Consider the following 72,089-nt stretch of genomic DNA (forward strand, 5'->3'; position numbering starts at 1 on the left):
TTGAAAAGGGTGGGGGTAACAAATTCAACAGTAACTTTCAAAGGGGAATTGGATAACTGCTTTAAAAATATTGGCAGGGCTCTGGGGAAAGTATAGGGGAATGGAATTAATTGGACAGTGCTTTCAAAGATCTGGCACAGGTACAATAGGCTGAATGGCCTCACTCTGTGCTGTATCATTCTATGATTCTATGAATTGCTTTATGATTACATAACCACACCCATTGATCCAAATATCCAGCTACCATTCTCCAAAACTTGCACTCTCGTCAATTAAATAACCTCCGTGTTAGCCTCAGCTGAGTTACTAGCACCTCTCACCCACCTCTGATTCAAAGGATCATGGGTTTAGATTTGAGCTCATAATACAGGTTGACACTTCAGAACAGGAGTCAACGGAGTGCTGCACTGTCGGAACCGAGACCCTCTCATGTGGACTTATTGTGGGTATGGTAAAAAAGAAAAGGCTTTTCACAACTACCAGATGTCTCAAAGTGTTTTACAGCCAATGAAGTGCAGTGTCTGTACTCTGTCGGAAGTGCAGCAGCCAATGTGTATCCTGCAGGTTCCTACAAACCACAATGAGATAATTACCAAATAACTTTTTGTAACGTCGATTGAAGGATAAATGTTAGCCAGTACATTTGGGATAACTCTGCTACTCTTCTTTGAAACAGTGCCAATGGGATCTTTTATGGCCATCTGAGAGAGCAAATGGTTTAATGTCTCATCGGAAAGATAGTACTCTGGATTACACTAGAATGTCAGGTTTTTTTTTTGCACTCAATCCTGTAGTGGGACTTGAACCCACAACCTTTGAACTCAAAGACAAGAGTGCTACCATGGCTAAGACAGCTGGTAGTGTAATGGTTATGTTATTAAACTAGAAATTCAGCTGCTTGGATTAATAATTTGGAGAGCACATGTTCAAATCCCATAGTCATTTGAGAACTTGAATTCAGTTTGATAAAAAATCTGGAATAAAAAGCTGATGTGAATGAAAGTGACCACAGAGCTGTTGGATTGTCATAACAACCTAGTCTGATGTCCTTTAGGGAAGGAAACCTGCTGTCCTTACCTGACCTGGTCTATAGATGACTCCCATCCATGCCAATGTAATTCACTCTTATTTGCCCTATGAAGTGTTTTGGTAAACTATTCAGTTGAATTAAACCACTACAAAGAATGCAAAGTGCAGTGGTTCAAGAAGAAGGTCCAGCACCACCTACTTACGGCAACTAGAAATGTCCAATAAATGTTGGAAACAAAGCCCACATCCCTGGAATTGATATAAAAAAAGGAAAAGAAAATCCCATGTCCACATAAGCTTCAGCTGATCCAAAATTCTGCTGCCAGTATCGTAACTTGCACCAAGTCCCATGAACCCATCACCCCTACATTGGCTTCCAGTCCAACAATGCCTCAGCTTTAAAATTCTCATCCTTGTTTTCAAATCCCTCGTTGGCTTTGCCCTTCCCTACCTCTGTAACCTCCTTCAGCCTTACGTCATGCCAAGATTGCTGTGCTCCCCCAATTCTGGCCTCTTGTGCACCCCAATTTTAATTGCTCTACCATTGCTGTCTGTGTTTTCGGCTGCCTGGGCCCTAAACTCTGAAATACCCTCTCTCCTCATTTTAGTTGCTCCTTAAAATCAACATCTTTGACGCTGCATGAATGCAAATTGTTGTTGTTGTTGTACACCTTTAAGTGGGTGTGGTTACATTTTCAGTGCACCTTGCTAGAGAGGAAATGATGTAACATACCATGTGACTGATCTCACTCTCAGGCTGGGATTTTACAGAGCTCCTGACATCGGGCTCCGTGGAGAGGGTCGGCTGGAAGACCGCTCCGGCAGCGGCCCGCCACGAAGCGTGACGCCGGGAGAGCCAGGCCCGATCTTCCCGGCGGGGGTGAGGCTCCCTGATGTCCCTCCCGCCACTGGGTGACAGGACTTGGATTAACATATGTCAATTAATTAAATACACACATTTAAATGCACTTACCTGCGATCTCACGGTCAGACCGTGATCTTCAGAGTGGCCCCGGCACTACCGCGCCTTCACTTTCCCGTTTGGGGAAAGCAGGCGTCGCAGTGGTCGGGAAGGTGGGGGAACGTGAGATTTTTACTGTGGGGAGGGTGGGGTGAAATGGGGTCAAACTTTCGCCATTAGTGTAGTGGATGGCGGGAAGGGGTGACCTGTGAACTTTGTTAAGTTTGGTGGGGGGGAAAGATCATATTTGTAAGGTAAGTGTTTGAGAGAAGAAGGGCTTAATTTTATTGTTATTGGGGGGGTGGGAAAGGGGCGATAGAATTTTGATTTGAACAATGGTGGCGGGGGGGGGGCGGGTGGGTGTGGTTCCCTTTAAAAATTTAAATATGTTGGCAGGGCTGGCTGCCCTTTAAAAAGGGTGCCAGCGCCTGCACCCAGAGAGCTGACGCCATTGCCGGTGGTGGAGAGCCCACCCCCTCCACATGATTGGCGGGGGTGGGCCGACCAGGGTATTTAAATGAGCTGCTGTGTGGAAAATGGTGGCGGGCACTTAAAATCCAGTCGTTAATCTGCTGCTGATCACCAAACAGACCAGACATGTACAGAAGTTCTCTTGCAATATAATGCCATTCTACTACCCTCAATAAAGGAACCCACTATTTAAGTGTTAACTGACCCCTGATCCATGGTTAGTGCCTTTGAGTCTGAAGAGTAAGCACGAGGAAAAGAAAACACAATAATTGTTGTTATTCTATTCAAAGAAGATCACCGTCATTTTCCTGGTGCAGTGGACAACATTTATTTCTTAGCCAATGTCACAAAAAATAAGTGTTTATTTGGCCATTCTTTACATTGTTGCTTGTGGAATTTGGCTGCCATGTATATTACAACAGTGACTGAGCTTCAAAAGTTTCTTCTTTGGCTGTAAAACGTTTTGGAATATCCTGAAGACATGATAGACATGATAAATGTGACTTATTTCTTTTCTAATGCAACAACTGAACAGAAATAATGTGTTACGTCCTTGAATAAACATAATCATTAATTAATTCCAGATTGCACATCAAGTGTGAAATGGCTGAAGAACTGGTATAAATTGTGATTGCCAATGAGTCGTGGGACCCATTCAACCATTTGATCCAGCACGCAGTAGGGTTTTTAAAAATTCTAATGCTCAGCTAGAGTATTGTGTCCAATTCTGGGAGCTGCTCTTTATGAAGAATGCCAAGGCTCTGGAGCGAGTGCGGAGGAAATTTATCAGAATGGGACCAAGGATGAGGGACCTCAGTTGTGGAGAGAAGCTTGGATTGTTCTCCTTTGGTCAATGAAGCTTAAAGAGAGATTTAATAGATGTGTTTAAAATGATGAGGGATTTGATAGGTTAAGTAGGGAGAAGGTGTTTCCACAGTAGGTGTGTCAGTAACCAGAGGGCAGTGAGTTAAGGTAATTGGCCAAAGCACCAGAGGAGAGATGAGAATATTTTTTTACGCAGAGTTGCTATGATCTGGAATGCACTGCCTGAAAGGGTGATGAAAGCAGACATAAGACATAGGAAATAGGAGCAGGAGCAGGCCATATGGCCCCTCGAACCTGCTCCGCCATTCAATATGGTTGTCACTGATCTGATCTTGGCCTGGACTCCACTGTCCTGCCTTACCCCAATATCCTTGACTTCCCTATCATTCAAAAATCTGACTATCTCAGCCTTCAATATATTCAATGACTCAGCCTCCACAGATCTCTGGGGGAGAGAAATCCAAAGATTCACAACCCTCGGAGAAGAAGTTCTTCCCCATCTCCACTTAAATGAGCGACACCATATTCTGAAACTGTGTCCCTTGTTCTAGATTCCCTCATGAGGGAAACATCCTCTCAGCATCTACCTTGGCAAGCCGCCTCAGAGTCTTATATATTTGAATAAGTTCAACTCTCATTCATCTAAACTCCATTAAGCATAGCCCCAACCTGCTCAACATATTTTTGTCTTAAGACAGCCTCTTCATCCCAAGAATCAACCTCGTGCACCTTCTCCAAACTGCCTCCAATGCACATATATCTCTCCTTAAATAAAGAGACTGAAATTGTACTCAGTACTGTAAATGTGGTCTCACCAACACCCTGTACAGTTGCAGCAAGACTTTTTCCTATATATATACTTGATTCCCCTTGCAATAAAGGCCAACATTCCATTTGCCTTCCCAATTATTTGCCGTACTTGCATGGTAACTTTTTGTGTTTCATGTATGAGGACATCCACATCCCTTTGTATCATAGCATTCTGTAGTCTCTCTCTATTTAAATAATATTTTGCTTTTCTACTCTTCTTAACAAAGTGGAGCTCTCACCTGCCTCCGTTCCTGGCTCCGGTGGGGGCTCAAAATCCTGTTGTTGGTCTTTTACACTGTTCCAAAGAATCTCAAAAGAAGCTTGAGGAACAGTATCTTTACTTTTTGTCAGGCACTTTTCAGGCATCTGGTCTTATGTTGACTTCAATGACTTGAGTCCTTAATTCGAGCTCCCACTTTCTTTATGATAGGAGATACCAGGGAATATACGATTGATATGTCGGTGCTGTTGGACCAGGGGGAGAGCAGACTGGAACTAGTGTCTTATACAAGTTCAACATAACTTACTTGCTCTTGTACTCAATGCCCCTATTCATAAAGCCCAGGATACTGTATGCTTTATTGACTGCTCTCTCAACCTGTCCTGCCACCTTCAATGACTTATGCACATATACACCTAGGTTCCTCTGCTCCTGCACCCCTTTTAGAATTGTACCCTTTATTCTATATTGTGTCCCCATGTTTTTCCTACCAAAAGGAATCACTTCACATTTCTCTGCATTTAACTACATCTGCCACCTGTATGCCCACTCCACCAACTTGTCTATGTCCATTTGAAATTCTACACTATCCTCCTCACAGTCCACAATGCTTCCAAGTTTCATATCATCTGCAAACTTTGAAATTGTGCCCTGTATACCAAGGTCTAGGTCATTAATATATGTCAGGAAAAGCAAGGGTCCCAACACTGATCCCTGGGGAATTCCACTACAAACCTTCCTCCAGCCCGAAAAACATCCATTAACCACTACTCTGTTTCCTTTGTTTCTATCAATGGATAGATCTTGCCATCTAATTTATTAGAATGGGTAGTAACAACTCATTAAGTAAATGGGAAGGAAATAAAATACAAAACAGAATGGTTTTGTTTCCTGCAAACTATTGCCTAAAGCTATTTGCTTTTAAGACTTTTAACAATTAGTAGTGTAATAATGGTAGTAAAGAGGAGCTTAAAGACTGCCAACCCCAGCAACTAAATCAGAATACTGTGTAAGTGCCCCCATGTAATTATTATTGCATCTCAAATCTCATCCGTGTAAATATTTTTTCAAGTAATAGCCAGACCACAGCTTCATGCTGAGTGCTCTACAGCAGCTTTCAACTTATTTGATCACTAAAAGAGCTTACCCTTTATCTGTTGACATTCCAGTACATAAAGCTTTACTTGGGACGGTCTTCTGAGGTGCTTTGATCCTGCAACCCGACTAGTGCCCCATGCTGATACTGGCAGAACGCCATTGGCAAGATGATGAGCGCAATTCGAAATCATTGTCGCTCTTAATATTTTGTTTTTAAAAATGAGTTGACCCATTTGAATTATGCAATGTTAAATACCCCAGCAAAGTGGGAATGCAGCGCTAAAAAATTAATGATTGTATAATTTGATTCAAGCAACTTTGAATTAAGGGTAATGCAAATGAGTTAAATCTGCAGATGTTGCCAAACTGAAATGTGCAGTAGAATTGAAGGAAGCAGTTCATGAACACAGAATGAGTTAAAGTAAATGTGTGAGTAGGCCGAGCAATGAAAGACGGAGTTTAATGTTGTTATGCAGGCCCCCACCTGCCAAGAATGAGGCACATTAATTTTGCCACATGGACATTAAATTTCAAATTGTTGCTGGGAAGAAAAGAGGGCCTATTACAAGGAATTGCCAGGCCCCTCACCAGAAAGACATTTTTGTATACTAGCAGATAGTGTTGGAACAAAGGAACCAGTCCCTGCTCCCCAATACACAGAATGGACATGGTCAGACCAGTTTAGTCACATGACTACCTGGCTGTTTCAGAGTTTTGAACTGAGAGTTTTAAATTGGAGAAACAGTGTTTTAAGACAGAAAGCTGTTTGCTCCTGGACTGAGAAGACCTCTCTTCTGTCTGCTCATCTCTTTCTCATGGAACTCCAAAATTCATTGAAGACACATGAACCCCAAGAGAGAAAAGTCTCCTACAGTGAACAAGGTTCAAGAAGAATACTGGGCCCCAACGAAAAGCAAGAATTACCTACATGCAAGGACTCTACAGTGAGCTCAAAGAACCGTAACAAACTCTTCAGATATTGCCTCAAACCTCTCCACTTTATCTTTCTTCTGCTCTTTTCTCTTTCTATTTGTATGTGTGTATTGCATATGCATGCTAGCGTGGGCGCGTCGTGCATCCATAGGCATCAACCAAATTAGAGTTTGAGTTTAAGTTTTAATAAATTGCACCTTTCTTCTTTAAACCTAAGAAAGCCTGTTTGTGCTCATTTCTTTACCTCATAATTGGAAAGCAGTGAATAAGGATTCACCAAGGCGGAGCTCAAAACACAGTGAGTTTAAAAATAAAACTCTGTTACAATGAGATTAGGTGAAGGCTGAAAGGGACCCGTAGACATCTTTCTCACCTGGTCGTAACAATGCAGACAGGTGAAAAGTGTTGCACACAGAAAGAAAAAAATGGACATCGTGCATTCTTCATGAATTGCAGTGAAATAAGAACAAAGTTGGGGGAGATTCTGGAATCTTAGTAGAATCAATGGTCAACATCTCCAGACAATTCAGAGAAATAATCAATAAGGTCAATCAAAGTTACAATCTAATAGTGAATTTAGTGAATAAATGTGAGAGGAAGTCATGATCAAACTTGGAATGCTCCCTAGTGTCCAGAGTTAATGCATGAAAGGGTACTGTCAGAAGCTGCCTTTGGAGTACTATCAATGGAAACCTGACTATGAGAAGCCCAAGAAGTATATATATATATAAGCATATGAATTAGGAGCAGGAGTAGGCCATTCGGCCCCTCATGCCTGCTCCACCATTTGATAAGATCAAGCCTGATCTGATTGTGGCCTCAACTCTACTTTCCTATTTACCCCCTATGCCCTTTGACTCCCTTATCAACCAAGAATCTATCTAACTCAGCGTTATAAATATTCAATGACCCTGCCTCCACTGCTCTCTGGGGAAGAAAATTACACAAACGACCCTCAGAGAAAAACATTCTCCTCATCTCAGTCTTAAATTGGAGACCCCTTATTCTTAATCTGTGTCCCCTGTTTCTAGTCTTTCCAATAGGGGGAAACATTCTTTCAGCATCCACCCTGTCCAGTCCCATCAAGATCTTTTATGTTTCAATAAGATCACCTCTCATTCTTCTAAACTCCAATGGATACAGGCCCAACCTACACAACCTTTCCTCATAAGATAACCCCTTCATCCCAGGAATCAGTCCAGTGAACCTTCTCTGAACTGCTTCCAATGCAATTAAATCATTTCTTAAATAAGGAGACCAAAACTGTTCACAGTACTCCCGATGTGGCCTTGTACAACTGTAGCAAAATCTCCTTACTTTTATATTTCATTCCCCTTACAATAAACGCCAATATTCCATTTGCCCTCCTAATCACTTGCTGAACCTGCATACTAACCAAGACACCCAGATCCCTCTGTACCGCAGAGTTCTGCAGTCTCTCTCCATTAAAATAATATACTGCTTTTCTAATCTTCCTACCAAAGTGGACAAGTTCACGTTTTCCCACATTATACTCCATCTGCCAAATCTTTGCCCACTCACTTAATCTGTTTATATCTCTTTGCAAACTCCTTATGTCCTCCTCACAACTTACTCTCCTACCTATTTTTGTGTCATCAGCAAATTTAGCAACCATACATTTGGTCCCTTCATCCAAGTCATTGGTATAAATTGTAAATGGTTGAGGCCCCAGCACTGATCCCTGTGGCACTCCACTAGTTACAGCTTGCCAACCTGAAAAAGACCCATTTATCTCTACTCTCTGCTTCCTGTTAGCGAACTAATCCTTTATCCATGCTAATATGTTACGGCCTACACCATGAACTCTTATTTAGAATGCTGAGCAAGGGAGACTAGCATCAGGCTGTTCAAGGGCGATTTCAGGAAGCACTTCTTCATATAAAGGGTAGTGGAAATCTCAAATTCTCTCCTCTAAAGAGTTGTTGAGGGAGGGAGGGAGCTCCAAATTTCCAAATGCTTCCTGCCATCACTTGTTGAATGGCCAAGGTCTAATTTTGAGGTTATGTTTCTTTCTCCCAAAGTCTTGAGTTTGGTGAATGCAAACAGAAACCAACATGCAGGATTGATAGCGCTTTTCCTTGGCAGGTGCTGTTTGCCAGTGGCCTGCACTACTTGGTACAGAGGCATGAGGTCCATTCCATTCCCAGTGGGCTGAGAACTGGACAACACAGATTAGAAGCACAGAGACTTCAGGTTCCAGTCTGCTCTCCCCCTGGTCCAACAGCACCGACATATCAATCGTATATTCCCTGGTATCTCCTATCATAAAGAAAGTGGGAGCTCGAATTAAGGACTCAAGTCATTGAAGTCAACATAAGACCAGATGCCTGAAAAGTGCCTGACAAAAAGTAAAGATACTGTTCCTCAAGCTTCTTTTGAGATTCATTGGAACAGTGTAAAAGACCAACGACAGGATTTTGAGCCCCCACCGGAGCCAGGAACGGAGGCAGGTGAGAGCTAAAAATAGCCCTGCTGACTGGCATGCCAGTTCCCTGGCTCCATCCCACCTCTGGGCCATTTTTACAGAGGCGGGATGGGGCAGCCATAGGGCTACCCGTCCACACACAGTGAGTAGCCGACATGGCTCATTAAGGCCCACTTAAGGCGAATTAAAGGAGGCTGACTGGGATTTTCTACATGGACTCCAGGTTCCTGCAAGCAGTGGGGTCATTTTAGGTGCCTGGAGATGGCCTCCTGGTGACAAAGTGAGGTGGGGGGAGGTAGGGGCTAGCAGTCTAGGGAGGCCTAGAGGCCCTCCCTGCTTGCCTGGGTGCTGCAGCAGCCACAGGCCACCCTGTAGAGTGGCTCCCCCACCCCCAGAGCCACCCTCCCCCATTCCCTGCCTCTCGCAAGGTTGGCCTGGGTGCAAAAGCCTTTTTTCACTTTAAATTTTAAAAGGTTGGAGAGAGGGTGCCTCCATTTTGAAGTGCCCTCTCCCTTACTTACCCTCCATTGCAGGCTGCTGCTCCTTTCAAGTTGGAAAGCCTCTGATTGGCCCTTCAGCTTCAAGAGCCCACCCACTATCCTTAATTGGACAGCAAGTCTGCCCTTTGGCCATGAATTGGCCACCCTGGGGAAAATCACAATGAATGTTTCCCTCACTGCAGGCTTCTGACCCACATTTCAGCCAGGCCGCAGGGTTCAGAAGCCTGCAGGGAAAATCCTGCCCCAAAGATGGAAACTCCAGGATGGCAGTGGGATGAGAACTGAAGTAACAAGAAACAGGTGTTTAGTAAAGCTATCACCTAATCTGCATTTGGTTTTCTCAGTATAGAGATAAATTCACTGTGAGCACTGTCCATGCGTTGGAGAAGCTGCACATAAAATAGATTACTCACCTGGAAGGTATGTTTCAGGCCCTGCAATAAGTTTGGGAGGATGTAAATAGTAACGTGTTGCATCTCCTGTGCATGCATGGGAAGGATGCCGGGATAGGGCAGCAGGTGGTAGAGATGTGGAAGGGCAAACATAGAAGTTCATGGATGGATTAATCCCTTTACAAAGCAGAGAAGGGAGGATGCGTTTGGTTCTGGGATCATGCTGGATATGGAAGAAATGTCAGAAGATCTTCACTAGCTGGAGCAACTTGTCTCCCATCCAGTACTCAAGGCATTAGCTTGTTCTTTTGCCCGTGGAAAACTAAATGCAAAGAAATTGACTTAACTAGCCACACACTGACTAAGACAGATATGCTCATTGAAAGTTCTGCCAATCATGGATAGTCCCATTGACACTATCTCCCCCCAGGGGAATACGACTGTCTATGAAGGGTGACGGAGTGGAGAGCAGAGTATGATAGATAATGGGTCTCCTGAAACATTGAGGATGTTGGATCTGAACAGTCACTGTTCACCATCTCCCTCGAGAAGCTGAGGCACTAGCAGATCAAAGGCAGGGGATGGAGACCAGTAGTAATGAGTTACAAATGTGTTGATAGGGTAGAATCGACCTGTAGGTAGACAGGTATAGCTGTGGTAAAGAGGCTGAGCTAACTTATTTATTTTATTTATTTAGAAATACAGCACTGAAACAGGCCCTTCGACCCACCGATTCTGTGCCGACCAACAACCACCATTTATACTAACCCTACAGTAATCCCATATTCCCTACCACCTACCTATACTAGGGGCAATTTACAATGGCCAATTAACCTATCACCTGTAAGTCTTTGGCTGTGGGAGGAAACCGGAACACCCGGCGAAAACCCACACGGTCACAGGGAGAACTTGCAAACTCCGCACAGGCAGTACTCAGAATCGATCCCAGGTCTCTGGAGCTGTGAGGCTGCGGTGCTAACCACTGCACCACTGTGCCCCCCAACTTGTTGAGATTCCATGGGTGACCCATGCTTACTCAAAGAACAAATTTCCATAGATGTTCTCTTTCCAATGGGAGCAGCAGGTTACTATCAACATTGACCTGTACTTGAAGATCAGAGGACCTAACAGAGACTGACATCTCATTAACTGTTTTCAGCTGCTCCCACCAGAAAGAGAAGCCAATCAGAAAGTGGCTTGGTCAAGTTATAATGCTTCGGCGTTTCTGTACTGCACCCAGTTCAGTTCAGTACCCAGGCTGATTCAGCAATTGCATCCTGGAAAAAAGCACTAACATGCATCATCAATCCTTCACTCTGAAGGTGAGTAATCACTCTCTATTGACTCAACTGTTCTTCAAACTGCCAGCTGGTGGAATTCCATTTCCCCATTCTATTCTGTGGTATCGCGCATATCCAGGTACCACAGGACATGCGCGATGCCAATATCATCACCCTCTATAAGAACAAGGGTGACCATGGCAACTGCAACAACTATCGTGGAATCTCCCTGCTCACCATAGTGGGGAAAGTCTTCACTCGAGTCATTTTAAACTGACTCCAGAAGCTTTCTGAGCGTGTCTACCCTGAGGCACAGTGCGGCTTTCAAGCAGAGAGATCCACCATTGACGTGCTGTTCTCCCTTCGCCAGCTACAGGAGAAATTCCGTGAACAACAGATGCCCCTGTACGTTGCTTTCATAGACCTCACCAAAGCCTTTGACCTCGTCAGCAGACGTGGTCTCTTCAGACTACTAGCAAAGATCGGATGTCCATCAAATCTACTAAGTTTCATCACCTCATTCCATGACAATATGAAAGGCACAATTCAGCAGAGCAGTGCCTCATCAGACCCCTTTCCTATCCTGAGTGGCATGAAACAGGCCTGTGTTCTCGCACCTACACTGTTTGGGATCTTCTTCTCCCTGCTGCTTTCACATGTCTTCAGAAGAAGGAATTTTCCTCCACACAAGATCAGATGGCAGGTTTATTTATTTAGAGATATAGCACTGAAACAGGCCCTTTGGCCCACCGAGTCTTTGCCGACCAACAACCACCCATTTATACTAACCCTACATTAACCCCATATTCTCTACTACATCCCCACCATTCTCCTACCACCTACCTACACTAGGGGCAATTTACAATAGCCAATTTACCTATCAACCTGTAAGTCTTTGGCTGAGAGAAAAAAACAGAGCACCTGGCGAAAACCCACACAGACGGGGAGAACTTGCAAACTCCGCACAGGCAATACGCAGAACTGAACCTGGGTCGTTGGAGCTGTGAGGCTGCAGTGCTAACCACTGCGCCACTGTGCAACCTTGTTCAGCCTTGCCCGTCTTTGAGTGAAGACCAAAGTATGAAAAGTCCTCATCAGGGAACTCCTCTTTGCCGACGATGCTGCATTAACATCCCACATAGAAGAGTGTCTGCAGAGACTCATCAACAGAATTGCGGCTGCCTGCAATGAATTTGGCCTAACCATCAGCCTCATGAAAACAAACATCATGGGAAAGGATGTCAGAAATGCTCCATCCATCAATATCGGTGACCACACTCTGGAAGTGGTTCAAGAGTTCACCTACCTAGGCTCAACTATCACCAGTAACCTGTCTCTCGATGCAGAAATCAACAAGCGCATGGGAAAGGTGTCCGCTGCTATGTCCAGACTGGCCAATAGGGTGTAGGAAAATGGCGCACTGACACGGAACACAAAAGCCAGAGTGTATCAAGCCTGTGTCCTCAGTACCGTGCTCTATGGCAGCAAGGCCTGGACAGCGTATGACAGCCAAGAGTGACGTCTCAACTCATTCCATCTTCACTGACTCCTGAAAATCTTTGGCATCAGGTGGCAGGACCGTATTTCCAACGCAGAAGTCCTCGAAGCGGCCAATACCCCCAGCATATACACCCTACTGAGTCAGCGGCGCTTGAAATGGTTTGGCCATGTGAGCTGCATGGAAGATGGCAGGATCCCCAAGGACGCATTGTACAGCGAGCTCGCCACTGGTATCAGACGCACTGGCCGTCCATGTCTCCATTTTAAAGACGTCTGCAAATGCGACATTAAGTCCTGTGACATTGATCACAAGTCGTGGGAATCAGTTGCCAATGATCGCCAGAGCTGGCGGGCAGCCATAAAGGCGGGGCTAAAGAGTGGCGAGTCAAAGAGACTTAGCAGTTGGCAGGAAAAAAGACATAAGTGCAAGGAGAAAGCCAACTGTGTAACAGCCCCGACAACCAATTTTATCTACAGCACCTGTGGAAGAGTCTGTCACTCTAGAATTGACCTTTATAGCCACTCCAGGCGCTGCTCCACAAACCACTGACCACCTCTAGGCGCTTACCCATTGTCTCTCGACACAAGGAGGCCAAAGAAAAAAAATAAAAAAGTTCCTTCCATGATGTGAACAGACGAGTAAATGGTTATTCATTGAACAACTAATCACATTCTGTGCTCAATATTTTATGTTGTTGGCATTGGTCAAAGCAATATTTTAATATGAATGTGTTTATATATTTTGCATTTTACCACTGTTTGCTTTGACTGTGATTAAAAAATGAGAAAGATTGCATAAGCGTTGGTACTTATACAATATGTATTTTTCTACTTAATGATTTATAATGAAATATAGTTTCATAACCAACATCAGCAAAATGCAGTGAAGTTATTCACTAATGTCAATTGTCAGGCAAGCCCCCACCTGCCAAGAATGAGGAAAATTAATTCCACCACATGAACATTGATTTTAAACTGCTGGAGACTTTGGCTGGAGAGAGATATTAGCATGTCAACAGACAAGTACTTCAAAGGACAAAGGAGCTAGTCCCTGCTCCAATTTAATCCACAATGGACTTTTGATTACCAGACATTGAAGCATTCCAGGTTAACTGTTAAGATGGCCGAATATACAAACAGACGTGGTCGGGCCAGTTTGGTCACCTGACTGACTGTTGGAGTTTTTTGAATTTGAACTTCCAACAGGGATTTTGAACTCAAAAGGCTGTTAGCTCCTGGACTGAAAACTCTTCTCTCCTGCCTGCTCTCATCACGCTCTCACCAGCTTCAGAAACCATTAAAGATATATGAACCCCAAGAGAGAAAATATCTCCTATAGTGAATAAGGTTTAAGAAGAATACTGGGCCCCAACAAAAAGTAAGAGCTGTCTACAATCAAGGGCTCTATGGCAAGCTTGAAATACAGAAACAGTAACAAGAAACCCCCTTTTAGAGACTGCCTCAAACCTCTCCATTTTATTTTTCTTCTGCTCTTTTCTGTCCCTATTTGCATGTGTGTATGGCATGTGCATGCTAGCGTGGGTGCATCGTATATCCGTAGGCATTAACCGTATTAGAGTTTAAGTTAAAGGTTTCATAAATTTCACTTTTCTTCTTTAAACCTCAAGAAAGCCTGGTGTGCTCATTTCTTTGTCTTATAATTGGAAAGCTGTGAACAAGGATTCACAAAGGAGGAGCTCAAAACACATTGTGTTTAAAATTAAACTCTGTTACAATAAGACCAGGTGAAGACAGTAAAATACCCCTTGACACATTGCTCACCTGGTCGTAACACAATAGCATAAAGACTGGCACTGAACTAAAAATACTGGTATTTACAGGCTTTTATGGCAATGAGTGAATAGTCTATAAAATACAACTACCTTTTGGGGAGCAGATATGGGTGGAGAGAGGTTGTTGTGTACCATACAAAGCAATGATTATTTTAGTAAACAGTGAATGATGGTTCAGTTGGGAAAGCCCATGCACATCTGAGCCATACAGACTAAAAGGTCTGGGTTTGATGTCCAATCTCTGCCTAACTTAGCCCTGTCTCAACTGGGAAAGAATTTTGGACACTGAAGAAGGCTAAGAAAAGACTGCCATGTCCATCAATGCTTTCCTTATCTGTTAGAAGATGCAACTTCATACTTCCTCTTCCCCAAACGCTGATAATGTTAGCACTTGGGGTGATGGGGAGGTGAGAGATAAAAAAAAAAGCTGTTGCCAATTTCAGAAAAAGCTCCCCAACTCCAAAAGCCAATCAAGCAAACAAAGACTATGGGGTAAATGTTCACCTTCAGCGATGGTGAGAAACGGACGACAGTGTGTCGGCCATCCATTCTGCATCCCACCCAATTTACCTTCCCATTGTAGGCAATGGAAGATTGGGTAGGTAGTGTGTCCGCTAACCCCTGCTTTCCAACACCGTCAGAGGTAAAAATCAAGCCCCATAGTTACTCGTCATGAATCATTAGGCAAAGTGAACTCAATCACCCATTTCCTGATTGTCTCCAATGTCTTTGTCCCTCTGAAGCGTGCCAAGCCCATTCTTAAACTGAATGCACCCATACTTACCACAACTGTCACCAGTACAGTTCAGAGAATGGCAAACCTCTCAGAGCAGAAACCTCTTGACGGCTAATCTGACTCTATAGGTGGAACTTTATGGTCTCCCCTACGGCGGGTTTGGAGGTGGGGAGAGCATAAAATTGGGTGGGATGGTGGCAGGCAAATAACCGCCAATTGAGGCCCTTAACTGGGTAATTAACCCCCAATTAAGGACCTCTTTCCATCGCAGCCACAATTACCCATGCGGCAGGCAGCCCTGTTGCTGCGGGGGAAGCACGCATGAAAAGCCATGCTTCCTGGCTCCAGGTGGGTTGTGGGGGGGGGGGGTGTGGTGGGGGTTGGTCTTTTGTTAACGAGGGACTTGATATTGGGAAGAGGGAGACCTGCTGAGGGCTACCATCCTGCCCTTGCTGCTGAACCCCACTGCCCTGTGACCCCCACCCCACGAGATCCCTCCCGCACTGACCTACCTTAAGCCTAATTCCAGCACCGCTCCTCAGTGCCTCGTCACTGCAGCTGCCGGCCTCTGATTGGCCAGCAGCTCTGCAAAGGCAGGACTTCCAGCGACGGGATCCTAAATCCTATGGGAGGCCCGCTGCTGTCTGGTTAAGTGCCTGGTTGGCACTAAATTCAGTGGCCTTCCGTAGAAGAGGCAACGGAGGGATCTTGGTGTCAGTTTTCCCCGACATCGAGACTCCTGCCACTGCCAGAGTAAAATTCCACCTTATATTTCGGATACACTAATCCTATCACTATTTATTAAAACCTATCATGCTCAATCCCTTGATGCTTTTAAAAAACTCCAGCCATATCCCTCCCAAGCCTATCTTACTCCAAAGTGATTATTCGTAAATCTTAGATTTTCTGATTGCCATCTTGTTAACACAAGCACAATGGATTGCCACCAGCATTAAAACAATGGTGACTGGAAAATCCAGAGGGATCTCTAGAAACCTATCCTTGCATCTTAGAGGTTCAAGTTTAGGTATCATCATCGTTGCCTGCTTCTGCCCCCTCTCCAGAGGCCCAATATTTATTACCAGCTGTAAGGGACAAAAATGAGCAAAAGACATTCTCCAAATGTAAATAAACCTTATATTCATATACCTGAACTGCAGTAGTTTTACTTCATTTACCAGGCAATACTTCCCACTACATTACTTGCTTCTCCTAAGGCTGCCTCACAGTGCTTGCGAACATTTGGTTGCTCCGAATGACTATCCCCAAGTTCCTTTCCTCCTCTGTTATGTTAATGAACATTCATGCATGGAATAGTCAGGAATTACCTGGCTCCATGTGCATAGCATAGAACTGCTCCATATTAGGTAACATCTTCCCAGTCACAGATTTCTGCTTCTACTCAACTCCTTGATGCCAACTCACACACACATTTTCACTTCATCCGGAAATTTAATAGTACAATTGATGCCGTCCTCAGACTCTTGATTAAAAATAATGTCCAGATCAAGTACAGAGCTCTGGGAAACTCCCCCTGCCATCAGGCTCCTAAATGGTGAAAAGCCAGAAACAGTGGCGGGTCCAAAGAGATTGGGGTCCAGGTACGAGGACCATTAAAATATCTTGAATATGTATAGGTAATAATCACAAAGGCAATTGGAATGATGGCCTTCATTTCTAGAAGGCTAGAATACAAGGGGGTAGAAGTCATGCTACCATTATACAAAGCCCTGGTTTGATGACACCAGGGGTACTGTGGGCAGTTCTGGGCACCACAGCTTAGGAAAGATACATATTGATCTTGGAGGGAGTGCAGTGCAGATTTACCAGAATAACACCTGGACTCCAGGGTTAAGTTACAAAAAGAGATTACCCAATTAGAGTTGTAATCCATAGGATTTAGAGGTTTAAGGGGTGACTTGATCAGTTTTCAAGATATGAAGGGGAACATATAGGGTAAATAGATAGAAACTATTTTCACTGGTTGGGGAGTCTAGGACTAAGGGGCATAGTCAAAAAAATAGAACCAAACCTTTCAGGAGTGAAATAAGGAAACACTTCTTCACACAAAGGGTGGTAGAAGTTTGGAACTGTCTTCCACAAACAATTGATGCGAAATCAATTGCAAATTTTGATACTGAGACTGATAGATATTTGCTAACCAAAGGTATTGAGGGATGTGGGGCAAAGGTAGCTTTGTGAAGTTAAATTGCAGATCAGCCATGATCTCACTGAATGGCAGAACAGGCTCGAGATGTTAAATGGCCTCTTCCTGTTCCAATGTTCTGATTGGAACCGTTCCGGTTAATGGTCACTCTCTGATTATGTTATTTGAATCAATTCATTCCAATAGTTCATAGAAACATAGGAATTGCTAGATAAATTTGAAGTAGGCAATATCAACGGGATATGCTTCATCCAGCATTTTAGTCACCTCCTCAAAGAAACCTCGGTACTCTGAATGTACATTCAAAAGGGGCCAATTTCCCACTTGCTATACCTAGTAAAGAACTTCACCCACATTAGAAATTCCGACACGTGTTGCACACAGTTGTCCAACCATTATTTTGCTTGGTTCTACAGATCTTGCTGAGCAGGCACCTGGAGTTCAAATATGCACTCTCAGCTAGCAAGGGTCTCAGCGCAAAGTCACATCACACTGTTAAAAACTTCCCCTCCAGCTCAAGGTCATTGACCTATCATTCCCACGTTCTGATTTCTTCCCTTTTTAAAGCAACAAAAATCACACAAGTAATCCTCTGATCTACTAAAACCTTGTCTATGATCTTCCTCATTTCCTTGAACTCTCTAGGATAAATTGAATAATGTGCTGCAGCAGTATTGACCTTCAGTTTATCCTAACTCACACCTAGTCCCCTTCACCCATCAGCACTTTGCTCTCTGACCTACATTGGCTCCTGGTCCAACAATACTTCGATTTAAAATTCTTGTGCTTATGATCAATTCCCTCCACAGCCTCTTCAATCTCCTCCCCAGCCTGTGATCTCCTCCCTATGCCCCCAGACCCCTACTAGACTGTTCCCCGCTCCCTCCCTACCGACCAGAAACCCATAAATTATTGGGCTATTACTATTAATTAACTAATTTTACCTGTACACCTATTCTGTAAAATATGGACTTCTCGTGTCTTCAGAAGTGAAAAGACAAAGTAGCTCTCTCCTTCATCAGCCTATTTCCTTATTCTAATTTATAACCTGTCTGCATATATCTTTCAAACATCAAATCTAGTCTTTAATTGTTCTTTGTCTCCTTACACAGAAAGGAAAGACTGGCTTGCTGATAACTGACCTTTTTGTCTTTGTAGATTACATAAATTATAAATTAGGACTTTAATGAGTACAAAGACAATTTCTGCTCAGTCAAAATCCCTTAATATTCAAATTAACCCTCATCTCAATTACAACAGGTTTACTGTTGGTCTCAATGTCCTTGGTGAAAATTAGACAGTCTGCCCATTCTTAACAGCTGCTGGAAATCTGAAATAAAAACAGAAAATGCTGGAAATATTCAGTAGGCCAAGCAGCATCTGTAGATTCAGAAACAGAGTTAACATTTTAAGTCTATGATCCTTCATCAGACACCAAATAATATTTTTTAATGATGTTACTTGAGGGATAAATATAGATCAGAACATCAGGCAGAACTCTTCTTCAAAGTAGTACCATGCGATACTTTACATCCACCTGAGATGGCAGATGTACAATCCAAAAGACGGCACCTCTGACAGTGCAGCACTCTCTCAGTACTGCACTGAAGTTTCAGCCTAGATGATGTGCTCATTTATCTAGAGTGGTACTTGAATACATGAGCTTCTCACTCAGAAGGCTACAGTGCTACCATGGAGACAGTGACGGCTGACACCACTGGGCATCATCAATGGTAGGGGGTCGGGGCGGGTCATCACAACTGAGCCGGACATGTGCACACATGGAGCAGAATCTTTGGGCCCCGTCAAGGTTGGGAACGGAGGCGGACAGGACCTGAAAATACCGGAGCTGGTCGCCATACTGGTTCCCCAACTCCATTCCCGGCACCGGCCATTTTTACCAAGGCAGGTTTGGGGCCAGCAGGGCAACCCCCGCCCCTCCCCCACCCACCCACCCCACCATTCCCCCAATGAGGCGGGTGGCCACTTAGGCTCATTAAGAGCCTTGCTAAGAGCACTGAATGGAGGCTGACTGGGATTTTCCAGTCAGCCTCCAGTTTCCCAATATGATAGGGGACAGTTTAACTGCCTGGAGGCAAGGCACCCAGTGGGAGGCTGGGAATGCCAGCACTTCAGGCAGGCCTACAGATGCTCCCTGCCTGCCTAGGTGTGGGTACAGCCAAAGACCACCCTATGAAGGGACTTCCCCACACCACACCATCCCTTCACACCACCCCCACAGTGGTGGCCTGGCTGCTTTTTCTGTTTTTTTATTTAAACTTTTAAAAAACGTTGGTGACCCTCCAGCTTCGAGAGTCCACATGCTTAACTGGACAGGGAACCTGTCTGCAGGCCAATTTAGGGGTGCCTCCATGAAAATCCCATGACAGAGACTCTTTCCCTCCGGGGGGTGAGTTCAGGGACCAGAAACAGTCCCGACTCCTGTTTCCTGCCCCCAACGTGAAAATTCAGCCCATTAACTTGGCAGAAGGAGTCTGTTCAGGAGGAGAAGCAAGAGTTAATTTACCCCCTTCCTAGCACAGCAGCGCTCAAGCCAAATGTAGCTCCCTCAACCAGCTAACAATGAACCCAGTGCTGATCAATCATGGGACTTGCTAAAGGAGAGATGGGTTAATTTGAACATTAAAATCTCTGAGCCGAGATTGTGTTAATCCTCATTATACTTCCAATTTATAATTAATATACAGCGACGGGAAAAAAGGCATCTTCGAGAAAAGGTCAGTTACCATCAAAAGAATTTTTCCTTTTATTTTTAAGCTTTTGATTGTTTGCAGAAATGCCAAGCTTTTTGCTTCTTGTGCAAAAAATGTAAAATGGATTGACGGGCTGGTGAGTTGGCAAAGGTAAGATTTTAAAACTTTAATGCTCTTGCAACATGTTGAAAGTAAGATTATTTGTGGAACATGCAACACGCATAATTCAGCCTAATCAGTTACGTTTGAAGTGTAAACTCAACAATATTGAATTCAAATTTTAATGACCTCAAAAAATATTTTCCTTGCAATGAAACATATTCAAAGCATACATTTAACAGCCACATAAAAAATTTAGATGTTAAAATAAATTCATAAGAAATTCATGAATTTAATACAATTCTAATGATTACTCCTTCGATGTGGTTTAAATGCAGTAAGCATCTATTAAAAAGCTTTATTTACTTTGCTGAAATATTAATCAGAAATCTCTTTCAGTCTAATGTCTGATTTATGTCAGGCAGTGGAAAATATCAAAGGTGGTGGCAAAAGTGACAGATTTTTGCATTAGAATGCTACTTAGAAAGAAAGGGCTTTCAAAAGACAGCCAGAAAACCATGGAGCGATGCCCGCAGTTTACCATCTGTTGTTGCATTTAACTGGTTCATCGTGATATTCTGGGGACGGGTTAGGTTCATCACTGCCAGCACCTATTTGAAAAATTATCCCCTTAAACTCTGGACATGTACAGGCTAACTTCTGTCTCTCTGGACTGCCTGTCTTTGTACATTATCAGCCTGCATACTGTGAGGTTGAAGCCTGCTCCCAATAATATGATGGTGACGCTACTATAAGATCAGAAGTGAATTTAAAATTCTTAACCTTGTTTTCAATCTCTCCAAGATCATGCCCATCCTTATCTCTGTAATCTCCTGCAGCCCCACATTCCCTCCAGGAACTCCATGTTCCTCTAAGCTGGCCAATTATACATGTATGATTACCTTCACCTCACCATTGGTGGCCATTCCTTTAGCTGTCCGGCTCCTAAGCTCTGAAATTCTTTCCCTAAAACTCTCCGCTTCTCTGCCTTTCTTTCCTCTTTGAAGACGCTCCTTAAAACCTACCACCTTGACCACGCTTTTGGTCACCTTCCCTAATGCCTTTTTACATGGGTCAGTATTAAATTTGCTTTGATAATGCTCCTGTGAAACACATTGAGATGTTTTGCAATTTTAAAGGCACTTTAGAAATACATAAGAACTAGGAGCAGGAGTCAGCAATTCAGCCCCTCGAGCCTGCTCCACCATTCAATACAATCATGGCTGATCTCATCTCGGCCTCAACTCCACTTTCCTGTCCCTTCTCCGTAACCCTTCAATCTATTACTAATTAAAAATCTGTCTATCTCCACCTTAGATTTACTCAATGTCCCGGCATCCACCGCACTCTGGGGTAGTGAATTCCACAGACTCACGACCCTTTGAGAGAAGTAATTTCTCCTCATTTCTGTTTTAAATCTGCTACCCCTTATCCTAAAACTATGACCTCTCGTTCTAGATTGCCCCACAAGAGGAAACATCCTCTCTACATTTACTTTGTCAATCCCCTTAATCATCTTATATACCTCAATTAGATCTCGCATTCTTCTAAACTCTAAAGAGTAAAGGCCTAAACTGCTCAATCTCTCTTCATAAGACAAATCCCTCATCTCTGGAATCAACCTCGTGAACCTCCTCTAAACTGCCTCCAGTGCAACTACATCCCTCCTCAAGTAAGGGGACCAAAACTGTATGCAATACTCCAGGTGCGATCTCACTAATGCCTTGTACAGTTGCAGCAACACTTCCCTACTTTTATACTCTATTCCTTTAGCAATAAATGCCAAAATTCCATTTGCCTTCCTTATTACCTGCTGTACCTGCATACTAGTTTTTAGCGAATCATGCACGAGGACACCCAAATCCCTCTGCACCAAAGCACTCTGAAGTTTCTCTCCATTTAGATAATAATCTGCCTTTCTATTCTTCCGACCAAAATACAAATTGTCGTTGTAAAATACTGAATAGATTTTTATACTGAAAACAAATCACCTATTTCACCACTGCTCTACCTGTGGCCTTTTCAATCCAGCTATGTTCTTTGCCCTTTCCTAATTTTAATTAAATAACAGACTATTTTCTACCTACTTTTAACCATTTAATCCCCCTTCTGCTTCCTGCTTCTGCAATTGGTTTGAAGTTGAGAGCAATTTTTGAACGGACGCTGGCTTTACATTTCTGAAACATGAGTTCAAATCCAGCCCAGATTTATGGAATGCAGGTCTTTTCTCCGAGTCCTCTGCGAGATAGTTTGGCCAGTCATCTTGTTCCATGTGGACCTGGGCTCATTGCACAAAACTGCACCTAATGTGGCATTATGTGGCACTAGGTTGGCAATTTGACTCAAGAGATGGCACAGGATGGGTGCAACTACAAAAATTTTAGTAGCAGTTGCTAGTTTGAGGTTGGGGCTAACACATGTTGCTAGGTAGCATTACTTAACAACATCTGATGTTGAGCTTGATGTTGATACTGGCTGCCTGAAAGGGAAGCTGTTCCATTCCCCAACTCTCATATCCCTCACCTGGATGACATACGAGAAAAGAAAACTTGACGTCCCTTTCTGTGTCAATTAGGAAAATATCTGTGTGAAAGAGGAAGTAATTTGTGCAAAACAGGAAGTGATTTGTGTAACACAGCGAATTCCGCTGGGAGAACGTTAAAACACAACAAAAAGTGAGTTAAATCTCTTTTTGGTGGAATATTGAGATTTATCAAAATGAGGGGTGCTAGTGCTAGAGAGTGGACCATTGTTAGCTGATTGTCAGGTTATGGAGGAAGTGCACTTGCTTTCTCCATAGAGTATTGGGCGGCACAGTGGCGTAGTGGTTAGCACTGCAGCCTCACAGCTCCAGCGACCTGGGTTCAATTCTGGGTACTGCCTGTGTGGAGTTTGCAAGTTCTCCCTGTGTCTGCGTGGGTTTCCTCCAGGTGCTCCGGTTTCTTCCCACATGCCAAAGACTTGCAGGTTGATAGGTAAATTGGCCATTATATAAATTGCCCCTAGTATAGGTAGATGGTAGGGAAATATAGGGACAGGTGGGGATGTGGTAGGAATATGGAATTAGTGTAGGATTAGTATAAATGGGTGGTTGATGGTCGGCACAGATTGGTGGGCCGAAGGGCCTGTTTCAGTGCTGTATCTCTAAATAAATTAATGTTCTTATCTGAGCTACTCATCAAGAACCTCTCAGTGGTAATGCTAACTAATTTCATTAACGGGTGATCCACAGATCACAGACAGCCTTACTCCCACTGGTTAAACTCTGCCTATTGCGGTGCACTTTACTTCGCAAAACATGATATTTAGGAACACAGGAACAGGAGGAGGCCATTTATCCTCTTTAGCTGTTATGCCATTCTATGAGATCATGACTGATCAGTGACCTAACTCCATATGCCTGCCTTTTCGCCATTTCCCTTAATACCTTTGGTTAACAAAAATCTATCAATCTCAGAATTAAAATTAACAATTCATGTAGTATCAATCTCAAAGAAAGTTCCAAACTTATACCACCCTTTGTGTGAAGAAGTGTTTCCTAATTTCGCTCCTGAGAGTTCTGGTCTAATTTTTCTGACTGTGCCCCCAGCCCTAGACTCCCCTACTAGCAGAAATATATTGGGACCCCGCTATAATGCCACCCATTTTAAAAAAGAAACAATGAAAGCAGCCATTTAATTATTTGCTTGATTTTAGACAGCGCCTGCTTTATTCATTAATTTTGGAGCATGAGGATTGGAAACAGTAGGGATAGGCACGCAAAATTGGCCATAGCACTGGCGGGATCAAGCCTGAGTGCTCGGTACCACCAACTATGAGCTGTCCCAATGTACACACATCTCCCTAGGCTGGGAGGAAATGCTGATTGATCTAAGAAACAAAAATAACATGGTCTCACTTATAATGTGGTTTTGGGTTATGGGCCCCGTAGACTGCGTTATAGTGGAGACCCAGTGTAGTTTCTCCCAACTTACCCTGTTTCTTTCCCTTCATATCTTGAAAATTTCAATCAAATTGTCAGGTGGAATGACTGAAATAATCACTCGAGACTTCAGGTATGTAGTTCAATTGCCAAGCAGTCTTTATTTTTACACCGGTGGGCGACAACCTCTGCTGGTCAAGCCATGAGGCTTCTCCAGCGAGACAAAGAACCATGCAATATTTATACCTTGCATTACACCATGATGCATCATTTCAAACTTATCCAACCACATTTAAAAACACATACACAGTGGTTTTCAACTTCTCCAATTGCAACCAAGGCACATACACTTGGGCTCTGCCCACACTACTGATTGTTATCAATCATACTGCTAACTTCTTTGTTTTAACAGCTTGAAACTTATGATGTTTAAATGTTCCCCTTCAGTCCCCCCTTTTGCTACTTGGCGTAAGCCCAAGTTAACCAATTATTAACACTCGGCTCTACATTTTCCCCCTGTCCTACTCCTGCTCGCCCCGTGTCCCCTGGCCCACTGTGGTGATCAGTCACTTGGTTTGGGGGACTCGGCGCTGCCCTTCACACAATCGCTTAGTTCCCGGATAGTAACCTCTACTGCTCTTGTAACATAATCCTTGTCTTTCGCTTGTTTGCTCATCTTTTATACGTTCTACACGTGGTAGCTGCCCATGCTAACGCTAGAACAAGCTGTATCACGACTAACACATGGGATATTATCCGAATCCATGGGCGGATGTTAACGTTCAGTCCACAGTTCCATAGTTGCTCATACCATGTTTGTGCTTGCAAGTCAGTTTCTGTATCGGATCCTATTTCCGTGAGCTCTTGCCTTATTACGTGATATTGTTTTATTACCCTTTGTATGTCCTACCTGAGGTTCTGCAAGTTTTCGGGTAAGTGGGGAATTGGTGCTCCTATGGGTTCCACATACTGGCTTAGGTCTTCCCCAAGCTGGTCAGTGACATTGATGGTCACCTGATCTCTTGGTTTTACATATACCATTCGGGCATAGCCGATGGTGACAGGGACCCGTGGCTTAAAGCAAAAGTTTGGCATGGCGTTGTTACAGGTGAGGCCTGCCTATTGGTACTCGACTTCGGTGGTGGTGACACAATACTCTCCTTGACCCCTATATACTGAATGGGTGTAGTGTGATATTTCAAGCATGCAGCCTTCGGTTTTTCTGTAGCCACATTCGTCCTTTGTACCCATACCCACGGGATGTGGATATATGTTAAGACTCTCCCTTTGGTGATACCCACTCAAAGATGCTCCCCTTACTGTTCCATTCTTCCGGAGAGCATACGTGTCAATGGAGTAATATCTGAGGTACTTGTCGCCTCAGATCAGGCCAATGTTTTCAACCCGATACTGAGAATATGGGTGCGCATTTAGCATGACTACCGGGATCATAAGTGCCATCCCTACCAACTGCGTGACCGCCACCATGCACTCTTGGACCATCGGGTAGACCCTGGTCATTCCTTTGAGGGTACAGGCATCTACTAAACCCGGACTTTGGGCTAAATTATGGAGGTATGAGCTGTTAACCCAGACCGGTACCTCTCCTTGCTGTATCTGTGCCAAACTGTGCCGTAATTGACTTGTCACCCATTGACCACAGGCATGGCACAATTCCTGTTTGACCCCGTCCTTAGTGTCCTGGTATTGCATATCATTTAATTGATTAATTGTATGCGCATGGCTTTTTAATTACTCCTATTCCCTGGGGCAAACTTGTAGCTGCCTGCCATCCTACTATCGTCCCTTCCTGAGCAGCCTGGTTACTTCTCTGCATACTGTAATACCCCCTTTAATCGTTCCATCTCTGATTGTGCCATCTGTATGTCGAGGGTATTTATCAGGGAAGTCCCTGTGTTTACCCCAGTTACTATATCATTGACTATGCCTCTCTTGTCACGATGGAACGCAGCATGTCCTCTGAAGTGCATGGCACCAGTTGCATCAGCTGCTTGTTTTATCATAACATTTATCAGGTTACTGTACAACCGTACTAAATGCGTAAAATTCTTACAATATTCGGGCAACCGTAACATAGTAAGGTTAACTATGACTGGTACAATTTCATGTCTTACGTTGTCATACAATTGTTCACCTTCCGTAAATAATACTAGTCCATTTTCTGGTCCTGCAGTTAAGGCAGGACAAAGGAGATCAGTTACTTGTGACTGCTGAGTTGGTAGTTCAGATGTAGGGGTGACCGTGGTGGTTGGTGCTTCTTGCCCGATTACTCTCATGGACTGTGTTAGGCGCTGTCCCTCTTTATCTGTCCCATGCCAATAGAGCCAATAGCCCAATTCATCATTGTGTGGTCTCACACTTGTTGTTCGGTTTCTACAGTCTCTATCATTGCACTGCCATACAGGGAACTTGACTCCGGGCTTTGGCCAGACACCATAGATGGTGGCTTCCTTTGGGCATTCGATACATACCCATTGCCCACTAGTGACGTATACGTTGGTCCACATTGAATATCTTGGCCATCCACCTTTCTCCAGCCTCTGGTATTGGCCATGTATCTCCACTAGTGGGATGATGTCATCCAGATGCCCTCCCCTAAACCAGTTTCCATTACAGCACTTGGTGTTATACGGTCTGTCATCCTCCCTCAACGTGTTGACGGCCACAGCCGCAGCAGTCGTCACGAGCGATAGATGTCAAAGTTTCATGCCGTTACCTATATGATCAGAGTAAAACACATTGCTGGTCATCACAGCGGTTAGTTTAGTTTAAAGTTCTCCTGTTACCGATTCCTTTGTTAGCTCCAAGGAGTCGGGGTAAGACTTTGTTAGGGTTAGTTCATAGGTTAGTGTTATTTCTGAACTGTATTATTTGGGATACTAGATTTGAGGCCTGTCATCCTAAAATTATGAATTTTCAATCTATCTTTTCAACTGGGACCAGTGTTTCCACCTGCCTTTACCCTTCATGTCTACGTATGTGCACATATCACTTGTCATGATCACCTCGTAAGGTCCGATCCATCGTGGGACAAAACCTGTCCGTCCTGGCACAACCTGAATGAGCATGCACTCCACAACCTTTGGTATCGGCTCTACTGATTCCTTATCCTGAGCTTCCTTATCCCTTATGGCTTGCCGTTCCTTTACCTCTTGTCATAGCTCCCGTAACTGATTGTCTAATAGTCGCACATAGTTTTGAATACGGCCTCGTATTGGTCCTTGTTCTTCACTACCCGTCGATATTCCTTGGCCGTCTCATCACCCTTCCTGTCATTAGTTCAGTTGCTCTACATGTAACAAATCACATCTATACACTTGCACCGGTATCACAATATCATGCCACACATTCTCAATTCTCAGGTGATCTTATCAAAAGATCAAAATGTCGGGGGGAGCTGGTGGTATCTGTCTGAAATGTTTCAGTTGCCTCCCCCTGCAGTGTCCTGATGTCTCAGGCAATGGCCAGACTTTCGAATGTAGCTCTCTTAAAAACTCATATCTCCAAGAGAAAACTATCAATTGCCAGTCTTACCTACACTTTCCTGACTTTCACTGGAAAGTTCTAGGCTCTTGGAAATTCCACCCTATATTAATTTTACTGTTTGAATTCTAATTTCACCATTGTTTATCCCCAGAATTCCTTTATTAGCTCTTGCATCAGCACAATCTAATTGGAAATTCCTATTAATGATAATTCTATTTCATTCATGAGTCCTGGAGAAACAGTACAGTCATAATTCTTTAAAACAGAAATCAAACGATCCCATTTGATTCCAGGTATTACCATATTTTGTTTATTTTTTCTCTCTATCTTAGATGACATTTTAATTTCTTAAAAGTAACTTGCTAAATTACACTGGATTTTCGACATCTCAAATTATTCCAAATTCAAATACCAGTGTTGCTGGAATGACAGGTTTTATTAATGTTCCACTTAATATCTCCCCAAAAGAAACTTTGTTTTTTATACTTAGGAACCACCTGGACTATTTTTTTGTCAGTTTCCTAAAAATTTGATTGTCCCCTTAAATGTCAAATAAATTTCCCTTTGAGCGCTTTAAATAACCATTTATATCAATTTAATTTTGTTTATCAATTCCAATTTCCTATGCCCAAACTTGGTGATGTTGCATTTTTTTTTACATTAAAGACAGAAGTGCTATCTCTCCTTCTCAAGTACTTTGTCTCATTAATAACAGATGCTGTGGCATTTGTTGTCTGCAGTTATGTTCTTAAATTCTTAAAGCTGCTGAATCTCTTGCTGTGACATCAGAATCCATTGTGGCTCTGTCCCAAAGCCCAACGGGTTAATTTTACTCTCAGCAATGCAAAAATTGTGTGGTGGATTAAATGGAAAATCAATAGCTGCAGCGGGTTTAATTTCTTGGCTTGTCTCCAAGGGGGTGGAGCAAAACATTCTCAGCTGTGTCACTTTATGTAACTTTTTTTTCCCGATTGAAACGAACTAAGCACCATGTTTAAACTTTTTTTATTCTTTTGGTAGCCTTAGGGTTTTAAAACAACAACATCATTAGTAACATTATAAACTTCAAAGGAAACCATCTCCATCAGAGAAGACAGCACTTTAGATTAAACTTCAATTGTTCCCAAACTTTTAGCATCATTTGTAAGAGGTTTCTAATCCAAGGATTTTTTTTGATACAACCAAGATGATTCCAAATTCCAGTTCATGGCAATAAACATTTAAAAGTTTTTCTCAACTTAACAGGTTAGTTAACCTGAATTTCTTTTGGGCCTCCTTATCTCGAGAGACAATGGATACGCGCCTGGAGGTGGTCAGTGGTTTGTGAAGCAGAGCCTGGAGTGGCTATAAAGGCCAATTCTGGAGTGACAGGCTCTTCCACAGGTGCTGCAGAGAAATTTGTTTGTTGGGGCTGTTGCACAGTTGGCTCTCCCCTTGCGCCTCTGTCTTTTTTCCTGCCAACTACTAAGTCTCTTCGACTCGCCACAATTTAGCCCTGTCTTTATGGCTGCCCGCCAGCTCTGGCGAATGCTGGCAACTGACTCCCACGACTTGTGATCAATGTCACACGATTTCATGTCGCGTTTGCAGACGTCTTTATAACGGAGACATGGACGGCCGGTGGGTCTGATACCAGTGGCGAGCTCGCTGTACAATGTGTCTTTGGGGATCCTGCCATCTTCCATGCGGCTCACATGGCCAAGCCATCTCAAGCGCCGCTGACTCAGTAGTGTGTATAAGCTGGGGATGTTGGCCGCTTCAAGGACTTCTGTGTTGGAGATATAGTCCTGCCACCTGATGCCAAGTATTCTCCGAAGGCAGCGAAGATGGAATGAATTGAGACGTCGCTCTTGGCTGGCATACGTTGTCCAGGCCTCGCTGCCGTAGAGCAAGGTACTGAGGACACAGGCCTGATACACTCGGACTTTTGTGTTCCGTGTCAGTGCGCCATTTTCCCACACTCTCTTGGCCAGTCTGAACATAGCAGTGGAAGCCTTACCCATGCGCTTGTTGATTTCTGCATCTAACCTGAATAGTATAAACTTAATTCAGACTTATTAACTTATAATACTTATTAACTACACACAGAACAGAATAGCATGTGCTTTTTAAAAAAAGATAGGTAAATTATGTCATTTTTCTTGTTCTTTCTTCAGGCGCCTTTTCAAATGACTGTAATAAAACCAAAAATTAAAGAAAAAATTATTTAACATTATTATAACAAAAGATTTAACACCAGCTTCTTAAACAAACTTTAAGCTTTCCCATAGCAGTGTTTTAAACTTCAAATTGGATTTCTGCCGGACATCTTCAGACCTTCAAGGCAAAGGTTTATCTCTTAGAAAATTGTTCACTGCCTTTTCACAGTTGCAAAACCAACGTTTAAAATAAAAATAAAACTTTAACTTAAAATATAATTCAGTTTTATATCCCATTCCTTGGTGCACAATCTTAAATTGAAATGAACACACTCAACAATTACTTTTCACACTCATTCAATTCCAAACAACTTAGAAAATTGATTCCTGTAATGGGTTATGAATTCAAAGTACCAAAATCTGTGTCAAATTCCCTGTCCCGATGCCAAGGAACACACACAGGTTCAACTAGTTCACAACCAAAAGATGACTCAAGGTTCCCACAAAATATACACGTGTAAAAATAGAACAAGTAACAGACTCATGCTTTCAACATTAAAGCCAGACAACAAAGAGTTAACGACTGTCAGTTCTACAGAACACAAGCTGCAAATCCCGAGGACATTCGTTTCATTCGTGGAGGATTCCAACATTCACACATTCAAATCAAAAGACACAGTAACTTGTTTTTACTCACTTGTACTTTAATGAAAACATAGTCTTTTCATGTTGCTCTGCCATTCCTCTTTTAGATTCTTTCCTGCGTTCCACCACGCTTTTTGTTCTGCTGGTGGAAAGCTTGGTTTCCAACCTTGTCTAATCATTTTGGCAATTACTTTCTGGTTTTTATCACCTAGGTACCTTAATAGGGACCCCTTCGGTCGCCAATCGAGCTTCTTACCCGCTGCCATCCTTAAACATATTGGGTTAGTCGTTGTCAGCAGTACATCCCTTTTACGCTCCCTCCCGGGCGGGACCATTACTTGCAACTAATACCAGACACGTGTTATATATACCATTACTCTATACAACCGTGAATGTTTCACCCAATACCTTTAACTGGTTGGAGCTTGACCAGACCTGCAGTTTCGGACATTCGGGTGGTGGACACAGAACGGTTTCTATCTCGTCCTAACTTAGTATGGTAATTTAATGTACTCACACGGTGACTCAGCTTTCTCCGATTCGTGCCCCCCCCCCCCCATCCATCTGTATCCTGCCGACTACGCCAATTGTTAGGTGGAATGACTGAAATAATCACTCGACACCTCAGGTCTGTAGTTCAATCGCCAAGCAGTCTTTATTTTTACACCGGTGGGGGAAACAACCTCTGCTGGTCAAGCCATGAGGCTTCTCCACCGAGACAAACAACCACGCGATATTTATACCCCGCATTACACCATGATGCATCATTTCAAATTTATCCAATCATTTAAAAACACATACACAGTGGTTTTCATCTTATCCAATCACAACCAAGGCACATACACTTGGGGTCCGCCCATACTACTGATATTTATCAACCTTACTGCTAACTTCTTTGTTTAAACACCTCGAAACTTATGACGTTTAAATGTCCTCCTTCAAAATCATGCCTTAACCTTCGAAACTCCAGGGAATACAACCTCATTTTTTCCAAATAACTGCTATATTCCTTTCTTTGCAGATACTCCTTCCCTCCCAGGTTCCTACCCTAGTATGGTTCACACCCTTGTCATAGAGATATGTTTCTCAAAGTTTCCTTTGCTCTCTTGCTCATGTAAACTCAACTATGGCTCAGTGGTGAGCAGCACTCTTGCCTTTGAGTCAGAAGATTACAAGTTTAAGACCTAGTCCACATACTTGAACACAAAATCTAGGCAGATACTCCATGCTACATTATTCGAGATGCCATCTTTCCAATGAAATAAAATGGTTACTGCACACAAGGAGGCCAATTGTCCTGTCATTTGCATGCTGGCTCTCTGCAAGAGCAACTCCTGCAAATTTTATCTCCTCCGATAATTATCCACCTCTCTTTTGAAGGTCTTTTGAAGATGACTCTGCCTCCACCACACCCTCAGGCAGTGCATTCCAGTTCCTAACCACTCACAGAATCATAGAATTGTTATAGTGCAGAAGGAGGCCATTCAGCCCATCATATCCGCACCGGCTCGCCAAAAGAGCAATTCACTCAGTTCCATTCCCCACCTTCTCCCCATAACCCTGCACCTTCTTCCTTTTCATATAACAATCTAATTCCCTTTTGAATGCTTGAATTGAACCTGCCTCCACCACACTCTTGGGCAGTGCATTCCAGACCTTAACCACTCGTTAGATTAAAAATAGTTTTTCCTCATGTTGCTGTTTCTTCTTTTGTCAATCACCTTAAATCGGTGTCCTCTGGGTTCTGGATCCTTCTGTCGATGAGAACAGTTTCTCCATATCGACTCTGTGCAGACCCCTCATGATTCTACCAGATCTTCTCTTATTCTTCTCTTCTCTAAGGAGAACAGACCCAGCTTCTCCAACCTATCCACATAACTGAAGTTCTTCATTGATGGAACCGTTCTTGTGAATTTTTCTGCACTCTCTCTAATGCCTTCACATCCTTCAGAAAGTGTGGAACTGGACACAGTACTCCAGTTGAGGCCAAATCAATGTTTTATACAGGTTTACCATAACCTCTTTTTGTACTCTATGCCCCTATTTATGAAGACCAGGATCCCATAAGTTTATTAACTGCTCTCTCAACCTACATTACAACCTTCGATGATTTGTGCACGTATACCCCCAAGTCACTCTGCTCCTGCACCTCCTTCAGAATTGTACCCTTTAATTTATATTGCCTCTCCTCGTTCTTCTTACCAAAATGAATCACTTCACACTTCTCTGCATTACATTTCGTCTGCCATTTGTCTGTCCATTCCACCATCCTATGTCCTCTTGAAGTCTATCACTATCCTCCTCACAGTTGACAATACTTCCACGTTTTGTGCCATCCTCAAAGTTTGAAATTGTGCCCTTTTCACCCAAGTCTAGCTCATTAATGTAGATCAAGAAAAGCAGGAGTCCCAACAACGACCCCTGCGGAACCCCACTATAAACCTTCTTCCAGTCTGAAAATGTTAAACAGTAGCCTCATCTACACTTTCAATTGGACATAAAAGATCCAATGCTCCATTTTGAATGTGAACCAGTGTCCAGGCCACTATTTGTCACTCAATCAACATCACTAATGCATATTATCAATTCAATATCACAATGTTGTTTTTAGGAGCTTGTGGTGTGCAATCCGGCTGCTACATTTCCTACATTATAACAATGACTATATTTGTAAAGCATTATATTAGAGACAGTAGCATAGTGGTAATGTTACTCAACTAATAATCCAGAAGCCTGGGCGAATGTATTGAAGACGTGAGTTCAAATCCCAACATGGCAGCTGGGGGGAACTTAAATTCAATTAATTAATTAACCTTGAATTAAAATGCTAGTCTTGTTAATAATGATCATGAAACTACCAGATTGTTATAAAAACTCATCTAGTTCACTAATGTCCTTCGGGGGAGGAAATCAGCTGTCCTTACCCAGTCTGGCCTATATACGATGCCAGACCCACAGCAGTGTGGCTGACTCTTAACAGCCCTCTGAAACGGCCTAGCAAGCCACTGAGTTGTAAGTGGCTCACCACCATCTGCTCAAGGGCAATTTTAAGGATGGGCAATGAATGCTGGTCTTGCCAACGATGCTCACATTCCAAGAATGAATTTTTAAAATTCTTTGGTATGTCATGAGGTCATAAAAGCCCTATATAAATACAAGTCTTTCTTTTTTTCTCCCTCCTTCACAGACTTCTTGTGTTCTCCAGTGCTGGGCTGAAAAGTGGCAGATGGAGTTTAACCCTGAAAAGTGTGAGGTCGTCCATTTTGGAAGGACAAACATGAATGCAAAATACTGGGTTAACGGTAGGGTTCTTGGGCATGTGGAGGAGCAGAGAGACCTTGGGGTCTATGTGCATAGATCATTGAAAGTTGCAACTCAAGTGGATAGGGCTGTGAAGAAGGCATATGGGGTGTTAGCGTTCATTAGCAGAGGGATTGAATTTAAGAGCCGTGAGGTGATGATGCAGCTGTACAGGACCTTGGTAAGGCCTCATTTGGAGTACTGTGTGCAGTTCTGGTCGCCTCATTTTAGGAAGGATGTGGAAGCCTTGGAGAGGGTGCAGAGGAGATTTACCAGGATGTTGCCTGGAATGGAGAATAAGTCTTATGAGGAAAGGCTGAACATTCTAGGCCTCTTCTCATTAGAAAGGAGAAGGATGAGGGGTGACATGATAGAGGTTTATAAGATGATCAGGGGAATAGATAGGGTAGACAGTCAGAAACTTTTTCCCCGGGTGGAGCAAAGCGTTACAAGGGGTCATAAATTTAAGGTGAAGGGTGGGAGATATAAGGGGGATGTCAGGGGAAGGTTCTTTACCCAGAGAGTGGTCGAGGCATGGAATGCCTTGCCCGGGGAAGTTGTTGAGTCAGAAACTTTAGGGACTTTCAAAAGGCTTTTGGATAGGTATATGGATAAAGGAGAATGATGGGGTATAGATTAAATTGTCCTTGACAGAGGACAAAGGATCGGCACAACATTGTGGGCCGAAGGGCCTGTTCTGTGCTGTATGTTCTATGTTCTATGTTCTATGTCCTGTTAGCTCCATCTCTTCTCAGTTGTTGGATCCACAATAATGTCACACTTTTGGGCACTGGAGTAAACATCAATTCTACCCTGGGCTGGAGTCAGATCTTTCCTCACCAGAATCTTCACTGGCGTCAAGATCACCCTGTTGTCTTAGTTCCAGCTTTTTAACTTAGAATTCCCTTCCTTCTCTTTCCCTTTGAAATGCTCTCTTTTTCCTTTTCCTCTTGTTCAAATTCAAGCCTTTTCATTGTCAATTTTTCCTCAAGCTCAAGTTTTTTCCATTCTTTTTCCTGTTGAAGGTTGAGTTTTTCCATTTCTATTTCTTTTTCTTTGTCAAGCTTAAATTTTTCCATTTCTTGTTCCCGCTCAGGATGCTTCAACTGTAACTGAATTTTAGCTAATTCAACTACACTACCCTCTGGCTTGCATTCTTCTTCTTCCAAATGTAAATGTGGTGCTCTTACTTCAACTATGTCTGCTTTCTTAGCTGCTAGTTTTAACTCTAGCCCCAATTTTGCTGCCAATGCTATTAGCTCAATCTTGGTTAAATTCCTCAAATCACTCAAGGATACATCCTCCTTCCCCAGAAAAGTTGCAGCAACTATTAAAGGTGGTGTAGACTTCACTCTATTGCACAAGAAACCTGGTTTTTCTTATTTTTCCTTTTTCAACTATTATTACCCCACTTACAATTGTACGTCATCGACGTTGTGTTTATCCCACACAGAGCCCCCAGTTATATGTTACAAATGAGGTGGGAGGAGTGCACTATTTATTCTAGTCCCACTTCTCCACAGGTCACAACATATATTTAAATTTTCCCCCTCAATGATACAGTCAATCATATACACTATTTTTCCCAGAATAAAACACACCAACCAGGTTTCTTTAATAAACAACAAAATAATCAGTTTATTATAAGGCAAGTCTGAACCAATAATGAAGTAAAACAAATGCACACAAATTGAAATATTAAAGCCCCTTTTTTCTCCTAGCCTCTCTCACAAATGCACATACATCCATCAGTTAACCAGACAAATAAAAGGGATTTTTGTTTAGCACTGTTACAAAGAAAAGAGAAACAAAAACACTTAGTCAGGTATGGAAAGATGGCCTTTGTTTTAGTTTGGCATTCCAAAAGCATACAGAAGGCTGTCACTGGGATCTTCCTAGAACAGTTCTTTCCAGGTGATGTTGAAGGTCAGTTTGGGTAGGCTTTCCAAGAAACGCTGCAGCAAGAGTTTCAGTTCCCATACATTCGCAATGCAGGATTTCTTCAGATATGGTTGGAAATAGGAAACGGACACACTGGAAATGCAAAGTTTCTTTTCAAGAGAGACAGAGATGAGCTGTGTCTTCTTTGGAGGGCAAAAAACATTTGCCTTTTGTAACAGTTCAAACTGAAACTAAAAACATTCCAGAAGTTAAGCCTCCTGACAGCTATAATTCTTGACCTGTCACTTCTTTGTAAACATCTCCCCAAGTCAAAAACAACCCCTGCTGGGTGATTATCCACAGGCAGGTGCCTTTCAGTAAGACTTGTTTACAAGCCAAGTCCAGGAACCTTCTGGTGAGTTATTTTTGTAAAAAAAAACACAAAGTTCAGCTTCAAGATTACAGATGAATCAATGTCCATAAGACAACAATAAGTCCTGAAAACATATTCTACAAAAGAAATAGATGCAATCTCTCATAACATTAGGAACGGTTTGTATTTACCACAAGTACTGTAACCAGCTTTAGTCACCAGTATAACGAACCAGAAGACTGATCTTCAGTGCTGGAAATGCAATACTGGAGAAGTTTGGCCCTTTAGCCTTGAAAGAAGGTGACTGAGAGGTGATTTTCTATATATGGTATACAAAAATAAATCAGACCTTGACTCGATGTTAAGGTATGACAGTCGGATAAAGAGCTCAAGTTTGAACCAGTGAAAGGAATATTTGTGATTGATGCCAGAAAGAGCCCCTTCATACACAAAATAGTCAACACAACAGAGCTGGACAATGAATGTGAATCTATGAGAGAAATTCAAGAGTCAGTTGGATACTGCAATGGGATTACTATACAGATGGGTCAGCTAAGATGCCATCAATATCTTGTTATAATTTTGCAGATCCTTTTTCTGAGATTTCAATTATTTTCTACATGATGAGGTCAGCAGCTGCCAGATATTTGTCACATCATTCCATGATTTTTTTTAATATATTCATCCGTGGCGTCGCTGGCCAGGCCAGCATTTATTACCCATCCCTAATTGCCCTTGAAAAGGTGGTTGTGAGCTGCCTTCTTGAACCGCTGCAGTCCATGTGGGGTAGGTACACCCACAGTGCTGTTCGGGAGGGATTTCCAGGATTTTGACCCAGCGACAGTGAATGAACAGCGATATAGTTCCAAGTCAGGATGGTATGAGGCTTGGAGGGGAACTTGCAAGTGTTGGGGTTCCCATGCATTTGCAGCCCTTGTGTTTCTAGTTAGTAGAGGCCACGGGTTTGGAAGTTGCTGTCTAAGGGGCCTTGGTGCGTTGCTGCATTGCATCTTGTAGATGGTACACATTGCTGCTACAGTGCGTCAGTGGTGAATGTTTGTGGATGGGGTACAAATCAAGCGGGCAGCTTTGAACTGGATGGTGCCAAGCTTTTTGAGTGTTGTTGGAGCTGTACCCATCCAGGCAGGTAGAGAGTATTCCAGCAGACACTACTGCCATGTGCCTTGTTGATGGTGGACAGGCTTTGGGGAGTCAGAAGGTGAGTTACATGCCGCAGGATTCCTAGCTTCTGACCTGCTCTTGTAGCCACAGTATTTATATGGCGACTCCAGTTCAGTTTCTGGTCAATGGTAACCCCCAAAATATTAATAATGGGGGATTCAGCGATCGTAATGCCATTGAATGTCAAAGGGAGATGGTTAAATTCTCTCTTTTTGGAGATGGTCATTGACTGGCACTTGTATGGCGCGAATGTTCCTTGCACATCAGCACAAGCCTGTCCAGATCTTGCTGCATTTCTACACGGACTGCTTCAGTATCTGAGGAGTTGCAAATGGTGCTGAACATTGTGCAATCATCAGCGAACATCCCCGCTTCTGACCTTATGATTCAAGGAAGGTCATTGATGAAGCAACTGAAGATGGTTGGGCCTAGAGACACTACCATAAGGAACTCCTGCAGTGATGTCCAGCAGCTGAGATGATTGACCTCCACCAACCACAACTGTATTCTTTTGTGCTAGGTACGACTGCAACCAGCAGAGAGTTTTCCCTTGATTCCCATTGACTCCAGTTTCGCCAGGGTTCCTGATGCCATACTCTGTCAAATGCTGCCTTGCTGTCAAGGGCAGTCACTCTCATCTCACCTCACCTCTTGAGTTCAGCACTTTTGTCCATGTTTGAATCAAGGCTGTAATGAGGACAGGAGCTGAGTGGCCCTGGCAGAACCCAAACTGAGTATCACTGAGCAGGTTATTGCTAAGCAAGTGCCGCTTGATAGCACTGTCGATGACATCTTCCATCTCTTTACTGATGATCAAAAGTGGACTGATGAAGTGGTAATTGACTGGGTTGGATTTGTCCTGCTTTTTGTGTACAGGGCATACCTGGGCAATTTCCCACATTGCCAGGTAGATGCCAGTGTTGTAGCTGTACTGGAACAGCTTGGCTAGGGGCGCGGCAAGTCTGGAGCACAGGTCTTCAGTACTATTGCCGGAATGCTGTCAGGACCCATAGCCTTTGCAGTATCAAGTGCCTTCAGTTATTTATTGATACCATGTGAAGTCTGGCATCGATGATGCTGGGGACTTCAGGAGGAGGCCGAGATGGATCATCCACTCGGCACTTCTAACTGAAGATTGTTGCAAATGCTTCAGCCTTATCTTTTGCACTGATGTGCTGGACTCCCCCATCATTGAGGATGGGGATATTTGTGGAGCCACCTCCTCCAGTTAGTTGTTTAATTGTCCACCATCACTCAAGATTGGATGTGACAGGACTGCAGAGCTTAGATCTGATCCGTTTCTTGTGGGATCACTTAACTCTGTCGATTGCATGCTGCTGACACTGTTTGGCACGCAAGTGGTCCTGGGTTGAAGCTTCGCCAGGTTGACACCTCATTTTGAGGTATGCCTGGTGCTGCTCCTGGCATGCCCTCCGGCACTCTTCATTGAACCAGGATTGATCCCCCGGCTTGATGGTAATGGCAGAGAGGGGAATATGCCGAGCCATGAGGTTACAGATTGTAGCTGAATACAATTCCGCTGCTGCTGATGGCCCACAGCATCTCATGGATGCCCAGTTTTGCATTGCTAGATCGGTCAAGAGATAAACATTGACCAGGATTGCTGAGTGAGTCGAGGTGCAGCAGATACACAACCATTGACCTCAGCCCCAGTCGTCAAAACGAGTACTTTGCATCGGTATTCACCAAGGAGAGGGACATGACGGATGTTGAGGTTAGGGATAGATGTTTGATTACTCTAGGTCAAGTCGGCATAAGGAGGGAGGAAGTGTTGGGTATTCTAAAAGGCATTAAGGTGGACAAGTCCCCAGGTCCGGATGGGATCTATCTCAGGTTACTGAGGGAAGCGAGAGAGGAAATAGCTGGGGCCTTAACAGATATCTTTGCAGCATCCTTAAACACGGGTGAGGTCCCGGAGGACTGGAGAATTGCTAATGTTGTCCCCTTGTTTAAGAAGGGTAGCAGGGATAATCCAGGTAATTATAGACCGGTGAGCCTGACGTCAGTGGTAGGGAAGCTGCCGGAGAAGATACTGAGGGATAGGATCTATTCCCATTTGGAAGAAAATGGGCTTATCAGTGATAGGCAACATGGTTTTGTGCAGGGAAGGTCATGTCTTACCAACTTAATAGAATTCTTTGAGGAAGTGACAAAGTTGATTGATGAGGGAAGGGCTGTAGATGTCATATACATGGACTTCAGTAAAGCGTTTGATAAGGTTCCCCATGGTAGGTTGATGGAGAAAGTGAAGTCGCATGGGGTCCAGGGTGTACTAGCTAGATGGATGAAGAACTGGCTGGGCAACAGGAGACAGAGAGTAGCAGTGGAAGGGAGTTTCTCAAAATGGAGATGTGTGACCAGTGGTGTTCCACAGGGATCCGTGCTGGGAACACTGTTGTTTGTGATATACATTAATGATTTGGAGGAAAGTATAGGTGGTCTCATTAGCAAGTTTGCAGACGACACTAAGATTGGTGGAGTAGCAGATAGTGAAGGGGACTGTCAGAGAATACAGCAGAATATAGATAGATTGGAGAGTTGGGCAGAGAAATGGCAGATGGAGTTCAATCCGGGCAAATGCGAGGTGTTGCATTTTGGAAGATCCAATTCAAGAGTGAACTATACAATAAATGGAAAAGTCCTGGGGAAAATTGATGTCCAGAGAGATTTGGGTGTTCAGGTCCATTGTTCCCTGAAGGTGGCAACGCAGGTCAATAGAGTGGTCAAGAAGGCATACGGCATGCTTTCCTTCATCGGACGGGGTATTGAATATAAGAGTTGGCAGGTCATGTTACAGTTGTATAAGACTTTGGTTCGGCCACATTTGGAATACTGCGTGCAGTTCTGGTCGCCACATTACCAAAAGGATGTAGATGCTTTGGAGAGGGTGCAGAGGAGGTTCACCAGGATGTTGCCTGGTATGGAGGGCGCTAGCTATGAAGAGCGGTTGAGTAGATTAGGATTATTTTCATTAGAAAGACGGAGGTTGAGGGGGGACCTGATTGAGGTGTACAAAATCATGAGAGGTATAGACAGGGTGGATAGCAAGAAACTTTTTCCCAGAGTGGGGGATTCAATTACTAGGGGTCACGAGTTCAAAGTGAGAGGGGAAAAGTTTAGGGGGGATATGCGTGGAAAGTTCTTTACGCAGAGGGTGGTGGGTGCCTGGAACGCGTTGCCAGCGGAGGTGGTAGACGCGGGCACGATAGTGTCTTTTAAGATCTATCTAGACAGATGCATGAATGGGCAGGAAGCAAAGAGATACAGACCCTTAGAAAATAGGTGACAGGTTTAGATAGAGGATCTGGATCGGCGCAGGCTTGGAGGGCCGAAGGGCCTGTTCCTGTGCTGTAATTTTCTTTGTTCTTGTCTAAGAATGAAAAAGGTGAGCAAGATGATCCTTCTTCTGACGGCGTTTCAGCGGCCTTGCTGGAATTACATGCCTGGGGTTGAAGATAGTTCCGAGTGCAGCTGTGATGACCCTTGCAATTTCTGTAACCTCTTCCAGCTCTACAACCCTCCGAGATCATTGCACATGCCCAATTCTGACCTCTTGCACATCCTGATTTTCATTATTTCCCCATTGCCGGCCATACCTTCAGCTCTCTAATTCCTCGACTCTGGAATTCAGGATCAAAACCTCTCTACATCTCTCTCTTCCTTTTGGATGCTCCTTAAAACCTACCTCTTTGATTAAAACTGTCCTAATGTCATCCAACAAATTTGTTTGATAATCGCTCCTGTGATGCATTTTGGTACAGTTTGCCATGTTAAAGGTGCTATATTAATGCAAGTAGTAGTTGTTGATGGTTAAGCATCCTGTTGACAATGTCTATGGTCACACGTGAAGAGTGACAACTTGATTGAAACAGCTAAGGGTGCCTGGCACTCTTTGAAACCACACCTAGCAGACGTCAATTCCTTTCAGAGCAACAGCAGGGAGTAAAAGGAGAAAAAAAAAGAGCTTCCCGATTATCTCCAGGTGGCAAATCTATTTCATTTTTGTGTGCACAAAAGGTCCAGCATTACATTAATAAAACAATTGACACAAAGTACATTGTAGACAATATTCCTTCCAGGACTAGTGCTTCACGATCAATGACTGAAAACAACAGAATAACAACTCAAAGAATGCTCACATTCACATGCAGTGTTTTACACCATGACATTGCTATGCAGCCCATAAAGGAATAATGGAAACACTGTATCTGGCTACAACCTTGGAACAGCAGAACCTTTGTGCCTATTTTCCTGCGAGACATGCCATCCTCAACTCATGGTAGGCATAATTGACCTTGTGGTGCCCACCCACTTGATAGAAGCAATCTGACCTTCAAGTTAGTCCATCTAATACTGAATAAACCTATTTCATTTAGGGACAAAGAGGATGATATATGCTTAGAGGTGCAGGGCAAGGCTAGAATACTTAACAAGTACTTTGTATCAATCTTTACTAAGGGAGAGGATGCTGACAAAATATCAGTCGAAGCAGAGATGGCAGAGGTAGCGGATGGGGTGAAAATTGACAGGAAGTAGGTACTGGAAAGGCACACTGTGCTTAGAGTCGATATGTTGCCTGGTCCGGATGGCTTGCATCTCAGGTTGCTAAAGGAAGTGGGAGTGGAGATAGCAGAAGGGCTTACCATAATCTTCCAATCTACCCGTGATGCAGGGGAGGTGGCAGAGGATTGGAGAGTGGCAAATGTGACACTCTTATTCAAGAAAGGGTGGAAGGATAGTCCAAGCAACTGCAGACCGGTCAGTTTAACATCTGCGGTGGGCAAGGTTTTAGAAACAATAACCAGGGGAAAAAATCAACAGGGACTTGGGAAAAGTTTGAGTTAATTAAGGAGAGCCAGCAAGGATTTGTTAAAGGCAGATCATGCTTAACTAATCTAATTGAATTTTTTGATGAAGTAACAGAGATGGTTGATGAAGGGAAAACAATGGATGTTTTTGGTATGGATTTTGAGAAAGCATTTGATAAGGTACCACATAAAAGGCTGGTTAACAAAATTAAGGCTCATGGAATAGGAGGGTCAATGTCAGCTTGGATAAAAACTAATTGGCTTAAGGACAGAAAACAGTGAGTTGTAGTAGATGGTTGTTTTTCAGACAGGGGAGTGGTAGACAGTGGTGTTCCCCAAGGGTCAGAGCTAGAACCACTGCTTTTTTTATACCTATAAATGACTTGGATATTGGAATACGAGTAAAATTTCAAAATTTGCTAATGATACCAAACTTGGGGTGTGGCAAACAGGGAGGATGATAGCAATTGACTGCAACAGGACATAGATAGGCTAGCAGAAAGGGCAGACAAGTGGCAGATGGAGTTCAATACAGCCAAATGTGAGGTGATGCATTTTGGCAGAAGGGGTAGGGCGAAGCAATTATAGACTTAATGGCACAGTTCTAAAGAGTGTGCAGGAACAGAGGGACCTGGGGTACATGTGCATCAATCTTTGAAGATGGCAGGATATATTGAGAGAGTGGTTAGTACAGCATGTAGGATCTTGGGCTTCAAAAATAGAGGTATTGAGTACAAAAGCAAGGAAGGTATGTTGAACTTTTATAAAGCACTGGTTAGGCCTTAACTGCTATATAGCATCCAGTTCTGGTCACCACACTTTAGAAAGGATATGAGGGTCCTTGAGAGGGTACAGAGGAGATTTACCAGAATGGTTACAAGTTTGAAGGAATTTAGCTACAAGGTTAGGTTGGAGAAGCTGAGAGCGTTCTCCTTGGAGCAAAGGAAATTGAGGGGAGATTTGACAGAGGTGTGCATGATTATGTAAAGTTTAGAAAAGGTATACAAAGAAAATCTGTTCCCATTATCTGATGGTACAAGAACCAGGGGACACAGATTGAAGCAAGAGATGCAGGGGGGATGTGAGGAATAGCTTTTAAATGCAGCGACTGGTAATGACCTGGAACTCGCTGCCTATGAGGATGGTGGAAACGGAGTCAATGACTAATTTCAAAAGGAAATTGGATGAGCGCTTGAGGGAAATAAACTTGCAGGACTATGGTGATAGAGCAAGGGAATAGGACTGATTGCATTGCTCTAAAGTGAGCCAGCATGAACTCATTGGGCCAAATAGCCACCTTCCATGCTGCATGACACTAATTTCAACTGACTGAGAAGATGGGAAATATGGAAACTTTCACTACCGTTTGAGAAACTGGGCCTGATATTGAAAGGCATAAGTTGTGCGATTTAGCTTGAGTGCTGGGTGCAGGGAGGACAGGATGACTGCTGTTGACTTTGATACAACAAAGGTTCAAACAGTTTTTCATCCCTCTGAAGCAGATCAAATAGACACCACCTATCACAATGTGGAGGTGAAGTGATTTATGAATTTATCCCCTTAGAGGGAGTAAATCAAATCAGGCGTACATGTTTCTTTATTCATTCATGGGATGTGGGTGTCGTGGGCCAGGACAGCATTTATTGCCCATCTCTAATTGCCCTTGCGAAGGTGGTGGTCAGCTGCCTTCTTGAACCGCTGCAGTTCGTTTGGGGTAGGTACACCCACAGTGCTGTTAGGAAGGGAGTTCCAGGATTTTGACCCAGCGACAGTGAAGGAACGGCAATATAGTTCCAAGTTAGGTTGTTATGTGACTTGGAGGGGAATTTGCAGGTGGTAGTGTTCCCATGTATGTGCTGCCCATGTCCTTCTAGTTGGTAGAGGTCGCGGGTTTGGAAGATGCTGTCTAAGGAGCCTTGGTGCGTTGCTGCAATGCATCTTGTAGATGGTACACACTGCTGCCACTGTGCATCGGTGGTGGAGGGAGTAAATGTTTGTCGATGGGGTGCCAATCAAGCGGGCTGCTTTGTCCTGGATGGTGTCGAGATTCTTGAGTGTTGTTGGAGCTGCACCCATCCAGGCAAGTGGAGAGTATTCCATCACACTCCTGACTTGTGCCTTGTAGATGGTGGACAGGCTTTGGGGACTCAGGAGGTGAGTTACTCGCCTCAGGATTCCTAGCCTCTGACTTGCTCTCGTAGCCACTGGCTACTCCAGTTCAGTTTCTGGTCAATGGTAGCCCCTAAGATGTTGATAGTGGGGGATTCAGCGATAGTAATGCCGTTGAATGTCAAGGGGAGATGGTTAGATTCTCTCTTGTCGGAGATAGTCATTGCCTGGCACTTGTGTGGCGCGAATATTACTTGCCACTTATCAGCCCAAGCCTGGATATTGTCCAGGTCTTGCTGTATTTCTACACTGACTGCTTCAGTATCTGAGGAGTCGCGAATGGTGCTGAACATTATGCAATCATCAGCGAACATCCCCACTTCTGACCTTATGATTGAAGGAAGGTCATTGATGAAGCAGCTGAAGATGGTTGGGCCTAGGACACTACCCTGAGGAACTCCTGCAGTGATGTTCTGGAGCTCAGATGATTGACCTCCAACAACCACAACCATCTTCCTTTGCGCTGACTCCAGCCAGCGGAGGGTTTTCCCCCTCATTCCCATTGACCTCAGTTTTGCTCGGGCTCCTTGATGCCATACTCGGTCAAATGCTGCCTTGATGTCAAGGGCAGTCACTCTCACCTCACCTCTTCAGTTCAGCTCTTTTGTCCATGTTTGAACCAAGGCTGTAATGAGGTCAGGAGCTGAGTGGTCCTGGCAGAACCCAAACTGAGCGTCACTGAGCAGGTTATTGCTAAGCAAGTGCCGCTTGATGGCACTGTTGATGACACCTTCCATCACTTCATTGATGATTGAGAGTAGACTGATGGGGCGGTAATTGGCCAGGTTGAACTTGTCCTGCTTTTTGTGTACAGGACATACCTGGGCAATTTTCCACATTGCAGGGTAGATGCCAGTGCTGTAGCTGTACTGGAACAGCTTGGCTAGGGGCGCGGCAAGTTCTGGAGCACAGGTCTTCAGTACTATTGCCAGAATATTGTCAGGACCCATAGCTTTTGCAGCATCCAGTGCCTTCAGTCATTTCTTGATATCACGCAGAGTGAATCGAATTGGCTGAAGTGATGCATCTGTGATGCTGGGGACTTCAGGAGGAGGGCAAGATGAATCATCAACTCGGCTTTTCTAGCTGAAGATTGTTGCAAATGCTTCAGCTTTATCTTTCGCACTGATGTGCTGGGCTCCCCCATCACTGAGGATGGGGATATTTGTGGAGCCACCTCCTCCAGTTAGTTGTTTACTTGTCCACCACCATTCACGACTGGATGCAGCAGGACTGCAGAGCTTAGATCTGATCTGTTGGTTATGGGATCGCTTAGCTCTGTCTATCGAATTCTGCTTACGCAGTTTGGCACTCCGATAGTCCTGTGTTGTAGCATCACCAGGTTGACACTTCATTTTGAGGTATGCCTGGTGCTGCTCCAGGCATGCCGTGCTGCTCTCTTCATTGAACCAGGGTTAGTCTCCTGGCTTGATGGTAATGGTAAAGTGAGAGATATGCCGGGCCCTGAGATTGTGGTTGAGTACAATTCTGCTGTTGCTGATGGCCCACCGTGCCTCATGGATGCCCAGTTTTGCATTGCTAGATCTGTTCGAAATCTATCCCATTTAGCATGGTGATAGTGCCACACAACACGATGGACGGTATCCTCAATATGAAGGCGGGACGTCATCTCCACAAAGACTGTGCGGTTGTCACTCCTACTAATACTGTCGTGGACAGAAGCATATGCGGCAGGCAGATTGGTGAGAACGAGGTCAAGTATGTTTTTCCCTCGTGTTGGTTCCCCCACCACCTGCCGCATACCCAGTCTAGCAGCTATGTCCTTTCGGATTCGGCCAGCTCAGTCAGTAGTGGTGCTGCCGAGCCACTCTTGGTGATGGACATTGAAGGCCCCCACCCAAAGTATATTTTGTGCCCTTGCCACCCTCAGTGCTTCCTCCAAGTGCTGTTCAACATGGAGGAGTACTGACTCATCAGCTGAGAGAGGGCGGTAGGTGGTAATCAGTAGGAGGTTACCTTGCCCATGTTTGACCTGATGCCATGAGACTTCATGGGGTCCGGAGTCGATGTTGAGGACTCCCAGGGCAACTCCCTTCCTACTGTATACCATTGTGCTACCACCTCTGATGGGTCTGTCCTGCCGATGGGACAGGACATACCCGGGGATAGTGATGGCGGTGTCTGGGACATTGTCTGTAAAGTATGATTCCGTGAGTATGACTATGTCAGGCTGTTGCTTGACTAGTCAATGGGACAGCTCTCCCAACTTTGGCACAAGCCCCCAGATGCTAGTAAGGAGGACTTTGCAGGGTTGACAGGGCTGGGTTTGCCGTTGTCGTTTCCGGTGCCTCGGTCGATGCCGGGTGGTCCGTCCGGTTTCATTCCTTTTTATTGACTTTGTAGCGGTTAGGTACAACTGAGTGGCTTGCTCGGCCATTTCAGAGGGCATGTAAGAGTTAACCACATTGCTGTGGGTCTGGAGTCACATGTAGGCCAGACCAGGTAAGGACAGCAGATTTCCTTCCCTAAATGACATTAGTGAACCAGATGGGTTTTTACAACAATCGACAATGGTTTCATGGCCATCATTAGACTAGCTTCTAATTCCAGATTTATTCATTAAATTCAAACTCCACCTTCTGCTGTGGTGGGTTTCGAACCCATGTCCTCAGTGAAATACCCTGTGTCTCTGGGTTACTAGTCCAGTGATAATACCACTACGCCACTGCCTACCCTTATACCACTATGCCACTGCCGACCCTTTGCGCATCTCTTTGTGCTTCTGTCTTTTTTCCTGCCAACAGCTAAGTCTCTTCGACTCACCACTCTTTAGCTCCGCCTTTCTAGCTGTCCGCCAGCTCTGGCGATCACTGGCAACTGACTCCTCGGACTTGTGATCAATGTCAAGGACTTCATGTCACATTTGCAGACATCTTTACAACGGAGACATGAACAGCCGGTGGGTCTGATACCAGTGACAAGCTCGCTGTACAATGTGTCCTTGGGGATCCTGCCATCTTCCATGCGGCTCACATGGCCAAGCCATCTCAAGTGCCGCTGGCTCAGTAGGGTGTATGTGCTGGGGATGTTGGCCACCTCAAGGACTTCTGCGTTGGAGATACGGTCCTGCCACCTGATGCCAAGGATTCTCCGGAGGCAGCGAAGATGGAATGAATTAAGACGTCACTCTTGACTGACATACGTTGTTCAGGCCTCGCTGCCATAGAGCAAGGTATTGAGGACACAGGCTTGATGCACTCGGACTTTTGTGTTCCGTGTCAGTGCGCCATTTTCCCACACTCTCTTGACCAATCTGGGCATAGTAGTGGAAGCCTTTCTCAAGCGCTTGTTGATTTCTGCATTGGGAGACAGGTTACTGGTGATAGTTGAGCCTAGGTAGGTGACCTCTTGTACCACTTCCAGAGTGTGGTCCCCAATATTGATGGATGGAGCATTTCTAACGTCCTGTCCCATGATGTTTGTTTTCTTGAGGCATTAAATAATATGGTGTTCTAGGGATGACTGTCCCTGTTGTGCACATGGGCACATTATTTCGTGATCACTGTACCTCCAGAATGATGGCGGCCCACTTACTCCCTCTGATTCTCAACAGTTTGGTCAATAGCTTTTTTACATCCTGGTTTTTACTTTCCACCAGTCCCGCTGACTGCGGATGACGTGGTGTACTGTGCTCTAACCCAATCCCCCTTTGCATACAATAGTCTTTGAAAACCTTGGAAACAAAGGCTCCACCTTGATCAGAGTGTAGGACTTTGGGTGCACCAGCTACAGTAATAATGTCAGTAATAGCATTGACAAGTGCAGTTTCCGAAACGGTTTTTGTGGGGACCAGCCAGAAGTGCAGCCATCAACAGAAATGAGAACATGCTTGTACCCCATTGATGGGGGCAGTCGTCCAATGAAATCAACAAAAAATCTCTCCATTGATTTATTAGACTTCACAGGGGCCAACGGTGGCAGTTTAATAAGTGAGCATTTGTTGATCAAATTGCATGGCTCACAATTTGCCACATATGTTTTGCAGGCTTTAAGCATGCCTGGACACCAATATAAAGGAATGTTTCTCGGGCACCACTATGTGCCTGACCTATACCTTTGTGAGCTTCTTTTACAAGCTGTTCTCATTTGTGACTCTGGGGTACTTCCCGGACACCCTTGGGCAACTTAACCAGTACAATACCAGTCAGGGTCTCTGAATAGGTGTACTTTGACGGATATTCTTTTGGATTCTCTTTCGTCGGGTCTAATAGCTGAATCAGTTCCTCATCCTGATTAGCTGCCCGTTCTGCCCTGGTGATTACATTAACTATGGCAGGCCCCTCTCGAGGAGGTGTCATGCAGACTGAATGTTTTGCCTGTCTATGGGCAAGAGTGTTGCCCTTTGAATGTACTGAACCTGTGGTATGCCCGGGTACATGAATTACCTGACAATTACGTTTCTCCTTTCTCAAATGGAGAATATCTTCCCACAACGACTTGTGTTTTATGGGTTCACCTTTATGATTGGTAAAGCCTGTTTGCTTCCAGAACACAAGGTCTTGCTTGTAAGCTCGTTTACAATAGTCAGTATCTGTACAAATTAATGCGGGCTTAATAGGGTCTGCCTTTTCTAAAGCATACCGTAATGCTGCAGCTTCAGCATACTGTGCTGTCCATTGGCCAAGGGGTAGGGACAGTAATTCTTCTGGATAGAAAGAATAAGAATCCCTTCAACATAAACCATTATGTCTGAATGGAACCTGAACTAGGAGTTAAAATGTGTCAGGACCTAATCTCAACTAGGATTTGAAGTGAATTTTAAAGGAAATTTTTGAACCTCAAAAGTAGAATGAGGAAGTTCTGATTTAAGATTCACAAACCGTGATCATAAGTTTGCTGTCTCTAGATTCTTAAATCTGGATCTTAATACCACTGACAGTAAACACTCCTTCCGTACTTACAAATCTAAAATAAACATCAAAGACTAACATATAGTACAGGATTCTGTTAACAACAAGACACGTTTTTGGGCACCAACTGAAGTCATAGAGTCGTAGAGTCATTTACGGCACAGAAGGAGGCCATTCGACCCATCGAATCCATGCCTGCTCGCCATGGAGCTATTCAGTCAGTCCCACACCCTGGCTTGATCCCCATAGCCCTGCAAGTCTATTTCCTTCAAGTGTCCATCTAATTACCTTTTGAAATCAGTGATTGTCTCTGTTTCCACCATCCTTGCGGGCAGTGAGTTCCAGGACATTACCACTCACTGTGTAAAAAAGTTCTCCTCACATTCTCCCCTGCATCTCTTGCCCAAAACCTTCAATCTGTGCCCCTAGTCCTAGTACCATTAGTTAATGAAAACAATTTTTCCTTGTCTAACTTATCTAAGCCTGCTATAACCTTGTATCTTTTTATTAAATCTCCCCTCAATCTCCTTTGTTCTAAGCAGAACAACCCCTGTTATCCCAACCTAAAATTTGGCAGATGGGGTATAATGTGGGAAAATATGAACTTTCCCACTTTTTTTTATTTTTTCGGGGGATGTGGGCGTTGCTGGCTAGGCTAGCATTTATTGCAAGGAAGAAAAGAAAAGCAGTACATTATTTGAATGAAGAGACTGCAGAATTCTACAGTACAGAGGGATCTGGGTATCCTCATACATGAATCACAAAAAGTTAGCATGCAAGTGCAGTAAATAATTAGGAAGACAAATGGAATGTTGGAGTATAAAATTAGGGAAGTCCTGCTACAACTGTATAGGGCATTAGTGAGACCACACCTAGAGTACTGCATATAGTTTTTGTCTCATTATTTCAGGAGGGGTATACTTGCATTGGAGGCAGTTCAGAGAAGGTTCATTTTGTTGACTCCTGGGATGAAGGGTAGATGCTGAGAGGATGTTTCATAGGATCATAGAAATCATAGAAAGTTTACAGCACAGAAAGAGGCCACTTGGCCCATTGCGTCTGTGCGGGCAAAAAAACGATCCACCCATAGCCCTGCAGATTTCGGCACTTGAGGTGCATATCCAAACTCGTTTTGAATGATTTGAGGGTTTCTGCCTCAACTACCCTTTCAGGCAGTGAGTTCCAGACCACTACCACTCTCTGGGTGAAAACATTTTCCTCATCTCCCCTCGAAACTTTCTACTCATCATTTTAAATTTCCCCTCGTGGGAGAACCAAGAACTAGGGGGCACAGTTTCAGAATAAGGGTTGCCCATTTAAGTCAGAGATGAGGGGGAATTTCTTCTCTCAGAGGGTTGTGAATTTTTGGGATTCCCTACCCCAGAGAATTTTGGAGGCTGGTTCATTGAATATATTAAAGGCTGAGTGAGACAGATTTTTGATCTACAAGGGAGTAAAGGGATATGGAGGGCAGGCAGGAAAGTGGTGTTGAGGCCACGATCACATCAGCCATTATCTTATTGAATGTCTGAGCAGGCTCAAGGGGTTAAATGGCCTACTCCTGTTTCTATTTCTTATGTTCTATGATCTATGTGCTCCTTTGTTGGGGTACCACTAGATCGATCTAGACACCTGAATCGCATCTTCATGAGACCTATGACCTGCTTGGGTTTCCCCGTGGCATGTGTTGTAGCTCTCCTCTGCATCTCTGTTTGGTTCTTCACAGGTGTAAGTTGCCATGTCTTCATTAGGTAGCCCTTGTCTCCCAGTATCCATCCCTGAAGGTGTGCAGGGTGATGGAAAAGCTTGAGAAACTGGGACTGCCTTATTATGTGGGTGTTATGGCTGCTTCCTGGGAACCATGCACACCAGCAAGATCCATCCGCAGTGGTGGCAGACCAGTTGTACATTGAGCGTGCCTGTTGATGAAGGCTACTGGCTGGCTTGTGGGAGCATTAATGGCCACACGCATGCAGTCGATCATATCCTTCACCGAGGAAATCCAACGATAGCCGCAAGCGCAATAGGTCTCTCAGCTTGATTGTCTGGGCCAGTCTGGCTTGGGTGGTATTGGATGGCCACTACCTCCAAAGGGGCTCAGCTTGTCCTCCATCATCGCACACAGATATGTGAAGGCCTCCCTGGAGAGTTGTACTCTTCAGCGATACTGGCCCTCAGACATTTTGAAGGTAGATCAGTCTGTGACAGCACACCCTTGCTGGAGGGTATCCTTTTCTGTGTACAGGAGGCTGCTCGCATGCCCTCTGTGCCCTTCTCCTATGTTCCCACCCTGAGGCTGGTGCTCCCGTTGGCCCTGAGGTTGATGCTGTCTGACTGCCTGTGGTTGCAGCTCTCTCCCACTCCTCCTCACTAGAGGTCCCAAAGCATGAATGAATGAGGCCCATGGCTGGTGGCCACTCTCAGTTTCCAGGGGCTCTTACACAGTCATGCTTCCCACCAACACCCCCACCCCACCCCCCGCAAACCCTTCCCCACCGCCACTTCCTCCCCATTTAATCAACAAAAGGCCCAGTTCCAACATGGCACTCTGGAAGCATACCCCTGCAGTGCTGGCATCTTTTTACTCACTCCTGATTGCGAATGCCAACACTCGTGCTGCTCCACTCACCCTGCTAAGCCACATTGGCTCTCATGATGGCTGCTGGCCGAAGCTAGCACTGACCTCCTGCTTGCTTGGCACCTCCTTACACCTGATGAGGCTCTGAAGCCCCCTGGTTCCCAAGCACTCTTTGGAAAATCTAACAAAAAAGCCTCGGTAGAATTGCTGTCAATTGGCTAATTAATTGGCTCAACAAACTTCCTGCCACACTGTAGTACGGGTCCGCTTGCCCCTCCAGCCTTCAAGCCCATCCCCGAAGTGCCCAGAAAATCCAGTCCTGTTTCTCAATAGTTTTTGCACCTCTCTGTAATTTCCTTGACAATTTCTTTCTCTCAATCTTTCCCAATTTGTCGGCCTATAGAATACACCCAGTAGTGTAATAGTACCTCTATTGTTTCTTAGATTAATTATTTTATATAATCTTAATTTAGATTGCTTATATCATTTTTGTCTACTATTTCATTTGTGTTAATTTTCTTCTTTTCCTACACACTAACTTTCACTAACCATTTAAACACTGGAAAATTTTTTACTGCCTATCTACACCATAACGAGCATTGAAGGCAAAAGCAGCACTTCCTTCCTCCTCTGCACCAAATTCCCACTCTCATTAAATTTACACTCTGTTTACGATGCACTCCATTTATGACGAGCATTAGGTTACCCTTGATGATAATTCAATTGGTATATCGTAGCTGGCCATTCATTTGTCCAAACATACACAAGACAGTCTTCTATATTCACAGAATATCACATTGTTTGTCAAAGAATTTAAATAACTGAAAAAAAAATTGATTGATTTACTTGGTGATTCCTGAATAGTAAAAATGTAAGACTTACAACCATGAATACTGGTTTAGCCTTGTGGGATTTATGATTATTCCAGACGGGTGGACACATGGAATGTACCTGAAGGGCTGTCTGGCTCCTCTAAGTAATCGGTGATCCCAATGTGCAACACAATCGACTTTAAACTGCAACAGACACTGTTAAAAAGGAATAGAGTAATTTATGACTTTAACCCCTTATAGGGACTAAACCAAATTGGGCGTACATCCCTATGAATATCCTTTAATTAAGTTCAAACCAGACAAAGTCTTATAGACACTTATTTGGGTGCAAAGAATTGAACAAGTTTTCCCTCAAAAAAAGAAAATTAACAGAGAATGTTACCATCTTTCAGATAGACTATTTTTAATAATTATGGCTAAATCATCAATATCCCAGATATTATAAGGGTCTGGGAAACTCTCTTAAATACGTATCTCTTCACTTAAAGAGACAAAGAGAGGGGGTTCTTGTAGTTGTATACAGAATATTACATGAGACGATTTATTAACTTTTATATATTTATTAAAGAATTTAACATGCAATACACTTTTAAGTGAATAAGTATATCACAATATCAAATATTACTGAGAGATGTAACACATATTCTTATTTCTAACATAGAATCTAAAAGTTTAACCTTGCTAATGTTACAGCAAAATATCAGAATATCCATCAAAATTTAAAGTAAACTTTTACCTTAAATTCCCCGAGTAAACCACAGGGTGAGAAGTATTGTTTGAGGAATTCAACACTTCTAATTTTTGCTTCAGATACCCTCATGTTTATACTGTTTCTAAGATGTCATCTGACCTTTTAGCATATTGGTGTTACCTTTCTGTTTTTCTTGTTTTCAAGATCCAAGTATGGATATATCATTAACTAACATCTCCACTTAATGTTTTGCTGGAATTCCCCTGCTCTTGAAGTTGTGAGCATTTATCTGGTCAAAATGTTTATAATTGGCTTTACTTGACATCTGTTTTCTAATTTATTATTTTGTCATCTATAATTGTGTTTTATGGTAGCTTGAAATCTGTGGGTCAATCTGCCTACATTTACCAACACCATCAATTAATTACATTTATGGCTACCTCTTACTGATGTCACACAGGACATTTCAATGTGTGTTTATCCTCCAATTCCCTGGCAACAGAAATGCTGAAATGGATTTTCCAACTTGTTTCTAGTTCACATTTTATTGTAACAGGGACCTTGAAAGACCTTGAAATTTATAACTCTACCTTCTTAAAGGGGAATTTCAGTTCATCTTGAAAACAGCCCATTTATTCAATCTTTAATTCTAAAAGGTATAATATGTTAAATATATCTAAATTCTACCAAATTAAGCCTAATTATACCTATATTCCATCACAGAGGGAAGACAGAATCCAGTGAATGAGTGAACAGTGCTTACCGCACTGTAATAGTACGTCATGGCAGATCAATTATAAATGTAGTTGGCACATCTTTAAGGTATAGTTAGAGAAAATTGTTATAACAAGTGATTTGTCATTGCTCAGAATGGCCCAAAAACAATCACTTTCACTACTTCCATGGTGTAGAAAATGGGTAAAGTTCTTACAGGGCTTGATAAATTGGATGCTGTGACATTGTTTCCCCTGGCTGGAGAGTCTAGAACAAGGGATTACAGTCTCAGGATAGGGGGTGGCCATTTAGGACTGTGATGTGGAGAAATTTCTTCATTCAGAACATGGTGAATTTTTGAAGTTCTCTATCCCAGTGAGCTGTGGATGCTCAGTTAATGAGTATGTTCAAGATTAAGATTGATCAATTTTTGGGCATGACAAAACAAAAAGGAAAGACATGCATTTATATAGCGCGTTTCACAACCACCAAAGCACTTTACAGCCAATGAAGTACTTTTTGAAGTGTAATCAGTGTTGTAATGCAGGAAACACAGCAACCAATTTGCGCACAGTATGAGTATCAGGTTGGAAAGTGGAGTTGAGAAGATCACTATCAGTCTTATTGCATGGCAGCGCAGGCTCAAGGATTCATATGGCCTGCTCCTGCTCCGATTTCTTATGTTTTTTATGTCCTTATGGTCCTTTACATGCACTTTGGGAAAAAAAGGATAGTGAATGGAGATATTCCTGAACAATAAGATAGTTAGAGTGAAGGGACAGTAAATTCTAGAGATGCATCAACCTTCAAAGGTAACAGCGCAGTCATAAAAGGCCAAAAAAAGGAAATGAGATTCTGGGTTACATCTAGGGGCATTTAATGCAAAAGCAATGAATTTATATATTGGCATGACAGTGCATTGGAGTCCATTTGATTGGAGTGCAGAATGCAGTTCTGGGCAGAACATAATAGCCAAGGCAAACTTACAGTTAGGAGTCACTAGAATTGTACCAGGATTGAGATATTATTATGTAGAACAGCTTAAGTAATTGGGGCTCTTTTTACTGGAACAAAGAAAGCATAAAGATAGAACACAATAGAGGTTTTCAAAACGCAGAATGATTTTGAGAGGGTAAATAGTGAAAGGTTGTTTCGTATTGTTGGTGTATCTGAACAGGGTACAGCAGCATAGTGGTTACGTTACTGGACTAGTCACTGTACTAGAGGAAAGATGTGTTTGCACTAGAGAGGGTACAGAGGAGATTTACCAGAATGTTACCTAGACTGGAGAACTTTAGTTATGAAGAAAGATTGAATAGGCTAGGGTTGTTTTCTTTGGAACAGAGGCCTGGACTAATAATGGTTTAAATCCCACCACAGCAGTTAGAGAATTTAAGTTAACTATGGGTACAAGGGCAGGTAACCTGCGTGTGGAAGTGGAGGACATTCATTAAGAATCATAATGAATACCTTGCATCTGTTTTCACAAAAGAGAGGGACGATACAGAAACTGCAACCAGGGAGGAGGGGCGTGAAATATTAGATGAAATTAAAATAGTGAGAGAGGAAGTATTAAGGGGTTTAACATCTTTGAAAGTGGATAAATCGCCCAGACTGGACGAAATGTATCCTAAACTGTTAAGGGAAGCAAGATATGACATAGTGGAGGCTCGGACCATCATTTTCCAATCTTCTCTGGCTACAGGTGTAGTGCCAGAGGACTGGAGGATAGTTAACGTTGTACCATTATTTAAAAAGGGAGAAAGGGATAAACCGAGTAATAACAGACCAATCACCCTAAGCACGGAAAATTATTGGAAAAAATTCTGAAGGAGAGGATAAATCTTCACTGAGAAAGACACAGATTAATCAAAGACAGTCTGCACAGATTTGTTAAGGGAAGATCGTGTCTGACCAACATGATTGAATTTTTTGAGGAGGTAACAAGGAGGGTCGATGAGGGTAGTGAATCTGTTGTAGTCTATTTGGATTTTAGCAAAGTTTTTGATAAGGTCTCACATGGCAGATTGGCAACAGAAGTAAAAGCCCATGGGATCCAAGGAAAAATGGCAAGTTGGATCCAAAATTGGCTTCCCAAAACTTGTCCACCATCTAAAAGACACAAGTCTGGCGTGTGATGGAATACTCTCCACTTGCCTAGATGAGTGCAGCTCCAACAACACTCAGAAAGCTCAACACCATCCAGGACAAAGCAGCCCGCTTGATTGGCACTCCATCCACCACCTTCAACGTTCACGCCCTTCATCACTGGCGTACAGAATGGTGTGTATCATCTACAAGATGCACTGCAGCAATGCACCAAGGTTCCTTCGACAGCACCTTCCAAACCTATGACCTCGACCAACTAGAAGGACAAGGGCAGCAGACACCACCTGCAAGTTCCCTTCCAATCCACACATCATTCTGACTTGGAACTATATCGCCGTTCCTTCACTGTTGCTGGGTCAAAATCCTGGAACTTTCTTCATAACTGCACTGTTGGTGTACCTGAACCCCAAGGACTGCAGAGGTTCAAGAAAGCAGCTCATCACCACCTTCACAAGGACAATTTGGGATGGGCGATAAATGCAGGCCTAGCCAGCATCGCCTTCATCCCACGAACCAATTAAAAAAAGGTGCCCTGAGGAGAAGTGGAATGGCAGAATACTATTGCCATGGACGTGCCACTGCATGGGAAGGACCAAAACTAAGGAAGGCACAATATTTAAAATTGCACCTAAGAAAGCACTGAGCACTAAAGGTAACATATTTGTTCTGAGATCAATTACCTGCAAGGCTGCAAGACTTTTGAGGCTTCCTGCTAGTTTTCAGCTAGAGTGAGTTCCATGAGGCCTACTCAGGTCATGCTGGGTGGAATCCCTTGATATTAGGAGAGAAGCTGATTGATGATTCACACAAAGCCCACCAGAAAATCACTCAGCTGTGCAAATGTACAAACTGCCACCAGACGCGGCTTCTTCTCCATTTCCTAATCTCCATCTGTCAACTTCGTTGTGGAAGAACCAAGGCTCAATTGGAAATTTATTTACCCAAAGGTGGGCGGATTTGGGTTAGTTAACCAAAATCATACTGAGTATGATTCATTGACTTGCTCTACCAGAAAGCCAGCCATGGCACAATGGGCTGAATGGCCTCCTTCTGTGATGTATCATTCTATAATTCAAAGCGGCTTCATAATATGGATCTCAAGATGTAACATAAACTGTTATCTATTTACCTGAACAGAAAAGAATAAACTTATAGATGTATCATTGCGAAGATTGGAACTACCATAGCCTATCATATATGATGACAATTACAGCTTCACATGCTACCAGGAATTGCCTGTCACAGCAAACCCTAGAAGAACCCTTTACCCACTCAATGAAATCTTTTAACTCAAAATGGGATAACAATACAACTTAATATAGCATAGCTTCTCCAGCAGAACCACTACACAGGAGACCCCACCTGACTTTGAAAATTGCTCTCTGTTCCAAGAAATCAAGATGTTGAATGCCCAGCTCACAGCAGATGCGCTGTCCACAATTTGCATGCAATTTCCTCCAGACATCATTTTCCCAGCAATGCCGCACAATTACAGTACATGGCTAGATCCTGGGAGAATCCAGCTACCAGCTTTTCACATTGACAATGAGTGGCTGAAGCTTCTGAACATTGTATGGTCATAAAAAAAATGTTCATTTTTGTTACTGTGGGTAAGTAAACAATTTAACTTCTGGAAAATTCATCGAGGAACCACAGAAGTTTGCGCAACAGGAAGAGACCACTCTGGGCCTCTGGTTTGTGGAGAGGCCCAAGGTTTCCTTGTGGGGCCTGAAAGAAAGACTTACCTTTATGTAGCGCCTCTCATAACCTCAGGACATCGCAAAGTACTTTACAGCCAATGAAGTATTTTTGAAATGTAGTCGTTGATGCTTTGTAGGAAACATGGCAACCAATTTGTGCACAGCAATGTCCCAGGTGCTGCAATGTGATAATGAACAGAGAATCCTGTTTTTTTTAAGGATGGTGACTGAGGGATAAGTATTGTCCAGGATACTGGGGAGAATTCTCCTCCTTTTCTTCCATGGAAGCTTTTATGCCCACCTGGAAGGGAAGATGGGGGCTCGGTTTAGTGCCTCATAAGATCATAAGAAATAAGAGCAGGAGTAGGCCATTCGGCCCCTCGAGCCTGCCCCACCATTCAACAAGATCATGGCTGATCTGATTGTGCCCTGAACTCCACTTCCTGTCTGCCCCCCATAACCCTTGACTCCCTTGTAGATCAAAAATCTATCCAACTCAGCCTTGAATATGTTCAATGATGCAGCCTTCACTACTCTCTGGGGAAAAGAATTCCAAAGATTAACAATCTTCTGAGAGAAGAAATTCCTCCTCATCCGTCTTAAATAGGAGACCCCTTATTTTAAAACTGTGCCCCCCAGTTCTAAACTCCCCCACGAGGGAAAACATCCTCTCACCATCTAACCTGTCAAGTCCCCTCAAAATCTTACATGTTTCAAAAAGAACACCTCTCATTCTTCTAAATGCCAATAAGTGTAGGCCCAACCTGCTCAACCTTTCCTCATAAGACAACCCCTTCATCCCAGGAATCAGCCCGAAAGACGGCATCTTTGACAGTGCAATTCCACCGCTGTGCTGCACTGGGAAGGCTGAATTTTACAATTCTGGAGGAAGTTCCGACATCAGGCTGCAAATTGGGTCATGTGGCCGAACACATAGACAGTGGGGCAGAAAACCGGAAAACTGGATTTTGCGTGCAGCGTCCAATTAATGGCCAGCAGGCGTGAGAGCTGGCCAATAGTGGGTGGTGGGCAGGTGGAAGTTCCAGCAGCTGAAACAAAGGCACCAAATTCAAAGGCAGGCAGCAATCAGATCAAAGGTTTCAAACATTGAGGAGTCTGAAAGGGAGGCTAAACAAGGGAGTCTTTGGAGTAATGGCTGCAGCTAGAGGAAGGGTGACACACAGGTTCAGTGATGCCTCCCTGGAGGTGTTCCTTTAGGCAGCACAGGCACGGAGGGAGGTCCTCTTCCCAATTGATGGGAGGTGGAAGTCAGCTAGCCAAACCAAGAAGGCATGTTTGGAGATCACAGAGGAAGTCAGCAGTTACAAGGTGGTCTCACATATGTGGTTGCAATGGTGCAAACGATTCAATAACCTGATGCAGTCTGGCTGAGTGAGTGGAAATTGTGATACCAAGCTCGCAGTACTCGATGTCACAAAAGATGCCAATGAAATGTGAGAAGAGGTTGCTGACCCAGTCATTGGTCATGACAGGTACCAGCGTTCACAGTGAGATGAATATCTGCCTGACAGCGGAGGCTGCTGGTCAGTCATAGTTGCCTGCAGCATTGCCATTACTGAATGCACATTTGCAGAAGGCATCCCAGGAGCGCAGTGCTGGACATTAAAACTGGCACAGACAGAGGAGTGCAGCTGGGCCATGACAGACGAGTGATAATGTGCATGTCTGTGTTACCAGAAGAAAGCTCACAAAGTCAGGGAATGGCGATGGACTGGAGGTAGATTGCTGGCAATACTGACACCGATGGAGGAAGAAGCAATGGAACTGGGGGGCATGGCAGCAGGTCAGCCTGTCACTGAGGGTGAGGTGGGTGTGGGTTCCTCTATGGCTTCAAATCCTACAGCCCTCTTGGCCTGACTGGCTGGATTGGAGTGAAAGCATATGTATTGGCCAGCCTTCTTGTGACCAGCTTGATGCAGCGATGGCCCACAGATGTCTCCAGAGGATTCCAGAAATGATCTTGAGGTGCAGAAGTGCCACAGCAACCTTCACTGCCACAGACAATGGGTGGCCACCACATCCCATTGGGCTCAGATCTTCCTCCAGAATAGTGCCCAGCTCCGTGCTCGCCTCCCTGGACAGGCACTGTCATCATCGATAGTGATACTCCGCCATATCCAGGAAGCAGAGCCTTTGTTGGCACCCCTTTCGGGTGGGTAATGCCTTCTGAGGGCATCAGCCTGGTTGTAGAGCTATCTGCATCCTTCACTTCCATGTCCCCTTTCACCGTCATGAACCTGCTGCTCCTCTGGGTCTTGCAGTCCCACGCCCTCTGGCTGCACTTTTCTCCATCTCTCATTCTCCTCCACATTGGAAGAGTCGAAATCTGAATGCATGAGGCTCATTGCTAATTGAAGTGCACATGTCTCAAGGCCTATCAATCCCTAACTCTGAATGCATGAATTGCAACGCGGAGAGATCCTTCCAGTATTCTGCCTCTGATTTTTTTATTTTTTTTATTTATTTATTGATACAGCACTGAAACAGGCCCTTCGGCCCACCAAGTCTGTGCCGACCATCAACCACCCATTCTCCTAATCCTCCACTAATCCCATATTCCTACCACATCCCCACCTGTTCCTATTTGTGCGCCCACTCTGCAGAACCTCCAGCTTTTCACTCCCATGTTTTACTGCTTCTCACTCTCTCTGTGTTGCATCATTGCTGCTCTTAATGAATTGCACGTCCAGCCAATACTGAGCTGCTGCTGGGCTCTCGCCTCTTTGTAGCTGGTGAGACTCTGAAGCTCCGTGCGCCCCTTGGTAAAAGGATCCTCACAATTGCAGTCAGTTGGCTTGTTAACAAGCTCAATTGCTTGCCTGCCACCACTGCACTTGCTCTTGACCCCGCAGCCCAACCACCTCCGGGAAACGTCAACAGTGGTGGGAATATGTTGGCCTTCTAATCTGACACATTCCCCTGCCATTTTACCAATTCACCTGCCTCCCAGTCTATCACCCCAGGCCCATTAAAATACGAGCCGGGGTTCTTAGCCTGTATTTTTGTTCAAGTCTCTGGAATGGAATTTGAACCCCCAACCGTCTGACTCAGGTGAGAGTCATGGCCTGGAAGAACACTCTAGTTTCTTCTTGCCCACATGGAACCAAATAAGTTATTTAAAACTTTCCTTGCCTTGCCTCTTCTGGCTCTGTCTGGTAAGTTTGATCTGATGAGGAAGCCATCACTGCTTCCACCCAACTCAGACCTCAGGTTAAAATAACATCGGGCCCTCATATTGTCATCAGAGCCCAATCTGCATATTTAAAGCGGTACCCGCTGGCTTGGTCCAGATTGCCTTGCTACCTGCAGTTTACATTTGCTGTCAGGTAGATGAGGGCACAAACAGTGTCTGTAAGTCATTGTGATCTGCTTTAACTGCCTTCATTTCACTGATCAAGTCTCTCCTCATACAAGACACGTTTAGTTAAGTTCCCCCTTTAAGGGAGCATTCTCTCCAAATCCACAAAGTGGCACAGAACACTTTCAACAACACTGGGGCTGGCATTCCTCATCTATTCTGAAGGACTCCCACCATAATTACTCTTCCCTCTTCCCCTTCTTCAAAACTGCATCTACCCTCCCCTTAAAAAATATCATAGGCCGTGTCTCAACTACTCAGCTGCTGATCAGTGTGTGTGTGTGTATTGCAAGCTTGCGTTGAGCTATTGTGATGCTCTGGGTACGTACTTATAATGGCTATTGGTAATATTCACAAACAAACACCTGACACACTCATATAGCATCCCTCCTTTAGCGGAGGACTTAACCAACTTAATATAAATGAAATACGACCCTCTTTAGAATTGTGTTTATCCAAACACGCTAAGTGTTCACCCGCTAATATCAGTAACAGTAATGTCTAACCTCGAATCTCATATTCAATGAAATGCTTAATAACTTCTCACACTGGAATGAAGTATTTACATTGCTGTGCTGTATTTTCTCAGCTCGTTTCACACTGCCGTTCTGTAATATGACAAGGTACAGGTCTGTATTTCAGTGAACTAGGCAGCCCTCTGAGGCAGCGAGTCCTTTCACAAAGAGAAACACCTTCTTTAGATTTACCAAGCTGCTTCACGTGGCATACATCACTTTTATGTTCCTATATTTCTAAATACCGATGACATAAAGGGATATGGGGATAGTGTGAGAAAAAGGCAATGAAGTGGATGACTAGCCATGATCGTTTTGAATGGCGGAGCAGGCTTGAAGGGCTGAATGGCCTACTCCTGCTCCGATGTTCCTATGTTCCTGTTTCATTTCACAAAACCATCTGGAACAAGTGATCTATACAGCAGGACTGAACCATTAACTGAAAAAAAAAATAAAGCAAGGAGTCAGTCAGGTATGTCATTCTCAGAAGCCCAAGTTAGTTAGGACGGGTGCTTGATGGTCGGCGCAGGCACGTTGGGCCGAAGGGCTTGTTTCTGTGCTGTAAAGCTATATGACTCTATGACTCTAAAAGCCTTTAGTAAACCACTGAGTCGCCAGTTCTTCCCCCTCCTGCACATCTGATGTCTTCCTACAGGTACTTAAAAAGGAAAAGAGTAAGTAAAGTGAGCGTTGGTCCTCTATAGAGTGGTTCTGGGGAATAAATAATGGAAAATAAGGAGATCACAGATGAACTGAACAGATATTTTGCATCTGTCTTCACTGTGGAGGATACAAATAACATCCCAGAAATAATTGTGAATCAAGAGGTGAAAGGCCGGGAGGAACTTAAAGCAATTACAATCACCAGGTAAAGGGTGCTGAAAAAATTATTCGAACTAAAAGCTGACAAGTCCCCAGGTCCTGATGGACTTCATCCTAGGGTCTTAAAAGAAGTGCTGCTGAGATAGTAGATGCATTGGTTTTAATTTTCCAAATTTCCATAGATTCTGGAAAGGTCCCATCAGATAGGAAAATAGCGAATATGACTCCTCTATTCAAGAAAGGAGGGAGACAGAAAGCAGGAAACTACAGGCCTGTTAGCTTAACATCTGTCATAGGGAAAATACTGGAATCTATTATTGATGAGGTTATAGCAGGGGAGTTGGCAAATCTCAATATAATCTGGCAGAGTCAACATGTTTTATGAAAGGAAAATCATGTTTATTGGAATTGTTTGATGCAGTAACAAACAACGTGGATAAAGGGGAATCTGTGGATGTTGCGTACTTGGATTTCCAGAAGGCAGTTAACAAGGTGCCGCATCAAAAAGCAGAGAGTAGGGATAAATGGGTCTTTTTTCAGGTTGGCAAGCTGTAACTAGTGGAGTGCCACAGGGATCAGTCCTGGGGCCTCAACCATTTACAATCTATATCAATTACTTGGATGAAGGGACCAAATGTATGGTTGCTAAATTTGCTATTGCCACAAAGATAGCTAGGAAAGTAAGTAGTGAAGAGGACATAAGACATCTGCAAAGGAATATTTAGTTTATTTATAGATACAGCACTGAAACAGGCCCTTCAGCCCACCGAGTCTGTGCCGACCAACAACCACCCATTTATACTCGCCCTACAATAATCCCATATTCCCTATCACCTATCTACACTAGGGGCAATTTACAACGGCCAATTTACCTACCACCTGCAAGTCTTTGGCTGTGGGAGGAAACCGGAGCACCCGGGGAAACCCCACGCAGACACAGGGAGAACTTGCAAACTCCACCCAGGCAGTACCCAGAATCGAACCCGGGTCCCTGGAGCTGTGAGGCTGCGGTGCTAACCACTGCGCCACTGTGCCGCCCCTGCGGGAATATAGATAGGTTAAGTGAGTGGGCAATGGAGTATAATGTGGGAAAACGTGAAGTTATCCACTTTGGCAGGAAGAATAGTAAAGCAGCATATTATTTAAATGGAGAGAGATTGTAGAACTCTGCAGTACAGAGGGATCTGGGTGTCCTGGTACATAAAAGGTTGGTATGCTGATACAGCAAGTGATTAGGAAGGCAAATGGAATATTGTTTATTGCAAGGGGAATGGAATATAAAAGTAGGGATGTTTTACTACATTTGTATAGGGTATTGGTGAGACCACATCTGAAATACTGTGTACAGTTTTGGTCTCCTTATTTAAGAAAGCATATAAATGGGTTAAAGGCAGTGCAGAGAAGGTTCACTCGACTGAAAGCTGGGATGGTGGAGAGGGGTTTATCTTATGATGAAAGGTTGGACAGATTGAGTCTGTATCCATTGGAGTTTAGAAGAATGAGAGGTGATCATATTGAAACATATAAGATCCTGAGGGGACTTGACAGGCCGGATGCTAAAAGGATATTTTCCCTAGTGGGAAAGACTAGAACTAGAGGAAACAGTTTAAAAAGAAGGGGTCACCCCTTTAAGACAGAGATGGGGAGAATTTTTTTTTTCTCTCAGAGGGTTGTGAGTCTTTGGAACTCTCTTCCCCAGAGAGTGGTGAAGGCAGAGTCACTGATTATTCTTAAGGCAGAGGTAGGTAAATTCTTGACTAAGGGAGTCAAAGGATATCGGGGGTAGGCGGGAAAGTGGAGTTCAGGCCACAATCAGATCAGCCATGATGTTATTGAATGATGGAGCAGGCACATAGGGACTGAATGGCGTACTCCTGCTCCTAATTCGTATGTTTGTATGTACAGTTAGAAGATAAGGACATAAGAAATAAGAGCGGGAGTAGGCTATATGGTTCCTCAAGCCTGTTCCACTATTCATGGCTAATCTTCTGCCTCAATCCACTTTCCAGCCACATCAGATCATTCTCTATTGACTCTGCTGGAAAGGTTTGGATGAGGACTGGACATTGGGTGAGATAGAGAGGAAATTCAGGAACTGTCATCTAGCAAGAGTCAGTGGGCCTGAATCTGTATGGAATGCGATCCCATTGATTAGGCTAGCTCCATGTCCAATGGTGCCCTCCAGCATTGACCCTGCCAGAGTTTGTAGGGGTCAGCGGGAGGACGTATCATATGCCTGGGGCAGGTGGGCACAGTTTCAGGGTACACCTCTGGTCCCCACCTGTCCCAATGCTGCTGGAAGCACTGGTCTTTTTCTGCCTTGGAGTTGCAGAGAAGGTGCCTGTTGCTTTAAGACTCCCGAGCCCAGCACTGGATGATCAGCTCCTTAGACAAGGGGGCAAATCTTGCTGAATTGTGCTTTGGGAGGCCATGGTGATTGAACTTAAAATGTATTGTTGCATTGCATAAAATATTAAAATGGCATAAATAAGGTAAACGCATGTCTTTAGCTCAAACTAACACAGGACAATAGTGTTAGATGAAATAAATGGAAATGAGTGAAAAACAAATCCAAAACAGGTTCTCAGGTAAATGTTTGTGGGCAATCTACCAAGTAATAGGGGCAAAGAACACCAGGGTTATTCAAAATGCAATTGAATACCACAATGGGACAGTTAATATCCGAGAGTAAGAGTGTCCATCCTGCAGTTTTTGAGCCAACTGGAGATCTCTCGAAGCACGAGCAAATATTTGTCTTTATATTTCCTACTCATTGGTTTGTTGTGCTTGAAGACATTGGGTTTGCAAGTTTTGAAAGGGCTGTTCTTATCACTATTACCTCCCTGCTGAATAAATCCTGAATCAGAACACCAGTACAACTTGTGATACATACAAATTAATGGGAACGTTGATTTAAAGTTAATATGAGTCCCAAGACTCCATGGAACATACCTACACAGCCCATAGATAGAAAACTTGAATATCCCTGTGCTAGGGGCAAACTGCAATGAGACAAATTATAGAATCATATGGCACAAAAGCAATTCATTTGGCCCACCATTACTGTGCCAGCTCTCTGAAAGAGATTTCCATTAGTTCCATTGCCCATGCTCCTTCCTCATAACTCTGCAATTTTTTTTTTCTTTTCAAGTATTTATCCAATTCCCATTTGAAAGTTACTATTGAATCTGCTTTCGTCTACCTTTCTGGCAGTGCATTCCAGACCATTATAATACACTGATAAATAAAACATTCTAAACACCTTCTTGTTCTTTTTCCAAATATCCTAATCGGTGTCTTCTGGTTACCTACACACCTGGCAGTGGAAACAATTTCTCATTATTTACTCTATCAAAATATCTCATAAATTTGAACAGTTTTATTAAATCTCTCCTTAACTATCTCTGTTCCTCCACAATTGTTAAATTATCAGACTGTTTATCTGACATTCAGGACTGGGCGGGCAGAAATTTCCTCCAAATAAATATTGGGAAGACTGAAGCCATTGTTTTCGATCCCTGCTCCAACTCTGTTCCCTATCTACTGACTCCAGCCCTCTGCCTGGCTGGCAACAGTTTGAGCCGGTCTGTTCACAACCCTGGTGTCACATTTTTCCCCCGACATGAGCCTTCGAACTCATATTCGTGCCATCACTAAGACTGCCAATTTCCACCTCCGTAACATTGTCCAACTTCACCCCTGTCTCAGCTCATCTGCTGCAAAAACCCTCATTTATGCCTTTGTTACCACTGGACTTAACTATTCCAATGCAATCCTGGCTGGTCTCCCACATTCTACTCTCAATAAACTTGAGGTCACCCAAAACTTTGCTGCCAGTGTCTTAACCTGCACCAAGTTTCGTTCCCCGGTTACCCCGTGCTCGCTGGCCTACATTGGCTCCGTCAAGCAACATCTTGATTTCAAAATTCTCATCCTTTCAAATCCCTCCATGGCCTTGCCCCTCCCTATCTATGTAATCTCATCCAGCCCCCACAACCCTCCAAAATATTTCCACTTCTCTAATTCTGGCCTCTTGTGCATGTCTGATTTTAATCGCTCCACCATTGGTAGCTGCACCTTCAGTTGCCTAGGCCTCAAACTCTGGACTACTCTCCCTAAATCTCTCCACCTCTCCACCTCACTTTCCTTCTTTAAGGCACTCTTTAAAACCTACCTCTTTGATCATGTTATTGATCATCTGACCTAATATCTCCTTTTGTGGATCGGTGTCATACTATGTTTTAAAATGTTCCTGTAAAGCACCTTGGGACGTTTTATTACATTAATTGTGCTGTATAAATAGAAGTTGTAATTGTAGTAGTCTGTTTAAAGGAAATCAATCCCAGCTTCTCTAGTCTCTACACGTAACTGAACTCTACGAACATACAAACATACAAATTAGGAGCAGGCCATTCAGCCCTTGGAGCCTGCTCTGCCATTTGATAAGATCATGACTGACCTGATTGTGGCCTCAACTCTACTTTCCTGCCATTCCCCACCCCCCCCCCCCCCCCACCCCACCCCCACCCATACCCTTGACTCGCTTGTCAATCAAGAATCTATCTAACTCAGCCTTAAAAATATTCAATAACCCAGCCTCCACTGCTCTCTGAGGAAGAGAATTCCACAAACTAACTACCCTCTGAGAGAAAAAAAATTCTCCTCATCTCTGTCTTAAATGGAAGACCCCTAATTTTTAAGCTGTGTCCCCTAGTTCTAGTCTCTCCCATAAGGGGAAACATCCTTTCAGCATCCACCCTGTCAAGTCCCATCAAGATCTTATATGTTTCAATAAGATCACCTCTCCTTCTTATAAACTCCAATGGATACAGGTCCAACCTACACAGCCTTTCCTCATAAGATAAACCCTTCATCCCAGGAATCAGTGGATTGAACCTTCTCTGAACTGCTGCTAATGCAATTATACCCTTTCTTAAGTAAGGAGACCAAAACTGTATACAGTACTCCAGATGTGTTCTCACCAACACCCTGTACAACTGTCGCAAAAATTCCTTATTTTTATATTCTATTCCCCTTGCAATAAATGCCAACATTCCATTTGCCTTCCTAATCACTTGCTGTACCTGCATACTAACCTTTTGTGATTCATATACCAGGATGCCTTGATCCCTCTGTACCGCAGAGTTCGGCAATCTCTCTTCATTTAAATAATATACAGCTTTTCTATTCATCTATTCTACTCTCTCATCCCTGGTCCCATTCTGGTCTTTCCTCTGCAAATCCTTGATATCTTTCCTGAAGGGTGATGTCCAGAATAGGACACAATACTCTCGTGTGCGACCTAAAGCTTTAATAACCTTTATAAATGACCTTTTCTCCTCACTTTTTGGTTCTTATCACAGGTTGGTCAGCATTATGGTCATATTCCACCATTCAGTGAGATCATGGCTTATTTGCATCTTAACTCCATTTATTTACCCAGCTTGGTTCTATAACCTTTGATACCATCAACCTAACAGAAATCTGTCAATCGCAGCTTTGAAAATTGCAATTGACTCGCAGCCTCAGCAGCTTTTTGGGAGAGTGAGATCTCTACTGTCCCTTGTGTGCTTCCTGACATCACCTCCTGATTGGCCTTGCTCTAATTTTAAGTTTATGCCCTCTTCTCCAGGCAAATGCTAGGAGTGGTCACTTCAGTAAAGTACCAGAGGCTGGCAGACCCCGTGGAGCTGCACCCCTGGTATGGCATGGGAAATGTTCTTGGGAGTGGAGGAGGACCAAATGGGAGATAAAAAAACAGTTACTGGAAAGAATAGGAACTCTTTCAATAATAAAATGCTCACCCCATCCTCCTAACTACAATTCCCATTCTTGTGCTAGGCAAGAGTCTAGCCAACAATTAACAGCAGAGAACACTGCTGCCTCTGAGTCTATTCAGGGAGCAGCTCCACACAGTAGAACAGAGGCTGGCATTCCTTTCATTCTGACTGAATGCTTGGGAGACGCAGCCCACTCCTTAAACCATTAACATCCGAGTTTTCATTTTGTTCACGGCTGGTGGCAATTCATGAAGCAACTGCTGCTGTGGAGAGTCCCGGAGGCACATGAGTAGGAGTGACGACAATGTCAAGCCCTGTTACTGTTGTCCTAATGGGCAGACTCAATGATTACTCTAGTGTGCACTGGATAGTGGCCCCAGCTAATTATTTACACCTGGAATTTAGCTAAAAAAGCAGAGAGTGTGGGAGACAAGTGGGTAAAGAACATTATGCTACAGCTGAATTCTTTAATCTAACAAGATTAGTTCAAAGATTCAAGGATATATTTAGTTCCACATGTATCTGAATTTCAAGGAGCTTAATGAAGCCACAAAACGCATTTCCCAATCTTCATTGCAACTTAGCAGCACTCAGCCCTGCTTTCTTGAAACAATGCCATGCTAAGTCTTTTACACTCCTTTATGCTACGTTATGCAATACATCTTAAGTCAAAGGAATGGAAAGGTAAATCCATTTAATCCCACTCTCCCAGTGGGGATCTGTGCTCGAATAGATTGGAAGTTGGGAGATCAGTGCAGCAGGGCTGTAGACCTCACCCCAGCCCAGTTTCCCTTTGAACAGTCAGACTGCTGGGTGGATGGTTCATCTTATTCTGGCAAGAAAGTCAATGATTAATCATGGAAAGATGACCTGAAATTCTGGAAGTATTTCATTATCAGCTCACTGCCAAGTTCCCACAGCTTTCACACTGATATAATATACCAGCATATAAGTTTACCTTTGGAGAAAGACTATTTTTTGAAAATTTTAAATGAAAAGAAATGTACATCGATTGTTAAATCCTGTTTCATCTTGGAACCTGGTTGTTCATATTGTCTGATTCCTTGAAATTAAAATCCCTCTGCGCTAATTACAGAATGGAAAGTATTTCTCCTTCAACATTACTCCCTTCACCAATACCATCAAACCCTGATTGACTGTTCATCATCTTGCGACTGCTTGTGGAATTTTGCTGTGCACAAAATGTCTGTCTTGTTTGTCAGTTTCTTTTATTCATTCATGGGATGTGGGTTCTCCAGGCAAAGCTGGCATTTATTACCTATGTCTAATTGCCCTTGAGAAGGTGGTGGAGAGCTGAATCTTGAACCACTGCGGTCTCTTTTTGTAGCAGTCTTTTGCTGTGACGGAGTGGGTTGCTGCCATTTCGGAGGTCATTTAAGAGTTAACCACATGGCTGTGCAGCTGGACTCACACATACAGCAGGGTATTAGTGAACCAGATGGGTTTTTACAATAATCTGGTAGTTCCATTGCCGATACTGGCTTTTTACTCCAGATTTAATTGGTTAACTAAATTCAAATTTCCCAACTGCAGTGGGGGGATTTAAACTCACATCTCCAGGTTACTATTTCAGTAATCAATCTGTAACCTTATGACCCAGCATATCCCAAACTCTACCATCACCGTAAAGTCAGGGGACCAACCCTGGTTCAATGAAGAATGCAGGAGGGCATGCCAGGAGCAGCACCAGGCATACCTCAAACTGAAATGTTAACTTGGTGAAGCTACAACCCAGCACCACTTGCATGCCAAGCAGCGTAGGCAGCATGCAATAGACAGAGCTAAGTAATCCCACAACCAACGGATCAGATATAGGCTCTGCAGTTCTGCCACATCCAGCTGTGAATGGTGGTGGACAATTAAACAACTAACAGGAGGAGGTGGCTCCACAAATATCCCCATCCTCAATGATGGGGGAGCCCTGCACACCAGTGCAAAAGATAAGACTGAAGCATTTGCAATAATCTTCAGCCAGAAGTGCCAATTTGATGATCCATCTCGGCCTTCTACTGACATCCCCAGCATCACAGATGTCAGTCTTCAGCCAATTCGATTCACTCTGCATGATATCAAGAAATGACTGAAGGCACAGGATACTGCAAAGGCTATGGGTCCTGACAAGATTCCAGCACTAGTACTGAAGACCTGTGCTCCAGAAATTGATGCGCCCGAAGCCAAGATCTTGCAGTGCAGCTACAACACTGGCATCTACCCGGCAATGTGGAAAATTGTCCGGGTATGTCCTGTACACAAAAAGCAGGACAAATCCAACCCGGCCAATTGCAGCCCCATCAGTCTACTCTAGATCATCCGCAAAGTGATGGAAGGTGTCCTCGACAGTGCTATCAAGCGGAACTTGATTAGCAATAAACTGCTCAGTGACGCTCAATTTTGGTTCCGCCAGGGCCACTCAGCTCCTGATCTCATTACAGCCTTGGTTCAAACATGGACAAAAGAGCGGAACTCAAGTTGTGAGATGAGAGTGACAGCCTTTGACATCAAGGCAGCATTTAGCGGCCCTAGCAAAATTGGAGTCAATGGGCATCAGGGGGAAAACCATCCGCTGGTTAAAGCCATACCTAGTGCAAAGGAAGATGGTTGTGGTTGTTGGAGGTCAGTCATCTCAGCTCCAGGACATCACTGCAGGAGTTTCTCAGGATAGTGTCCTAGGCCCAACCATCTTCAATTGCTTCATCAATGACCTTTCTTCAATCATAAGTTGGGGTTGTAATGTGGGGATGTTCGCTGATGATTGCACGACGTTCAGCATCATCCGCAACTCCTCAGATACTGAAGCAGTCTGCGCAGAAATGCAGCAAGACCTGGACAATATCCAGGCTTGGGCTGATAAGTGGCAAGTAATGTTTTCACCACACATGTGTCAGGCAACGACCATCTCCAACAAGAGAGAATCTAACCATCTCCCCTTAACATTCAATGGCATTACGGTTGCTGAATTCCCCATTATCAACATCCTGTGGATTACCACTGACCAGAAACTGAACTGGAGTATCCATATAAATACCGTGGCTATAAGAGCAGGTCAGAGGTTAGAAATCCTGTGGCAAATAACTCATCTTCTGACTCCCTAAAGCCTGTCCACCATCTACAAGGCACATGTCAGGAGTGTGATGGAATATTCTCCACTTGCCTGGATGGGTGCAGCTCCAACAACACTCAAGAAGCTCGACACCATCCAGGACAAAGCAGCCCGCTAGATTGGCACCCCATCCACAAACATTCACTCCCTCCACCACCGGCATACAGTAGCAGCAGTGTGTACCATCTGCAAGATGCACTGCAGCAACTCGCTAAGGCTCCTTCGACAACACCTTCCAAACCTGCGACCTCTACCACCTAGAAGGACAAGAGCAGCAGATGCATGGGAACACCACCATCTGCAAGTTCCCCTCCAAGACACACAGTATCCTGACTTGGAACTATATCGCCGTTCCTTCACTGGGTCAAAATCCTGGAACTCCCTTCCTAACAGCACTGTGGGTGTATCTACCTCACATGGACTGCAGCGGTTCAAGAAGGCAGCTCACCACCACCTTCTCGTGGGCAATTAGGGATGAGCAATAAGTGCTGGCCTCATCAGCAACGCCCACATCCCCATATATGAATTTTAAAAAGTAGCATAACTATTATGCTGCTAGTTCTCAAAACCATTTGATTGAAATTCCCACCTGCTTTTCAAATGGTTTAGTAATCATGGACATTTGGGGCGGCACAGTGGCGCAGTGGTTAGCACTGCAGCCTCACAGCTCCAGGGACCCGGGTTCGATTCTGGGTACTGCCTGTGTGGAGTTTGCAAGTTCTCCCTGTGTCTGCGTGGGTTTTCTCCGGGTGCTCCGGTTTCCTCCCACAAGCCAAAAGACTTGCAGGTTGGTAGGTAAGTTGACCATTATAAATTGTCACTAGTATAGGTAGGTGGTAGGGAAATATAGGGACAGGTGGGGATGTTTGGTAGGAATATGGGATTAGTGTAGGATTAGTATAAATGGGTGGTTGATGGTCGGCACAGACTCGGTGGGCCGAAGGGCCTGTTTCAGTGCTGTATCTCTAATCATAATCATCTCACTGCCCCCACCTAAATTAGAATGCAATGTAAAACACATAATATGAAAGTGCTGTATGCAAAGTGTGTTTTAAT

Source organism: Heterodontus francisci, chromosome 8, assembly GCF_036365525.1.
Source record: "Heterodontus francisci isolate sHetFra1 chromosome 8, sHetFra1.hap1, whole genome shotgun sequence".
Lineage (NCBI taxonomy): Eukaryota > Metazoa > Chordata > Chondrichthyes > Heterodontiformes > Heterodontidae > Heterodontus > Heterodontus francisci.